This window comes from Paralichthys olivaceus, chromosome 3, assembly GCF_024713975.1.
Source record: "Paralichthys olivaceus isolate ysfri-2021 chromosome 3, ASM2471397v2, whole genome shotgun sequence".
Classification (NCBI taxonomy): Eukaryota; Metazoa; Chordata; class Actinopteri; order Pleuronectiformes; family Paralichthyidae; genus Paralichthys; species Paralichthys olivaceus.
Genome location: NC_091095.1, coordinates 8,746,986 through 8,819,074, shown reverse-complemented (window position 1 = coordinate 8,819,074; position 72,089 = coordinate 8,746,986). Strand labels below are relative to the sequence as shown.

The window sequence follows — 72,089 nt, the reverse complement described above, 5'->3', positions numbered from 1 at the left end:
CAAAGTCCCAGATGTTCCCCTGTGTGACCTTAAAAGGTACTTTTGATTTGTCCCTGAATATAAACTGGAGCAGCAGTTAAACTCCCTGACAGTACTTACAGCACATGAAGCCCCTGCCATGAAAATTGCCTACGTGCTCATATATTGTCTTCTACGTTAGCACGCCCATGAAGTTCCAGCTGCGCTATATACCCCCTTTACCTAAATCAGAGTGAGATTCCCTGTGAATATTTTATGGAATGTAATTGAACGGAGCTGTGGCACCGCATTAAAATTAATGTCATGTTTGTGTCTGCTGCATATTTTCACCCAAATGATTGTAATGGAAATGATCATTTGCCTGAGCCTGCATATAAAGAGAGGAGCTGCTCCTCAGCTAAGTGACTGGGGTGCTAATAGGGAGATGTTTTATGGCCTGAGACACACAGAGGAGAGAGCTAGGGAGGTGTAGAGGCAGAATATACTACACCCTCTCTGTGGAGCAGACACCTGGCTCACTATCTGCATTTGTCCCTCAGGTTTCATGACTAAAACCTATAGCTGAGCATTTATGAAAAAAATAGTTTGCTCTGCACCAAATGTTTGAAACTGAAAACTAACACTGCAGCAGCCACCGTTCTATGTTGATGCAGAGAAAAGTTCAAATTCTTTATGATAATACATGTTTTTAATGAATGATTGTAAATGAATTTCTATCCACTGCTGGAGTGTGAATTTTAGTGAGTTGAACAAATGAATCTGATTTTTATTAGACACTTTTTAAAATTATATTTGCACTTTGCTCCACTGCATTTTATTTTCCTTCCATTTAACCTTTTTAATATTCAAATTATGCACAATAATGGGTAGATTTTATCAATAGTAGGGTATAAGTTGGGTTAGAATATCAATGACTGGTAAGTATACTGGTAAAATAAAGACAAATGAAATTGTGTTGATCATTTGTTGAGTTTTTCCAGAATTTAAGTGATAAATTACATATTGACTCTGGTCAAAGAAAAGAAACTATATGACACAATCACTAATGCCTAAAGAAACAATATAAACTGAATCTTTTCCAAAGATGGGCTGTACAAACTTTTATTGAACAAGTTTTATATAAAAAATATCCCATGATGCTAAGTCCTTATTATGTAGTGTTTGATTTGAAGGGAAGATGGCAAGAAAATCACCAAGACCGCTCTTTCAATTAAAATTAAATCATTATTTAATATGTTATAGAAACAGGCACAAACACTTTGTATGACATGTCTTACAATATCATTTTCCATCAGTCGATGATGTTGTCTCTCTTTGCCATCATGATCTATATTAAGTGAATATTTCCAGTTATATTTTATAAGATTTTAGATTTAAGTTAAAAAATGTATAAATTACAATGAGCTTTACGTGAGATAGCATTTGGTAGGATTTTATTTTAGCAGACAATCGACTGCTTGGCAAAAAAAACATAGAACAAACAAACAAAAACTTAACAATGTCAGTTTCCAACTAAATTTCCAAACACTGTTGTTTCACAAACTAATTAACAAACACAAGAAAGCAGCTCCCACCCACCCAGTGCACTGTACATCACCATGCTAATTGTCCTCCCTTGGATATGCTGCTGAACTTTCTAGCAAAGTGGGGAGGCATGTTCAGTGCTGACAACCATATGGCTGTTATTATTGAATGAATACACAGCAGCGCCTCATTAAACACAAACCCAGCAGAGTCTTTTGTCACTGCGGCTAACAGGGGCTGCCTGTCTGGTGCACCGTGGGTCCAGGCCGGGTGGGTCTGGGCTGCAGAAGGCCTCCCTTGGCACGACACTCCATCAGGGAGGCAGGAGGCAGATGGGGGAGCAGCGGAGTGATGCCAAAGGTCACACTGGGGCACAACTTCGGTACACATGCATTGGCGCAGACATGTAATGGCATGTGAACATTTAAAATGACGATGCCCGTGATATTAATGATGAGCAGTAGATTTATTTAGAGGTTAGGTCACATCATGTATTTTTAAATCCTTTTTTTTCCACAAGTCCTCTGAGAATCTTACACCACATGCCAGCACTGAGACCAGATGTACCTGTTTAAATAAAGGATTACGTTTTCTTCAAGGTGACCTGAGGGAAAAAATAAATAAAAACAGCCACGTGGCCTGTTGAATGACCTTTAGCAACAAAATGTACTTATTAACGTTTATTGATATGAAACTTTTCATGTTCATCAGCTGTTGCCATGACAACCTTTCCTCAGCTAGTACAGTTTGTTATGATATGCAGACCAGATTTCAGTGTTTACGTCCTTCTTATAGGCTTTTAATTAGACAGCAGGTTTTTTCTCTGTCAGTGTCATGAAAGACAGCTTCCTATCAGGAGGTATATTAGATGTGAAAGTAGACTGAACCCTGCACGCTAGCATTTTCACCTCTGTCTTTGTGTTTGTGTATGTACACAATGACTCAACAACACAAGGATGGATTTTCACCAAACTTGGAGAGAATATTACTTTGAAGAGTGTCTCCAAATAATTAACTTTTGGAGCTGATTGGTTGTAGGGATGGATACGTTCTTGGGGAACTTTTTGCATGAATGTGTACATGTAGAGTAGGCATCAGAACTCTGTTTCTGTTAAAATGCTATGAGGCACTGATGCACTTTGTACAAGACCTACTTAGCTGAAAAACACTTCCTCTGGTGCTGGCAGCTTTGGTAATTAGAGCCTTGCTAAGCCTAACACTTCAGCTGGAGAGTTTGTGCCGGTGAGGGCAAGCCTCACTGCTGATCTTTTCTCCAAAGTCTAGATGAGAGTTTTGTGTTTCCATTGCTCTGCTCTCTTTGTTCTTCAGAAAACAAACCAAGACATTAATAGGTAGAGACATTTATCAGTTCTCTACCCTAAAGTTGACTTTGCTGTTTAAGGCTAGTTTATTGCTTAATTAGTTTAAGATACGGCAGCTCCTGCCTCATTTGTGACTCTGGGGGAATGTAAACATTTTAATTTAAAAAATAAAGTAATCAGTGTGATAAACAACTGCTTCTTTACCTTTGACTTTTATGCAACAGGACATGAATTTAGCTCTGAAGGTTTTTTATGCGGTGGCAACAATAGGGTGGCAACCCAGTCACTCACCTAATGTATGAAAATTGAATATTGATCCGTCAGGAAGGACCCTCAAAGGCCCAGTCAAAAGCATTATAACACAAGTAGTGTTCTAGGCTATATATACCGAGGTTTAAAAATGTTCATGAGGGACTTACAAGTAAACAAAGTATAGCTATAGAATGTGAAGATGAACTATTTTGTGTGATGGTGGGGAGAAGACAGTTCACAATACTACTACTATACTGTAGTAGTTATATACTCTTTTGTTATGTTTCAATTCTTATTCTTCTCAACTTGGTGAAATGTCGATATTTGTTGACTTATTTATAAAGGTCTGATGTTTCTGAAATTGTCTGATAGTTGCAGTTTACCAACCAATCCTGCTTATATTGTTTTATTAGTATTATTATGATCCTTGATTATCCTTTCCTCTCTTGCAGGAGCTTGCAGTCAGGGGGAGTTGTTGACCTAGTGTAGTGACATTTAGGCCTCTACCAAGGTTGTAAATGCCAGGCCCCACCAATCAGCTGACTCTCACCATCATCATCTTCCCTTTTGGTTTGTTTGTTTAGCTTTTCATCTTTGTTTTGTCTTAGGCTCACCTTTGCATTCAACTGACATCTGCAAGTGGACTTGGGGAGTCAGCTCATGTTGGATTGCATGGAGGTCATCAACAAAAGGAAGCATTCTAAAATATCTGGAGCTGGTCAAATAGTGCTGGAGGAGGGGAATCAAGTCCACCATGGAAGCCTCCTGGAGACGCTGTGGTTCAGGAGGAGTGACAAACATGTTGATGCTGGACAACAACTTATGAGCTCAGGAACGTCACTGATAATGTGTCATGATGTGAATCATTGCACAGATACATCGAATAATACAAACACTGCGGACTTACGGACTAAAGTTTATAATTATTCTAACTAGGCAACAAAATTTGAAGATTAGTGTGTTGTACATAGTGTTAACATTGGTACAGTATGTGTAGTAATTGGGACACAACTTCCAACTTTCTTGAGTTCAGCTACTTAAAAGTGTAACTGTTCAGGCAGGAAGTTGCAGTTTGTCTATGTCTAAGTCTGCACCCCATTTTTTTTTTGAAAAAGGAGAATATGGAGGAGATAGAATTTTTAACCATGTCCCTCTGACACACAGCTAGAAGTAGCAGCAGTATGAGTCACAATCTGGTTTTGACTTTCAGTTTCAGTTATTTTCTGCAGCTTAAATCGCTGCCAAATTTAGACCTTTCCTCATTTTAGCTGATCTGGAAAAGTGATCAATAACTTTATATTAGAGCAGGACCTTTACAATCAGAACTACCCTTTATACACTTTCTAAACTGGAATTGGCTGCACATTCACTGTCTTTTGGTGCTTTGGGGCCTGGAATGGTGCGATCAATTAATGTTAGTTAGGATGCATGTTCCACAGTCAGGCATTAAGTCTGCGATTTGAGCCCATGATCTGAGTAACGTGACTCATTTTAGATAGGGACCAATTTACAGTTTTGTCGTGCGACATTTGTTGTGCAGTGTACTGGAGGTGTGAGGAGTGATCAGATGCTCCCATCAGCTCATTGGACAATTGTCAAACTTTCTGACATGTATCAGAAATGTTTGTCAGCCGTCGTCTCGCATAGTTCAAGTCAATTCCCCCTAAAATCAATACGTTTTCCCTCCCTGCATCTGCACAAAATGGCAAAACAGTGGGAAATGTAGTTAATGGCAGGAAACAATTGCACATGTAGGAATTAGTAATCAGAGTGTAGTTATAATTAAATGTAGTCTGCTTTCATAAATTGCCAAAACAAAATGTCTTCCAAGCCACATGTGTGTCTAGATAGCTGTGTCTGTTTGGACACATATGGTCAAGGAAACATGTTTTTTCCTTGTTAGCGTTGTTAGCAAACATAATCCGACCTCTTCTTTGACAAAAACACCGGTTATGAGCAGGTCTGAGTTGCCGACTGCACCGAAAAGTGTGAGCAGATGGATCATGAGCTTTAGACTAACTTGCACTTTTTCTAAAGTCACACAGTTTATGCCCATTTTTATTGTAAGAAGAAAAGAACAGAACAGCGTAAAAAATCTTGAATCTTCTTTAACATTTAAATTATCTAGTTAACCTACACTTCTGTATGTAAAACATCTGGTTATCCTGCCAAGACACAAGCACCAAGGAGATTTATATTCTTCATGTGCATGACCTATTAAATTGTTACAACTCAACCGCAGCAGTAATTATGAATGTGTTTCATATTTAAAATGCATCTAGGTAAACTAACCAGGCAACAAAGCGCAGTAATCAAAGTGCCCTCTTTAAATAGTAGCATTCCCACAGTAGTGAGCAGTCTTTGATAGCTGTGAAATGAGGTGTCGACATATCTCATGTGCATTTAGATGCCTCACTTGATTATGTCCATGTGCAGAAGCTATTTTTCTAATTGAAAAGGGTCAGAATGAAAAAAGGTTTCAGACAATTTTTTTCAACATTTATGTTTTCATGGGCAAATACATTTAATCCAAAACTGGAGAAACAACAAAAAAACAACAAAAAACTGATAAAACAGTACGTTAGGAATTTGTGACGTATTTTGCGCAGCAAGAGACGACATCATCAAGCGTTAATCGTTGTCAGGTTTTTTTTCCAACGTGCTGCTGAGTCTTTGATTGCTCTCCATCACAGCTACACTATGAGTGTGATACGTGCTCTGTCAGCAGGTGGTCACCTACACATTAAAGCCAAAGTGTTTTCTTGTAAGTTAATTTCTCACTCTCTCATTACCTTGGCACCAGTAGTTTTTCACACCGATTATTTAATTTATAAAGAAAAACATACAGTTGTAATATGAGAACCTGCACCCATGCTTCACACCATGGTAACATGAATAGATAATAAGAGCAGCTGCTCATTGTTTCAGTCAGTATTCCCTCTCCAGCTCCCATCCATCCAAAGAGCAGAACCCTTAAAAAAATCTGCTCTGCACAAAGGCTGTGCTCTATGCATTTATTACTCAGTGTTTGGTTGTAGTTTTGGTCAGACGTGAATCTCTGGTCAGGCAGAAAAATTGCGGGAGCGTTCAAGTGAGGGGTGGCACAGCAAGCAAATGGCAGGAACGTTTGAATTCCATTGCGGTACATCCATACCGGCGACAGCCCTTAACGCCAACAGCTCTTCAATCTTGTATTTGCAAGCCGACACCTTTTATGTGCGTGGCGCCTCTTTTCCATTTTGCCAGATTTGTATTCCTTTTGTTTCTTTCAGCTTTGTGTTCGTCGCTTGTTAGAAAAGTCATCAATGCGTCTATTTGCTTGCTGTGAATCCTCTGAACAATCTCCAGCTGTCTCCTTACATGGGCTCATTTGGACATAATCCAGAGATTTGGGGGGCTGGCAAGAGAGACTTTGAAGAATGTCCGCAGCAACTGACTCTGGAGAGTTTTCAGTGCATGCCTGAAAGCAGCTCGAGAACCTATTGAACAATCAGCATCATTCTTGTCAGATTTTTTGGAGCACTTCATTCTCCTCTTTTCCTTTGCATTATCATTCAGGAGCACACAGGAACAGTTATCAGATGGCAACATGCATCAATATCCCTGAGTTCTCGAGATACTTTCTGGATTTTAATCATATTCTCTTTTCTAATGATTTCACTGCTGCTACTGCTGCTGCTTATAAAAGAAAATATAGATCTTTTACTGGTTATTTTGTTCCTTGGCATGCATCTGACTCATGGCTCATGTATGGATTTGAGGTGCAGAGCATTTGAATGTAAATATTCCTGTTTCCCATCTAAATCTAACATGGCTCATTCTTTATATATTTATTCATAGAAAGTGATAATTTAATGACTCAATACCTTGTAAGTGCTGCATAGAATTGTTCTCACTGCTGTCTTTGTTTATGTAGACATGACTTTTTAACAGTCAATGTTTAAATTTCTTTACAAAAATGTAAAATGTATTATCAAAAAAAAAAGACAAATGCTTTAAAGTGTTGTGGAATTCGGAGCTTGATTACAATTATTGCTTTTAATAATTAAACCACTGTAATTGGTATGTGGTACTTTGTGGGAGGTGAATTGTGATTTTATTTTGTTTGCCTGAGTCTTAGCACACGTAAGCATCTTTCCAGGAGCGAAATCCAACAGGACAAAGTGAAAACAGAAAATGCCTCCACATCCCCACTGAATAATTTGCAACTGCATTTACATATACTTTATCTTTTTCATATGCCAGCTTAAAAAGAGTCATCTGGCTCCCTGCCAACTAAAAGTATATGGATTTGTCCCTAATTTGAATAAGTTGTCACAATAGCTATTTTCATTTGACAAATTTCAAATGAAGGTGAATATGTTCACATTCTCTATTTCCATGTTTTCACAGATGTAGTTTGGTTCAGACGTTGTTTTCTGTCTGGTTCAGTTCATTTGAGTGTAACACTGACTTTAGAATAAACAGTGATTGTGACTGCATCACCTGTGCCACGTGCAAAAGTCAATTTCTACTTGCTGTGTGTGTAATATGGTCTGTGAGGGCTCTTGTCACATATTGATTTGTAAACCATAAATAATATATAGAGATACAGTATTTATGTGAATGATAATCTGCTTATTATCTTACATTGTTTTTACATTTTAAAATTAGATGTATCAACAGATTTTGTCTTAATCTTCTGTTTATTTTGATTGAATAGATTACAATATAATATTCCTTATGTAGCCTATAGGGCTGAAAAGTCCTCTGCTCAAAGATGATCACAGTGGGGCGGGTGGATGAGAAAGAATGGCAGTGGATGTACCAGTTAAACATATCACTGCATACAAATGTGCTGTACTTGCTGCAGCCTCTGCGATGTAAATAGAGGCGCTCAACCGGAAAAAGAAATGGAGACGCTCTCCCATAAGGCGATGTAACCAATTATATGATATTTTAGATCAACTGTGGAAGATCACACACAGTTGGCTGCCATGTCGAGAATTCCAGATGAGCTTATTCGCACTGGAGGCTTAAGCCACGGCAGTTCTGATTTTTTAAACTGAATCTAGCAGCTGATTCATACACATTCACACAAGAGGTTTTTTTTTGTGTGTTTCTGAGGACACTGCACCTTTTCTATTAAAGTGCAACACAACTGGCATGAATCAAAAATGACCAGACACTTAAAAGATGGAACTATACCAACTGTACAATGTCTTGCCCTTATTGTTACTGCTTTTACTAATTATTAATTCATTGTATTCTATTTGGTTTTATTAATCTTAATATTATCTATATCTATTAATAAATAATTCTTGGTTTGTAATGATTGCTGTATATATATATGATTTTCATTGTTTTCTTTAGATATACATTACATATTCATGAATTATATTTACCATGTAGCGACATGATATCCTATTTCATTATCTTGTCATCCACGTTTTGTTTTAATTTCGATTAATTTTTTTATAACAATATTATACTTCTGCATCCATATCTAAGGTCTTTTAATATGCTGTTGTGTATATAAGGGTCTTCCACGATTGACTGATTTTTTCATTCCTACTTTAATTTTTTATTTGGAAAAATAATATTATTTCAGACACATTTTAAGGTCACAGAAGGTGAGTACATTTCTGAGGAACTAAACAGGAAGGACGTTTTGTTTTTATGATCATTTTACATCAATTTAACAGGTTAGCAATATGTGTGTCAATCTTAAAGTCTTCTGTCAAGAACAACAGCTTGAGGTGCAATTAGTTGCCAAAACTGGTACAATCAATTTCTGAATTACAATAATTTCGAAAAACCTTGTTTTGGTAAAAATGCATCTCATACTTGTTCATGAATCTAACAATAACTCCTGGGTGCACATTTATTAAACACCTCTGTCGCAAGTTTTCCGCTCATTCAATAAAACGCTTGCAGCCTCTGTGTCAGGTTCTTATGAGCGATGAGGACACAACGGAAGAGATGAAGCTGATGAATGAGAAAAGCTCATGACTAAGAGCACTGACATTGAGAGGAAACTATGTTTGTTTCATATTACAACCACGTGAGACCGAAATGTCTGCACCCTGCTCTGCACAGCACAGTATGAAAGAAGACATTCACAACAAAGCATATGTTATGTCACATTGACTGGTGGTGGGTGAACTTGATATATGCTCTTTGCACAAGAGGTCAGTTTCCGCTTCTGGCATTATTCATATTCTCTGATGCAAAACAACCTTCTGCGTTGTGCAGTACACGCACAGGGAAGATACCAAGCATAAATATTCATGCTAAAGAGTCTACAATGTGTTTAAGCCTTCATCTACATTTTAAAAGTAATTACACTTTACACTCACTACCTTGATTACACAGATAGATAGATAGATAGATAGATAGATAGATAGATAGATAGATTAAACATCAGCAGATAATAATGCTTCCTTTTTTTCTATGCTGACCTTCAAAGAGTGGTCCCAGACTTGCTCAGTTCAGGCCATGCAGCGCAAAACCCCGATGGATCCACTAATGATCCGGCTAATCAGGTTAAGAAATGTTTAATAAGCACTTTAATTTATTCAGATATTCAATGCACATTCCTCATTTCAGTCGAAATAATGAGAGACAAGGATAGAGCGGTAGAGCGGCAGGGAGAGAGGCTTATGGACGCCATGAGAGTGAGAGCAGCAAAAGAAAAGAGGAAGAGAATGAATCAGAGAGGACAAAATGTAATTTGTCGGCCTATTCAGACAGCCAGTCCCTGAAATAAGAATTAACAGAGAACGTAGGAGACTGCTCTTTAATTGGACAAGGCCACTCTTGACATTTTCAAGCCAAACTTCAGCGACGGCGTTGGCAGAAAATGTGTCTCAACTACAAATGATTCTCTCCGCCACCCGCGCTGATGAGCAGATTCAAGAAGCAATATTCTTTTTTTCTTTTTTAAATCCTCACCATATTTGCATTATCTTTCATCTCGACTGGGCTGTCCGTTAAAATAATGCTGCAGAGACTCGCAGCTCTCACTCGAGGATGAGTAGGAATAAGCGCACATGGAGCATGCTTATTCTTAATTTCACTTCCATTTGAACTCGGGCGGCACCATTTAACTTTTTAAAGATTCCCTAAAAGTGTGAGCCCCGTTACTTCTGACTACACCGCTGCTGCTGCAGTTCAATAGGAAACCAGATGACACTTTTTAATTTTTGGAAAGCTTAATAAACCATTGGCAACCGTTGAGTTTAAAGATTTTTTTGAAGCAACTTCACTTTTGGTTTTGAGCATCTGCTTGTTTTTTCCTGCAGGCTTGGAGTTTGTCACATGAACCCAATTAAAATATATATATAGTCTACAGTTTTACACAGCATAGTGTCATCAAACAACTCAACCTGATGCACAGTAAGCTGCATTTGGAACTGCCGCTTCAAACGACCACATTCTAAAGTATAGTATGCAACATGTTTTAGCTGCTTTCTAAACCTGTTAAAGAGCATCCAGGTGCCTCTGAGCAAGGCACTGCACCCCTTACTACTCAAAGTAGCTGGAGCTGCCAACGGTTGTATGGGCAGTTCTTTGAACAATATAAAATGCATTTGAAGCCATGCAAGTAAAAAAACCCACAATGCAGACTCAGCAGAAAGCTGGAACAAATTAAAGTTCAGAGAAGAATATCCACACACACACACGCACACAGAGTGGGGTCGTCAGAGAGGGAATATTTCCTGTTGTCAAGAGAACCTGAAACACAAATAATAGGTCTCATTAGGACTTTAGTAGTTTGCTAAATGACCTACTGGAAAAAAAAAAGTGAGCAGCACAGACTCCGAGGGCTGAAGTTTGCATGCTAACATTGATTCTCTTCATGTATTATTATGTTACTGATGAGTTGATGTGCTTTTATTTGTGACATTTTCTGTCCCTGTGTAGCACAGTTACAAGTAAGTTCTGTAACATCCCTATGCATTTTTGGCGATAGTTACAAGGGAGTTCAGTGAGCTCCCTGAACCAATGCAGACTGTACCAGGGTCAGGGTTTTTTAATAGCTACACCCACCCATCCATAAGGAACTGGGTTAATCAGCCACCGAACTGTCCCCTGTTCTGTTTTTGAGGTCAGAAACAGCAGATATAAAGGTTTTGAGCTGTTGTGTACTGGCATGACAAAGAGGCTGACACACAATTTAAAATTCACAATAAGAATACAACACAAGCTCAGAGTACAGCGTGATCTTGCAGAGAGGGTAGATGGATACCACAGATGAACTGTCAAACCAGCGGGGTACCAGGGGTTCCAGGTCAGTTTAGAGCAGATAGAAGCTGGTTTCACACCTGAACTGTTGACATTTGCAGAGTTTGCCTTTCACATGTGGAGAATGCAGCAGGAGATTGACTGGGTCACAAAAAGAGGGTCATTTCCGGAACATTGGCATCGGCCCTTACTGCCAAAAGCTCTCGAATCCCATTCTCTTTCCAAGTTGACATGTTTGTTGGCATCTTTTGCGTTTATGGCTCCTCTTTTTCAACACTCACACATTTGTATTCTTCCAGATTCATGTCCGTCCTGTTTCAGAAAATTCATCGTCGCACCCACTCGCTCATTGTGAATCTTCCATACATTCTCCTGCTGCATTCCCACATGGGCTAGCTCAGACATTTTACAGATCTTTTTCCAGGGAGTTGTCAGTGCATATCTGAAAGCATCCAGAGAGTGCAGGGGGAAGTGTGGCTGAGGAACTGGCTGAGCGTGGCAGAGGAGCAGAGGGCAAACATGTGATCCTGAGCAGAGAAGAGACAATAATTAGATTCAGGCGAGCAGGCGAAAAGATAAAATGTCTTTTCCAAAACTCAGACTCATTAAACCAAAGCAATGATACCACAGGGTATATGATGATCTGTCAGTGGGGGAGCTGGTCCTTATATATCATATATACATGAGGTAGAGGTGCAGAGAGTTGGGAGAGATGAGGGAACTGGAGGCAACACCCAGCCAGCAACACCCACTTTCAGGATGAGAGGCAAAATGAGGACAAGGCAGGAACGCACAGGCAGGAGATCCAGGAAGTTGTACAGAAAAAAATCTGCATATCATAATCTTATTAACATTAATAAAAAACAAAGATGGAAAGTAGCAGTAGTTGCCTACTGTGCGTCTCTCAGCAGCACGGACGCATGGAGAGCAGTGCTGTTTATTTCAGTAACAAAAACAGGAGTGTACTTTATTGCTGTTACACAGAGAGAAGCCATTTAACTAATTCACCTCCCGTGTGGAATAAATACACATTTGTGTCCCTGTTTGCTGCAGCACATTAGTTTACTTTTCAAGGTGTCTTTGTTCTTCAAAGACGAGAAAAAGTAAGTTGCTTGTGTGTTTCTGTTTGAAGAGGACTGACTGAGACTTGTGTCACAAGCACATAGATTATGTAAACACATCTGATATATAATAATTGGATGATGACAACATCAAACCTCCACAAACATCACAGCCCAACAGGCAGGGAAAGAGTAATGTAATGTTTGACACTTATGTATCCATGTAATTCCATATGCACATACACCACATAACGTTTTATAAGTTTTATACATATCCAGCCATGTGTAGAGGTAAGTAAAGGTCATTTCTGGTGCGCTGCAGGAAACACTCACGCCTACACTCCACCTTATAATTCATTATCTACATTATGATCCCTGAGGTTAATCCAACTTTTTATTTATTTATTTATTTCTCAGCTCTTCTTACATGAATGAAGCCACATTATCCACTGATGACTCTAATAAGGTGTCGCTGGTCAAGAATATTGATATTTGCAGTATGAGTTTTAAAAAAGGGATTTTTTGTTGTGATTTTTGAGCTATTACAGCAATTACTGACTTTACATTTCTATCGTGTGGCAGAAAAATAATATTTATTGTAACAGAATTTTTCCACATGTACACTGGAGACAGAATAACAAAATTTGGACCTGACAGGATTCAATACCATCTACCATCAATGACACTTCAGTGCAGGACTATGCTCTATGAGTATAGAGAGTACGTCTCATTTCTGATTCTGACGGGATAATAGAGGCTTGTTAAGAAACCGATCTGTTACCATGGGGTCACTAGTCTGAATCACTTGACTACAGACTCTCTTTCCATGAACAAGACTCCGTCAAGGTGCCCTCATGCAAAAATATTACATCACCGTTTCGGACAGTGGACCTGTGGCCAACAGCAGAAGACAGGGCTGTAACAGTAACAGGTAACTGAATGTGAGGAGCAGCGGTGATGTAAAAGGACACCAGGTCTTTTCTGGTGTAAATAAAGAGAAAAGTAAAGATTTCATGGTGATTGAACCAGTGGACCAGTTTACTGTGTGGATCCCACTATGTGATGAGAGCAAAATACATTTCAGACCAGTGCAACAAGACTAGATTCTGGTCTCATGTGATCAGACACATGTACGCTACTCAGGGAGTATGTAATGTTTTTAGTACATTTTATGTTTATTACTAATTTGAGCTATTTTAATTCTTGTAATAGCCATGAGCACTTTCAAAAATATTGCAAATTCTATGTTGCAAGACAAAGAACAAAGGTTTTTGATGTGTGACTCCTCAAACGTTACCATGTAAATCTCCAGTTCACAAACACTGATCTACTGATTTTTGTCCTTCCACACGTTCAGTCTTAGTTCAGTACTACGCACATGGCGTGTGACGAGACAATATTGCCTCTCAGTCAGAAGTTCTACTTTTGAATTGAATTAGTTATTCAACATGCAGCCATGCCTGATACATTCTCTCATTTTGCAATGATTCCAGCCTCTGTTTTGCGTCTCCTCCTCCCACATGGAGACGACTCTGCTTCTCTTTTCTCCTGCTTCAAAGTTCCTGTAACTTTCACTAAATTTGCATGCATGGAAAAAAAGTGAAAAAGTTTTCGCATAAAGAAAAGCTTTTTTTTCAGATCCTGAGGATTTAACACAATTATTTATCATGACCATTTCTCTTGAACTGAAGGTTTTTTTTTTATTATGCTTCTTGCAAAACTGTGGTTTCTTTAAAGCAGAAGAACTGAATATTTAGAAAAAGAACTCAGATTTTCATATGATTTCACTTAGATTACTTCAAAGTGGAGCATGCTGGTGCCTTGGCAACATCAAGCCTGCACAACTTGTGCATTCCAAGTGATAGCATAATCCACTTTGCTGGAACATAAACAAGTAGAATGAGGAAAACTGTTGGTTTCAATCTAAAAACCAAATCTTGTGCCATGTGCAGAGAGAGCATGTATTCTTGTCACACATGGGCAGATCTCCTGCTACTTATAGAAGAACAATGAGAGTTGTAGTATGTTTGCTAAATGTAGATATTTTATTAAATCTGAGTTAAAGAGGTTTACTACATTGTCAAGAAGCAAATCTGTACTTTTATACACAGTAGATACTTTTATTAACTATTTACTGACCGACTGCACGAAGACTGTGACTGCAATTTTTCTGAAGGGAGCCGTTGCTTGTATTTTCTTTTGATTTTTTTTAAATTTAATTGCATATCTTTATTACCTTATTAACTTTGATGGCATTACCATAAACAACTTTATGTGATAAGTAATTAGATCCCCAAATAGTTAAGTAATTCTCTCATCTTAATTGCAGCCTTTGCTAATGTTTTGACATGTCATTAATGAGTACTTCTATTTTAAGAACACTGAAATCTCTTTGCCAAGATAGAGGTCAACACTCTTGAGGTCACTTTCCTTTGTCTATACGTTCCTCATACTTTCTCTTGACATTGATGTGTAATGCATTAGGTACAGACACTTGTTCTTTTATGTTGCTGTTACGTCTATATATGGATATTTCTGAGTGATGTCACTCTCCAAGTACATGCTAAACCCATGCACAACCTATTATAATACAATTAACTATTAATACATACATTTACTGGGCATTAGAAACACATGTACTCCTGCTTATTTGTGTAATAAGCAGTCAGTCATGTGGCAGCAGTGCTATGAGTAACATCTTGCAGATCTAGATCATCAGTCAATCTTCTATCAGGAAAGAATATGATCTCAGTGGTTTGATATGTTTGTTTGTGACAGACACGTTGGTTTGAGTTTTTTCTGAAATCTTCTTGTATGAATCCATGGACTCACCCTGACCTGTGTGATCACTCCAGACTGGTGATGGTGGTGTATTGATTTTTGGGAAGTTTCCTCTACAAACTTTAGCCTCTGAATTCCAAGCAATCATTACACAGGATGTTCCAATACTAACCAATGAAGAGTCTGAACAGGACATGCAAACAGCATTTCCTGATGAGCTTAACAAAGTGAGGTGATACTCGGACAAAGCAATAATCAAATCCAGACATGAGGAGTGTTGTGACCTTCGTTGCGTCATGTAGACATGTAAACGTTTTAATCGCATTGGAATTTGCACAGTTACCAACTGGGTGATGATCCATGACCTTGGATCTGGTGTAAACAAGTCATTGGATGTAATGAAATTGGAATATTAGAATATTCATATAGCATCATAATCAAAGTGACGTCCTATCACCAGTCGGAACAGGGCTGTCTACGTAAACACAGCCTATATAAGTATTTTCTGACTCATCCCTTCATGGCCATGGTTTCCTCACCTTATTACTCTCACATCTTGATAATGCACCATGTCTCAGACTGTTTTCAAGAACATGTCATCATCTTCCTCAGAATCTCAAAGGAATGTTTTCAACATCTTCTGCAATGTATGGCTTCAAGAAGTGAGACTGTTTGAGAGAAAAGGTAGTTCTCAAGGATTAGTCCTGATAAATAAATAATAATTCCTAATAAAGTGCTTGGTGAGTGTATTTTGTCGGTTATGATCAAATAAGAAACTTTTCTTCTGTATTTTACATGAGCATGACAATAATTTCTGACTGGGACTTTGTTTTTCTCTTAATTTTCTTTTCTTTCACCTCATTTCAACTCATAAACCATTCCTTTTTCTCCGTACCCACATAATGTATCTCTGTCTTCCTTCCACTCGCTCTGCAGACTTTGTGTTCAGAGTCCAGTGAACACAGGTTCAACAGGAGGTAGCAGCTTGCAGCAACTGACAGTGCAGCACCAAACAACCATCCTACCTTCTGTTGCAATGAGTCGCCTGCCTCTTCTAGGCTGTGCTACTAAGTGCTACCAACTCCCACAACAGCCGACTGAGGAGGACAGGTGTATAAACATTGATTCACCGTGATTTACACTTAAAGAACTGGTGGGTACGTGTTCACAGTGGAGGGTGCTGTGTCTGCATTAAACACGCACATCAGCTCGGGTTATCATTTTTAAAAATAAAACTCCACACACACACACTTACTCACACAATGGATGTCACTTCCGCGCTGATGCACCCATTTGTCTGCAGGGTAATGTAGCACATTCCAGCTCTGCGCTGGAATACTCCTGCTTCCCCTTCATTTGCATGTTGGATACAAGCACCTGTCCATTTGTGTATCGTCATATTAGAATCATTGGAGAACAAGGGAAGAAATAACATTCAGGTCAGATTCTTCTACTTTTAACGTTTGGTGTCATTTAGTGTCAAGTGAAGGGAAAAAGCCTCCCAACTCCAGATTCGTTAACACCACTCAAACATATCCCAGTGAAGCTCTCTCTAGTTTCTTCAGATGACGGGCAGCTATTTGCCCTATGCTTGTGACACACCCTTTTACAGTAGTGTGCTTTTAAAAGTCACTTTGTGTTGAATTTAAGTATTTTGTACTGTATCAGTACGTCACAGAATATTAGCATCATTACATAGCTTTATTCAGGGTCATTGCAACAGGGTCGGGAAGTAAGCAATTGCCTGGGACTTAAGGGGACCTGTGACAATGGTTGAATATGACCATTGTGTGAGAGCCCCCTTAAATTGTGTGATTGGCGTCATACAGAAGTCTGCATCTTCCCTATAGTTGGAAACCCCCTAACAATGACCCATGCCACTAGCCTTCTGCTAATACCAATTTAGAAGTTTGGTTAAAAACTAGAATGTCAAAATGTGTGTGTGTGTGCACTTAAACTTCAATACTTTACTGTTATTTATATGCACTTTGTTAGCTTTTCACCCCGTCCAGTTGTTTTTCATATTTTCACGAAAATTGGTAGCAGCATGTGTGATGGGTCAGGGAAGAACCCATACAATTTTGGTGCAGATCTGAATCAGGAGCCAGAGGAAGGATTTTTTTAAAACCATTTTCTCTGTCATCCCAGGTAAAAATGGATCTTGATTTTCCTACTGTGACCCCAATTAAGACCAGCAACCAGACCACAAAAAAGATAATTTGCTCAATGAATTAAAACAACGTCAGTTCAGCTGCTTGACATAAAGGTGGAATGACTTATTGTGTTTGTGTGACCAGCACCGAGGGAAGTGCTCTGACATTGTACCACAAGACAAAGCCCCAGTGGCTGGTCTCACTGCACAATGGCACAGTGAAATTCATTCACACATCCACAGGTGAGATAGTAACTGTCATTATACAGTATTTCAAAATAATATGAAAGGCCAAGGCCACGTTCAGACTGAATGAGGTGCAGCCTTCTCTTTTTTTGAATGAGGTCACCTTACTGCTCTATAAATATCTGGCAAAGCAGTCCAATAGCCAATGAATACAGTGCATGAAAGCATGGATTTGTGGTAGATTGCTTCCTGCATCAAATGTCATCAACTCAATAATATCTCAAGGTACCAGACCCCACCCAACGTATGGCTGTTTTGGGTGTGAACACCAGCTACTTTATCTTCTCCTTCAGAGGTCAGTGCTGCCCTCACAGTTTAGTTTGTCGGTGGCGAGAACTTGTGTCCGCAGAAGTTTCACAAGGTCTGTGTGGAAATGCAACACAGTTATCTTGCCTCTGCGAGTTGATCCAGTGAGAGCCAATGGTTGTGGTACTTACACTGACATGAAGTCATTTCAGTGACGTTCTGCTGCTAAATACACATTTGACCAAGCTCTGTGGTTCAGGGTGAATGGCACCAGGCCTGGATACCACACATTTAGCAGACTCGCTCGTTCAAATGAGGGGCCGTATCGATAACAGTTAAGTGGTTAGTGATAGAGGTACTATCCCCAACAGGATCACTGCAACATAAACCTAATCTCTGGTTTACTGCTCTTCCAGCTGTAATGAGATGAGCATCAAGTGCACATGTTTCCAGCACCTGAACGCATCACTGAACAGCACCGCTACTCCACCAAGCTGAGCCAAGTTTGAATTTTCAGCATACGGGTCACATGCCAATACTACTTAACGCCGACAGTCAGTGGAAGCCCCGGAGGATTGTCACCACCCACACTGTTAAGTTTATGCTAAACTGTGTCACAGCAAGTTAAACACTGAAAACAATGCATTTGTCTACAGTGGATTAAAGCTGCAATCACGCTCATTGTGATTGTGGCAGCGCTGTGGTTTGCTTGGCGATGTATAGATGCCCTGAGTGGGCAGAGCAAGGTGACTATAGCCAGAATGAGCTGTGCTACTGTTACCAGCTGGTTCATATCAGACTCTAAATGATTTTTCCATCTCAGTTATTTCTTTTTTTTTTTTCCTCCTTTCTCTTTGACATGACTGCTGAGGTTACTGGATGGATTTTAGACCTTAGTCTTAAAATGATTTATTCAACATGATGTTGGATGATATTAGAACTGTCCCCCACCCCCGTCATCCCATCGTTATCATTCCTGTCTTACTCATTTGTTGTCAGTTGTGCTGAATTCACTGAAATAAAAATCTGGCCAACATTCTGTTATTCAGGTTACCCCTTGTGTCACAATAGATTACAAGAGGTTGTGTTGACACCTGAATTTATTTGTTTGTGCAGGATTCCACAAATGGAACAGGGACGTTCAATTGTGGTGCACAGCGGATTAAAATGGTTAAAACGCAGATCCAGGACTCAACATGGTGAAATGCAAAAGAGGATTTTTCAACATCTTTATCAATATTCCAGGAAATGTTTTTTTTTCAGATTTGGATGAGTCACCATCAACCAGACATTCTTATTGTGTTGAGATCTGTGACTTTGAACAATTTGATGTAGATGATCAGACTACTTCACTTTTTCATTCATCTTCTCCTGAGACGTGTAGGATTGTTGTTTGACCTTGATGGAGGTATACTGTACTACTCGACTGCCATTCTAGCTGAAACAGTAGTAAAGCAGCAACTGCAAATAGCTGAGGCTAGCAACACATATGACTCAATGTATATATAGATATGTATATTCATATGATTATCTGATATATTTTTGGTTGACACTCATTTTGCGGTATTATTATATCTCATATACACTATGAAATATTAGCTTTTTTGCAAGTTGCTGGAATCCACTAACTATATCTTCCCTGTCGTGGTTTTATAATGAACCCTGAACTCTTCTGATGTTTGCTAGCCATTGATTAGTGCTTAGTATGTCGATTGGTAGTATCACTTGCCCTTTATGCTCCTGTTTGTCAACGCGACGGCCCTCCATTCGGCCTTGTTGATCCCAGCAGGTCCCCTGTTGATGTATGCGAGCAGAATGACAGGCCCGCTGAGGTGAACGCCCGCCTGTCCTCTCCTTTCTGCTCACAGATTCATTTGTGGAAGCCCGGATCCCCTGTGGTCACTGGCAGTTCTTCTTGACAAGGTTTGCAGTGACGCTAGAGAAAGTGACCTGGCACATTCACTCTCAGTGAAACATCAGCTGCGCTCACAGCTGGAACACACGGCCAGTGTCTCTCAGCATCCCATTCATCTGTGTGGCTCTTTGTTGTCTGAAGCCAAAGCATCAAAATTGCACACCATTGTGAACGAGGTGCTAGAGCACTAGGTTGTTTTGTGGAAGCATAATAAGGAAACGAGTCTAACAATAGGTTGGAGCCTATACATCACGGCACAAATTCCTGTCCTCACTCTACAAATTATGTTCTCTTTGGGAATAATGGCTCCACCGTGTGCACTCTCACTTAGCAATGCTTCTTTGTTTCAGACAACATAGGAGTCATGGCATGAATGTTGCTGAAGAACATCCAATTATACTCAGCTAATGAGAAACACTCATAATAATGAACTTCTTATAGGGCCTTAGTAAACATAGAGTTCATGTTGAATTAATGAGTTCATGTGGAATTAATGAATATTTCTAATCTATGGCATCATGGTTTATCAGCTCTTTAAATCTTAATAATAGATAAGGGCCCCAGTAGAATTAACAGAATATTTTAGATAATACATTAATTGGAAAAAATAATCAAAAAGTCTGAGTTAAAGGGTGGGAATTGTTGTCTTCGCATGTAGTACAAATTTCTGCATTTCCTTTGTTTAATATGTATTTCTAAGTACAGGGTGTGAGTTATTAAAGTAAATCCCTTTTTTACATTCGCTTTAGTATTTCCTGAATGTTGTGTATGGGTAGTGAAATACTGTCCGTTTGCTTGTGTTTTTGTCTTTGCCATAGTTGTAAACTCTGACTTGTAATGTCATGGAGTGATTGCCCCAGAGGGCTCTGGGTAATATTATTCATTCTACATACTCATACCATGACATTTACCAGAGAACGCCCCAGAGTTTCACTTTGTACTTTAGCCAACAGACACAATTCATCCACAACAGTTGATTAAATAACAAGACATGCAAATAAAAGCTGAACACAGCATTTGAACAGTTTTATGTTTGCTTTGCGCAACTTCCAACATCTACAGTTCTCGTGAGGTTTGAGCCAGGCATGCCGACAAAAAAAAAAATCATGATAGCTGTAAATGTGGCAATAAAATGTGGTGCTTTAGGATCTGTTTTGTGAGAATAGCAGCAGACACCCAATATACTAACAGTATAATATGAGCAGAATACTCCAGTATCATATTTAACTCATGAGAGAGGAACAGAGAGGAATCCACAGAAGCAGAGTGGAACTTGTGCTTTCTATAAAATGTAGAATACATTAAGCTTGAAGTAAATGATTGTTGGCACTGTTACTCTGCTCTGACAATAGATATTACACATTAAAGAGCTTTGCAGAAGCAATCTTAAAACACTGGCCACGATGGGAGAACTTGTTGATTATTTCATTGCAACGCTGTCGTCCAAATTTTGTTGTCGGCTGTTGCAAAAAGCAGAGAAATGAGAAATTATTCTGTTGCATTTTAAAAGCTCCAGTATGCCAAAGCATTTTATGTTGTTTGTCTAAAACACGTGACATTAGTAGATCGAGCAGACCGTTGTGGTTTAGAAATATCGAATGTCGAGTCTCAGCTTCTTTTAAAATGCATAGTTTTGGACTGAGGCACTTGGTATAATTTAGTTATTCACTGGGTTATTTTGGCCCACTGCTTCCCTCGCAGGGCCACATGAGGCTGTATTGTGGGCAGAACAATGTGATGACAGGGCTGTCCTTTGGGAACATCTAATTAGTTCCACTAGGGGAGCAAAGCAGCACTGCTCCGTGCCCTGATATTTGGCTTGTGCACTCAGCGGAAAGATAGCCACAGGGTCCACTTTAATTGCAAAAATGCCACCAGAATGTGTGTCTGCAACTTCACCTGTCCCTGATCATGAGACCGCGAGGGAGCGCCCATCTTTCCTGCGTGTACGTCAACACACTTATCATCAGAGTGCATTCATGTGTGCAAATGTGGAACCTCAGTCTGTATAAATATGCACCTCTGAGTGTGTGGATGTGCCCATGCTAGGCCACTCACACTCATCAGGATTTGCTTATTTATTTGCTCATTGATTCCCACAACACACGTCAGAGGAGATTAGAAGTGAACTGGATTCAACTTGTTCAAAGTGACACTTCAGGTCATCATTTTATGAACGTGTTCCCTGGAAGAGAATTTCAAATAAGGCAAAAATAGCTATTTTATCCACCAGGTGTGGGAGTCGAATTTTATACCACTAAATAGTAATCTACTACAATTCAAACTTATGACTAATACTGACGTACATGTACTTCAGCTTACATCTGCATACCTTGCAAATAATACTGTATATGGATTTAACTCATTTTTAAAATTATACCACAAAACTGTAGTCAAAGCAGTGAAGAGAATACATTTTGTCATTGCGTCACAAGCTGGGACTGAAAATCATTTACTCTGTGTTGTCCGGCTTTGAGTACAAAGACAACACAACAACTCGGAGGGAGCCAAGTTTGTAGCCTCCTAAACTGGGCCTTTGCAAAGACGTCAACAAGATCACACAGAGAAAAGCAGAGAAAACTGAGGATCTTAAAAAACAGACTGAAACATCTTTAGCTGTGCTCCAGCTCCAGTTTAATGGATAATGCACAGCCACCATTAGAATGGTTGAGTCCAGGCAATATCACTATACCATAACTCATATGATTCTGACGACGTTTTCTCTGTCAGTGAAAGTAATAACACAAAATATGCTTTCTATTGAGGAAAAGCCAAACCAATAATAATCCAACTCTCTTTTTAAGTAATCCTTCCTCGGAACACTGAGTTTGTTCTTTGGCTGCACCGCCCATGGTCCATCATTATGGTCTGACTGATGAGGCTACACCGCTGGTTGGCTGTTGAACATGTCCTACTGGCCATCGTGCTCTCCAAATGATTTGGTGCCAAAACTATAACGTCATCCAGCATCATTCAGCTACGTCCTGAGGGGACATTATGCCAGGTAGAAAGATGAACTGTTTATCTGGATGTAGGGGACTAACAGAAGACGGTGCAAACATTACACCAGACAACACATTGTGAGACCAAGTGCATAGGTTTGAAATAAGTAAAGTGAAGCTCAACAGTGTAATATAGGATCTTGAATTCTTAATTTAATCTTAATCCAAATATGAGGCACTGATGTTGTGATTTACTGGGCTCATTGACGTAACCCTGATAGAGCGCCATTTAGTGACTTTATGAGCAGCCTGCAACTACTTTTCATTTACAGTAGTCCCTGACAGTGGTTCCTGAAGAGTTTTGCGCTACATTCTGATTTTTTTTCCATTGACCATATTCAAGTCATGTTATCTGGAGAATCAGAAATGTTTTTCTCTCTGTCTCTTTTTCCTTGGTCCCTTCATCAGTTCTAGATAAACGATAATTATCAGTTGACCTAAAACATCTCACCACTGCTGACACCAGATTTAAAACTCTGCTGATAAATCTTTGTGTATAGAGACCTTGTTGTGTTACATTTTGTGCTTCCAGATATCTAATGGCTGAGAAAGGAATGCCAGCAGCGTATTTATTCATTAATTGATTTGTCAAACAATGAAGGTGGCGGGCTGATAGCATAAGGGGAAAAAAATGTATGCTTTGTAAATGCAAGATTAGGTGTGTGTGTGCGTGTGTTTGTGTGCGTGAGTGCATGTGCAGTTGAACATTTCTCCAGAGCATGAATAAAAGATGTTTCGAAAGTCTTGGGAGCAGTGAATTATTGAGGAGACAGTAACAAGGCAGACGTAGGGGCCAGGTGTGGAGTTTTAGAAAAGTCTGTGTGTGTGTGTGTGTGTGTGTGTTTGTGCAAGCAAGAGCGTGAGAAAGAGAGACAGAGAGTGGGAATGGTTCAGGGATTAGTGAGCATTAAGTTGACTTGGTCAACACTTCTGGCAAACTTCACTTCAGCTTCTGGCACACAGCAGAAAGAAAAATATTTTTCTATAAGAAGAAGAAGAACATCTTGGGTGACTCTCTCCATCTCTTGGTATGTAAAAACACATATACTCTCACATTCATGCCATACATACATGATAGCAGTGGGGAATCTCAGTGAAGAGTGGAAACAAATGTGTTGAGAGACTGAAAATGTGTGTAGCTAAACCAGGAAGCAGAACAAAAGAAAGGACACTGGCAAAGAAAGACTTTACAGTTGAAACAGAGGATAGAAAAGAAATGGAAAGAGATCAAATAAATGACTGAGACCCAATTAAAGGAAATTAAAAAAGTAAGGGACATAAATAAAGAATTTGAGAGTGAAAAAGCAGAGTGGACAGATAAAGAAAGAGGTCAAAAATTCAAAGCAAAGTAGTTCACTCAGTTGAGGAGCATCAGCTGACTCCTGTACTTGAAAGACATTAAATTCAACCACACAATGACACGTGAATTAGGCTCTTACAGCACTGAGGTAAGTTACAGGGACAGATTATGGTTCAATACAAAAATATATACTGTGACTTTAGAAACCATATATGTCAGGAGACAATGGGCTGTTGTCTGCATTGTTCATTTCTTAACATTTAAGGGACGACTGTTGAAAAGTGATGCTAAAATCGTCCCTGTGGGTTGAAACAATGAAAGCAAAGGGTCCCTAATCAAGTGTCCCTGTTTGGAGACCTGGGCAAAATACAAATGCGATGAACACCAGGTTAATCAATGCAACCATTACCAGATAAATCAACTGTTGGCAGATGGACGACATGACATCTGCATTTCCCCCTGGTGGCTGGCTGCAGTGTAGGACATAAATCCCATATCCCGCTATGTCCATGGGACATGAACCAAACTAAAAAGTCAAACACGTCAAATCCAAATTTTCTCAAATATTTTTTCTGTCATTTACAGTATCACATGGATGCATCTGTTTGGTTTTAATTCATTTTTTGATGCTAGAAAAAAAACGGGGTGAAACGTCATGATTGACAGCTGAGACTGACTCGTAGGTTGGTCAAGCACATGTATGAGCAGGACCTTTATACTGCGGCTCTGCACCAGAATCACTCCTGCAAATTCTGGCTCCAAAAGCACAAGATGGCGGCATCTGTTTTCCTGATAAATATATTTTTTGTACTACAACTTTACACACAGTCTGTGTTGCAGCTACTCGAGAGATTTGCCCTAAAGGGAATAAATTCCCAACCAGAAGTCAACCGGTGTGACTTGTAATCCTGCAGAAACACAGAGTCAGACTGCAAAATAACCCGGAGGTAAACAAGGCTAACTACTCATATACATACTGAGGAACCATTAAACAAATGAGGATGTGCTGTGGAAGCAGGTAGCTGATCTAAAAGAGAGTGTGATGATGCACAGAGATGCAGGGAAACTGGCTGTGGGCATCAGGTAGACAGGTGTGATACAACTGGGTCTGTAAAATATGAAGAGAAAGAATCTGAGGCAGAAGAGGGCAAAGACGGAAGCCGCAGGCAACCTTACAACAGCATACACTATTAATATCTGTGTATGCTGCCAGAGCGCCCATGAGCAAAACATTGAATACCAAATCGTTACTGGGGCTTCTACTGCTCCTGAATACAACAGGTCAATACCCGAGTTTGACAGGAAGACACTGAAACCCCTGATGATGTTGAAAGTCATCTGACAAACATTAAATTATGTAAAGACTTTAAATGACATTCTTAAAATAAAACTGGTTATATTAAACATTTCTGGATTCGTTTACATGATCATGCTGGGAAATGTGAAATACAAAAGACATTTTTCTTATCAAATTAAATGACACAATATGATTGTCACATGACAAACTGACACCTAGAACTGAATAACATGTCTGTTGCATGCTTTGAGGATGTCATGACAATAGAATTATCTATCTATAACGTTATCAAAATCTCCCTTTGAGATGTGTTTTTCTCCCACTTATCCTTTGCAATCGCCAGGATTGATTATGTTTTGCTGCATTCAGCTTTTGTACGATAGGAGCACATCACTCTAGCGTCTAAACACAATTTGTTACTCATTCAATGTGTTGGCAGAGTTACATGCAGCTCTCTGCATGGGCTCTCTCTTACATAAACATCTCACTTGTTTACCTTTGCTGCACCAAAGTCTTTTCAGACGGTGCAGGTGCCATGATAAATCCATAAAATATAATGCCACCACAGTATAAAGAACTGATTTACAGGCGGAGAAGAGAGGCTACAAAGAACGAGTCATGTTTTGTGGTACCTCTATGCGCTGTTAGGGTTAACTACAAAGCCCAGAGTCAGTGAGAAGAAAGGCTGCTTTCCCTCTGGGCAACATGAAACACCTTAGAATATTTATTGGGGCCCACAAGGGATGATCTGGCAGCTGGCAAAGTCAAACAGCTTACCTGAAGGAGTCGGGTCAGCACGAGTTCAGCCAAACTGACAAAAGCCCTCCGTTGTCAGAAAGCAGGTTAGCGCTGCAAGAGGAGATAGCTTGGGAACGGCAGGTATTTGCTGTTTTGGGAGGATTTACATTTTATTATGAGTGTTTACACATCGGAAATCATGGGGGGCAGTGTAGCCAATAGTTCAAGCAAGATGACCACAGGAGAAAGTTGGTAAGAAACAGGCATCTTAATGATGATACTCTATATCATGTTTTACGTTTATGTCAGAAACACTAGACTCTGCGCCGCTGTCTAGACGATGCATAACTTAGCAATCATGCAAACGTAAGTAACAATTTATTACATTTTTATACCAGACAGAATTATCTGGAGTGTGCGATAGATAACCAGTGTTGATACTTACAGGAGCCAGTCATGATTACATCGTTGACATTGACTTACAATGCATACATGTCAACTCTTGTTTATTTGTAAAGATTCATATTCTGAATCTCGGTGAACTTTACAGACCCACCACAAGCACAGCTCGAGATTCACTCCAAAATATGTAATAAAAAAAAAAAAAGTGCAAAAACGTCACCATAGAAGACAATAAAGAGGAGCAAACCTCAGGAGAATCAGTTCAAAGTAGGATCCCCGCTCCCAAGATATAGGAAATAGCAATCTGAGCTGTTGGCATCTTTAATCCACTAATGGGATTATAATAAATCCAATACTAGTAAATTCTAAATTTAGACATTAAAGAAAATATGTCCAAGAAATGGCTTTATTGACTTGGAATGAGACAGTACTAGGTTCAGGGAAGGTGTAGGATATTTCTACGTTTACACTAGACTACGTTTATATGGACATTTTAACTATTGAGCTCATTCTGAAAAAGATAATATTCTGATTATTTTAACATTAGTTGCTAATAAAATAAACCATTTTATTATTTACATGTTACAGAGGATAGTCTGATTATGACTCCATCAATACGTCCTACTCCTTGTTTACACACGATCCGGGGGAATGTGTCTTAAGGCAGCTGGTACCTGCCGGATGTCGATGTGGCAAAATGCTGTGAAAACTCCATTAGGACGTTATAAAATGAAAGTTGAGAGACTCCATATGTCTTTATTCAATGATCTCTTATTCCAGGTGTGACCCTATCAAGGTAATAAGAAGATGATGAAGATGTAATTCAGACTGTTAGGTTAATATCTGTTCCAATTCCAAGGTGTCTTGCTGTTGTAGCTGTGGATGGGTAAGGGAAAGATAAGTAGAGAAGTAGCTTGGGGAGACTGTGTCGTAAGATGGGTCACATCTGAGTAGGCAGCACAGTGGAGCAGGGGGAAAGGTTCAGTAACTTGTATGACTGAGGTGATCATACCTCCAAAAAACCCCAGAGACGAGCAGCACAGACGTCAGTGTAGACAAGACCCCTAGAAAATACAGACCCTGATTATTCACCACCATGTCTTGTGAATGAGCTGTCACATGTGTCTCCTACAGCAAAAATAACTCATTTTTACCATTAATTCTTCATGTTTGTAAATGCAGACACAGCAGCTCCTTCTTTTTTGTTTTCTCACTCACTTTGCTTTTATTATTATTCATTTTTAGAACATAATATTTTGCTTAAACAAGCCATTTCCTTAAATGATTCATTTATATTCAGTTTAGGATTCTGTGTTGTGATATTTGTATTTTCTCACAGAAGAATTTTCCCACTTTTACAACAGCAAATATTTATTTTACTCACTGGGATCATCAATCATCTTATCAATTCTAAACTGTGATGCTCATCTCCACTGGTTCTGTGGCCCTAATCCAGATGCTGGATGCACTAGACAATGTATAATCGTGTGAAACAACAGATGTCAGTCTGTGCAGTGTTATTTGTAATAAAGTAAATAATTTTGAGTCTGTTTTTTAGTAAAATATCATTGAGCTGTTTGTTCCAGATGGGATGAAATAATCAGTCACCAGATTCCACCAGTGAGACTAGAAGTGTGCAGAGAGGAATAAATCACACTTTAATATCATTAATTGTAAATTATTATATTTTGTTAGGATACTTTTTATTATACGTCTGTAATCTGCTTTTGTATTACTCTCCAATGGACCTTGAAGCAGTAAAAGTATTTAATCTTGTGTTGTTTCCTTTCCACTGCCTTCAATTTATCATGTTATTAAAGTAATAGTAGAACTGATAATAACATCCATGTCTGTAGTGTTCAAGGCACAAGGAATTGGCTCTTACCTCACAGCATTCAGCAGACAGAGGTCTCCATCAGAAGGAAACTTTCAAAAGCTGTGGAGAACACTACATGGACCCTGGGTACAAGGCTGTGTTAATGCTGTTACAGAAAGTCTTTGAGCTCATGATACATTAATGATTCATTTATAAGCATCAATGAATAAATAATACATTCCATATTAGGTTAAGATTGTAAAATTAAGAAAACAATACATTACCAAATACGCCTAAATTAACTTGGTATACTAATGTTTCTGGTTGTGGCCAAGTTCATTAAGGGACGTTGTCACATTCATTCAAGTTGTGCACATCTGAAGCTCAATCAGATGATCAAGAGACTCTTAAAACCTCTTTACAGAACTTTTAAGGAACTTTTCAAAGATTTTAAAACATACAAAATGCCCAAGCAATAAAGCGGTTGTTTTAAATACCCAGGTGGTGTCTGTGTTGATATCAGAGAGCTACAACAAGAACAACAACCCCTCCAGGTTCAGTGACTATACCTTAGTCAATAGTCAATGTCCCCCAGAGCAATTGAGCGATACAACTGTTTTCTAATCTGATGTCTTATTGCAGATGTGGTGGGGGGGGGCTTGGATGTCATTCGTTACTACAATGAATGTAATTAAATTTGGTGCTGACTGTTTTAAAAACAACATTAAGAGCACAGCAGCACTTTCTCCTTGTGTTTAATTGACCTGTCCGTTCATCCTGAGCTCCTCTCTCCCACGTTAACTTTGAGCAACATTGCGACATTATGTGCCCGCATCATAAAGATGTTATGGTGCTGGAAACATTCACAGTAGAATTATCAGTCTGAATGTGGCAGCTTGTAGATATTGAACAAAGAGTCCACCTGTTGGCTCATAAATTGATGCCCGCTTCAATAGTACCGATTGCCAGCTCAGCTACTTTCAAAGGCACACATCATCAATATTACTTATTCCCTTTTGATGCAGTCCACTAAAATAATTCTGCTTTGATCAGTGAAACACTGTATTATTGTATTTATGCTGCTGTTTGAAGCATTGGGCTCCCAGACTTTCTGTTTCTGTTGGGGCCAAAAAGCAAGTCTGTCAAGTTATTAAATTAATGCTCCACTTTATACAATTGACGATCTGCACATGGTGGCAAATTAAAGGAACGCCCCCCCCCCCCCCCCCCCAAATATATTAGCTAGGGGAAACAGAGAGCTGCCTAAACAGCTTCAGGGCAGCTTTCCATAAATTCATTCAAGTCTCTAAAGCTCTACTGGAGGTGTCAACACCATTCTTCACAAAACCTTGTCTGGCGTTTTGATGATAATGATGGATAGAGCTGTGGAACACAACAGTCCAAATGTTCCACAGGTGTTTACTTGGGACAAGATCTGTAATAAACGGTTTAACTTTTCACACTCATCAAACCGTTCAGTGGCCCCCTCATACATTTTGCTCTGACCCATCTGTTATACCCCAAAAGAAATGGATGACATGACTGTTCCCATGCTACATGCTTATCAGGGTTAAACATCAGGATTTATCTCAAATTTAAACTATTAACTCCCATTGATTGGAAAAAAAACAGAAAATATCCACAAGTACATGGGTAATAGAACAGTTCAATATATTTACCTCATCATACTTTAATCAGCAACAACATCAGAGGTGAGCAAACATGGGAAAAAATATCATGCACTTCATATAATTTAACATTTATATCATACTACATAGGATAGGGTATATCGTAAGCCACCATGACAACATTTAGATGTAAAGTATAATTTAAACCCAAGGTCTGTCTGCATCCAGCATCCACTGCATCCTCGTGGACCACCTGGCAGGCAGAGGATCAAATAACTGGAGTCAGCGGCAGCGTGCCAAGGCCGAGCATATTGATGGAGTCAAAGTTTGATGTGTTAATGTGTTTCACTACCAACATCAAGGACACTGCGGGGAAGGCCCAAAGAATGGCGGACAAAAAAAGAATGAGTAGCAGAGGCTGACAAAACCAGGGCGACAGAAAAGGGTTGAAGGAAATGGGAAGGGAGGGGCAGCTTGCAATAAGAAGGGAGGATGAGAAATAAAGAAACAAGGGGAGTGGAAATGGAGAAAATGAGATACATGAAAAGAAAAGATGAGGGGAAGGAAGGAAGTGATGCATCCACTATAACAGCCAGGTATTTTGCTTTGGAATGAGTTTAGATGAGGAGGGTGATTTGAGGGACACCCTCTTCTTTTGGTTGGTTTTCCAGAAAGCACTGAGAGCGCACAGCAGACTAACCTTCAGCTTCTATTCTCACAGTGATCCTAATCAACACTCTTAGACTATATGTGACTAACTTAAGATTGAATTTTTTCAGCCATTGAATACACTCATAAACTGGCATGTCCTTGACTGAGATTTTCATTTTCTCGTCATTTGCAAATGAATATACAGGCTGGATTAAGCACTTAATGCTTAGCAGGAGCATTCAGAAAACCACTTTTTTAATCAAATAGCATTCATAACTTGGTTATTGTCCTCTCTGTGGAGTTAATGGAAAAAATGTGTTGTGTCTGATTTTTGATAGATGCAGAGAAAAAGCAGGGGCGATATGAATAAATACTGAGACTCCTCTTAATCTTCAGCCTGCAGCCCACATCCCCCTAAGCACTAACACTTGTCTAGCCAGACCTTCGACTTGGCACCCTCTGCCGTGTTGATTAATTCTAATTTTAAGACAATGATGAGCCTGCCACCAAATCAATGTGTCAGTGTTAATTGGAGTTTCTTGGCTTTTGTGTTAATTTGCCCCCTCAGGCTCTAATTGGGTGCTGACAAGCCACTGCGTCCCTGCGCCGCTCGGAAACCATGGGTGATGTTGGCTTATTGTTGTTTGGGAGTTGCTTGTGGAGTGCCCTCGGGTGACAGTGATGGTAAGGAGCGCTTGTGAAATACATTTTCACATCTATCCATTGTTGCATGAAGAAAACTACATAACATTCCAGTCACTCTAGCTGCAGTTCCCGTGTGCATTGGTTATGGATTTCTCATTATTCATCAGCTGAGGGGTGGGGGGGACGGACTGATTTATGGAAAGGATCTTGCACATTTTATTTTTTATTACTATAGACTTTTTTCAATGTCATAACTGACAAACTGTGCATTGGAATACATTGTGCAACACGAGGCAGCTATACACAGATTTCTTTTCAAATGATGTGATTTCCAACAAAACATAATATATGTATGTTGGCTCCAGGTGTTGTTATGTTGTCTTGGATAATCCCTGAAATATTTATTTTTAAAAATTACAGTATATAATTGGTATTATTAATATATATGTGAGGAAACCTCCAATCATTCCAAGCTTCTATTAAATAATCATAATACATCACTATGATTGTTTTCTCTTTGCAATTTAAAATGAGAGACTTTTTCTCTGCCATTATATCATCATTATCATCATCATCATTATACATTTTAAACTCAGCGGTTGTGTTTCTTTTTAGGTTATATTTGTTCGTCTGCATTACCCATTGACATTTTCCTGCCCCCTGGACACTAAATTAGCTGCACTGGCCCCCAGCACATTGTCCCGTCAATGAACAATGGCTCCAGCAGTCGCAGCTATTCAAAAAAGATCTATTAATCTAAGGGAGCATCGTTCTTGTTTTACCTGTCTACTAAAACTTGTCTTTGGAAAATGTATGTGAAGAATATTTGTCCCTTGTGCCCGTCTCATCTTCCCTCCAAATACCTGAGTTCTTGTTCTGAAAGTTTGGAGCAAATATAGAAAGTGTGGTTGGTATTGTGTGTGTGTGGGTGTGAGAAACTTTCCCTTTTGTGTAACGGTTTAGTGCAGTGACACCAGTCCAGGGTCAGGAGGGTTTCTTCACCACTTTCTGCATAGTAGCATAGGTAGAGAGTGTGGGAGTTGACTCGGTTGACTTTATTTGCTGTGACAGCCAATCAGGATGGTGTCAGGAGTGTGGAATTACTGCATTTACACCTCCTGAGCACAACATTGGGAGCACGGTTAAACACTGGGCCTTTGGTTATATCAATACCTCAGAAAACGTGCAGTTAGCAGGGTTTATTTTTAGCCTAAAGAGACGCATTACAGCAAAAACTAAAAACAAGTCTCGATGTTCATCTATTTTGTTTTGGTGAGATAAGGTATTATCGAGTTTAGGGACAGAGCATAGCAGTTAGTTTGGTTATGGGGATGGTTAGAAGTTATCGTGAGAGGAATGACTAAGGCTGAAGTTCTACCTGACAAACAAACAGAAGAGAAATTCAAAATGGTTGAGTTTCAGACATAAAAAGGAATTTTATTGGCATTTAACTGATTCAATTCAACAAATGCTTTGCATTAAAGTGGAAGTATATAACTGTAAGTCATCAGCATAAAAGAATTATAAATTACGTCATGAAGTTTGATATGTAAGTCACTATCAGATTAGCACTCTGAGGTACCTTTACCTATGACTCAAGAGTGGTTTCTGATAAAATTAGTTACTACAGCTCATTGTTTGAATGCTCACTGCATTTCCAGCATCCGATGGCAATAACACTTCATATCAGGACAAACAGGTGCAGGTTAAGTATCTTCCATGCAACCTTTAGCAGTGCTGATAACAGAATTATGACACTAATCAAGAGGATGATATTTCACTTCCTTATGAACAGTGTGCAACAAAATAAAAATCCTATCTGCCTGACCTTTGTTACAGCAGGCAGTGGTAGAATGTGAAAAAATTAAATTCTCAACTCCAGAGTGGACGATTACAAAGGCAATAAAGCAGATTGTTCATCAGACGCAGGCGGAAATATTCAAATTTGACATTTGAATGAGGATGTTTTCCATTTGCAGAAGAGTGTCCGGCTCTTTTGGTGTGGTGATAATGCACGGAATACTAAATGATCCACGAGGAGAGTACAGTTGAACAAGGCCAACGTGTCAGCTAATTTCCTGGGTTCCAAAGAGCACACAGTGAATGGCTCGGTGTGATGCTGCAGTTTTTCATGCTTGTTCCAAACAATGCTCTCATTACCGAGGGACACAAAGGCCAAAACAGGATCTCACCATGTTTTGTCACAAGTACTTGGCGAATTGTCCTCATTTCATAGACTTGGTCTGGAATAAATTGCACCCACTTGGCCTTGGAACCATTGATGCTCAACTGCAGCTTGAATTGAGTGTGTATTTTCAGTTTGCAGCACCATAATTTAACTAAAATTATGTTCAGTGACATTATTGTAAGAATATCTGGCTCTTTAGCTGCTACATGCTTACAGAGTACCCTTGTCACCAACCTTGTGTCCTTGCTTTTTGTGCTGGGCCTGTAACGCCCAGATGATTTTATAAGAAACTTTCTTTGGTGCAGGCACCAAAACATTAAAGTTGTGGCATTAAAATAAAGCCCAAGACCTAATATAGAAGCAGGTTATATTTATCTGTTGGTAACTACAACTCATTTTACACACTTTAACCTCCACACAGTTTTTGAATCCATTGTTAATACAGAAATTCTAACGAATGCAGCTTTGAAAGCACTATGAGTATTTTCCACTATTCCTTCAGCTGTACTCAGTTGTTTTAACTTCTCCTGGGGGCAGACGCAAGTTCAAGCAAACAAACAGAGAAAACATGTTTTGTGTTTCTTATTCAAAAGACAATTGATGAAAATAATGTTTTTTTTATTTTGTCTCTCCAACTGTCTCCTTGGTTTCTCTTTCTGTGTTTTTTGTGTTTCATCTCTGTGTATCCCTTTTTTTGTTCCTCTGACATCTTCTCTCTGTCCCAAGGTGCAATCGTTGCATAGTCATTTCTAACTTGATGTCATAGCAAACTTTATTAGATCCATGTCGCACAGCGTGGCTTGCAATAAACTTATGAGATTGCTGCAATCTCACAGTCTGTAGGCGCCTTTAGTGTCTGTGCTAAAACCCAGACATTCCCTGGAGGCAGCAGGTCTGTCCTTGGAAGACAGAGAGATGCACCATGGGTAGTCCTCTAAACACTGTAAACACCAGATCCTAGACTGATGTGGAGTGCAGCAGGAGCATTCGTGATGTATGGCAACGCTCTAACAGCATCACAAGTAATTACCATCTTTGGGAAATTATACCCCAGCCAATATAACAATATAATTATGGGAAGGTAGTGTAGGCTTTTGTTAACTTAAATATGTGTGACAAAAAGAAAGTTAATGAGTGTTTGTGTGTCTCCTGTCTGATTCCTGTTACTGACCTGAGTTTGAAATGCTGGCGCCCACATAGCAATCAAGAGAGAGTCTAATTGTAATCACTGTTGGCTCATATGTTATGACACGTATGGGATGAAGTTGACGAGCAAGATATAATTTCCACCTCCACATGACAAATGATTTTCTACTGAAATGCTTCATGAGGCGTTGAAGCAACATGTAAGAGTTCGTGGTTAGAGATTCAGTCTCATGACAAATGTGCCCGTTATCAGTTATTTTAGCTGTAGATGAGACTTTAGCTCGATCAAATACATGTTTGAAAATGTTTATTTGTAAAGTTTTTGCAGAACCACACAGCATTTCATTACATAATCAAGAAAAATAAATGCTGATTGCTTCTATAGAAAATAATGTTTATCTTGGTTAAGATGTAAAAAGGAGAAACAGAGGTGTGATTAGAAGTTTATGGGGGAAGAATCAAAAATAAAAACACAAATGGATCAAACTGTTTTTTGATCCATTTGTTGCAAATTGCTAAATTGGATAAAATTGAACGTGTAACATTAACGAGGGTTAACTTGAAACATGTTTTTTCTCAATTAGCTACCTGGTTATAAATCACCTTTAAAGTCATTGAAAGTCTTGATGGGAGTCATTTAAATTCTCAAAATGAAACACCATCCATATATATCTCTGTGTACATTTTCATTGATTTCCAAACATCTAAGTTTAAATTCATGACATTCATACCACAATCTGAATAGATTTTAAAATATTACTAAACATCCACACAGCACCAATAACCTAATAAACCACAGTGCACAGTATTTTTTAATAGCCAAAAAGGGAATGCATTTTATACCGTATACATAAAAAGGGTATAGAAGCTTTTCCTAAATATGAATCTGAGACTGGACACAGCATAGACGTAAGGGACAGCCTTGGACTTCAGCCCCTGACATGTCCGAACACTGAGCGCTGCTTAAGGCCAAACAGCATTTCTTACCATTCTTACCTGATGTACAGCATCAGTACTTCTGCTGCAACCAGGGAAGCTTAAGAGAATGCCAGCGGATTGTTATAAGCTCAGAGTGGACCTCTGTGTGGACAGAAGATGGACACGCACACACACTCACACCATTGGGCTTTGTGTATATATATTGTTATGAAGTGCAGTGGAGCAAAGAGGCCTTATCTAGCCCTGAGGTGTGAGTTAAGGCCTGGAAGCTACAGAGGGGGAAATGACTTGAAACACCTGGACACAATGTCAATACTGGGAAAAGAAAACATGGTCCAAGTGTAATATACTGTTATCCATGGGATGCTGTATAGGGCCGATGCAAGGGTCTGTGAATACATGCCCCAGTTAGTGCACTTCAAGGTCTTTTCTTATAACCTTTTACTGAGGAACCAAAGTAACCGAACATTTAATAATCAGACCCAGTATGTGTGATATTATGGAAATAATGTTCATGATATGAATCTATATTTAATGAGTTTCACAAAGCCTACTCATTTGTCATGCCAGGTAATAAAAGGTAAAAGTTTGATAACAATCTGAAGTTCAGGACCAGCAGAATGGTTCACGGCAGTGATTAAATTGAAGGTTGTTTTGAGAAATATAGAAAAATGAAAGTCATGGTCCTTTAACAAGCAGGCAGATGAACTCTGGAGAAAAAAATGACTTACAAGTTAATTACATTTTGTAATTAGGGAAAGACCTCTGCCCAGATGCTTTGGACATGCTGCGTCAAGACAGATGCTGTCTGTAGCAGAGAGAGGGATCACTGTTTGTGAGTTTGAAGATAATATGGATGTGATTTGAGCCTGAAAATATGGATATTGAAAAAAATATAAATTAGAATCTATTATACTGCATTAACTGCATTAAAGTTGCAAAAGACAGCATGACATATCACCGTCTCTCTTTGGGAAGTGACCCGCTAACACCTTTCTATCCAGAATGTGTGTCAGGAACACACACTCTGGCAACATCTACTTAATGCTGCTAATCCGGTGCCCAGCTTTAGATGGGCATGTCTATTATAAAACCTGCCGGCTATTGATTTTAACCAAAGTGAAGGACTGTGGGTGTTTACCCATCTGATCGGACAGCGGATAGTGACCTCCTTTCACTTCCCCTGCCATGCAGATAAAACCAGCAGAGTGAAGGGAACGGGAGCAGAATGCAGGAAGAGGGGTAAGTGAGCCTGTCAAGTACAGACATGGAGGAGGTGAAGTGAGAGGAGGATGGGGGGAGGGTAAGGGTAGTCGATAGTCAGACAAATGCTACTTCAAGCAGCTCTGTTCTGCAGGCCCAATCAATACGCAGATACATCAAGTTAAGTTGTGGAGCCATTGCTTGAGAGGCAGCGACAGAAGTACGGGGAATTGAGAGGTTCAGGAGCCTGATATATAAATAAGAATATAAAAATAAGAACAAGAAGAATAGCTCTGTGGCAAAACGCAGTGAATATTAAAATGTCCCAGACATATGCATTCATACAGCAAGATCACTTCTTTAAAGCCATGTAATGCCATGTACCAATAGTTTAAAAGGTTCAATCAAAGCTGTGGTTCTGATATTCCATTTTACCTTCCCTGTCTTACAAAAAGCCAAAGTAATAAGTACCATTATTATTTCATGCTATTGAAAAAGGAGAGTTCCACAGTGGGTGAGCCATTCATATATGTGTGTAATGAATGGCTGCTTTCATATCACTTCACAGTCGCTGAACGGTCACTACAGCCACAGTAGTAACATTAAGAGAAGGCGTGATGAAATAATAATAAAACTTTATTTCTATAGCACTCATCTAAACAAGGTTACAAGTGCTTGACATTTAAATTGGAATAAAACAGAACAAACCAAGACAAAACAAAACTATGAATGATAACATTAAAGAAAATATTAAAAACAAAAAAATGTTTTAAGCAGCAGTTTAATAACAGCTTCAGTGCTGGCAAGTCTCATCTCCTCAGGAAAGGAGTTCCAGAGCCTTGGGGTCCTGACATGTTAACATGGTGGATGTGCCTTGTGTTTTGAGATGTAACTGAACACACTGTTTTAAAACAGAAGACACAATAGTGACTGTCCCTTGTACATTTGAAAATAAGTTGCCAACTGCCAGGAGATGTTAGGGACATATTATCTGTAGTGAAACTTAGTGTCATCGGGTGTTTTGGCCTTTTAATGCTTCGGCAGGCCCACACAGGCTGATCAAACCTGGGAGTGTGTCCCAAATGTCTTGGGGCCCAGTTGGGGTCTTTCTTCCTGATCCATGGCCATTGGCTGCAGCGTTCTGGAATCTGTGATGTTTTTTTTATCTTTTATGGTCTGGCGCAGGGCTTTTCAGTGGATTCCTACGATAAAACCCCTGCAGCCAACCTCCACTGGGCAGACTATTGCTTTCCAGCCCCGATGATCTGCCTCAGATCGAAACCTCTTCCTCTCATTTGCTTCATTCGACAGCATCCTCCCAGGGTACTGTCAATGTCAGGGTGTTGGACCACAGTATCAGGTCTGGTCTCAGGGTGGTGGTGACAGTTTGTGAAGGGATTTTCAACAGTTGGCCTACATTAACCAGCGTTTCCTATTCTCCAGCTTGCTCCTACTACCTCATTCTCAGTGGAGGAGGCCCTCTCTGTCCCTGTTCCTTTTCTGAGTGCAGGCCCTGTGGGCAGCTTCTGGTTTCAGTTTATTACAGACAAGCATCAATTTACAGAGACTGGACATTTGATCGAGTGGGACAGTCCATCACACTGAACTCCATGTCTGCTATAATTGTAGTCAAGATAATGCTATTATAATGTGATAAAGCTTTTCATTTAGAAGTTTGATTGACACACCCAAGACTGTTTTGCCATAGAGCTGCTTAGTACCCAAAAGCTGGTCTTGTAGAAAGTGAAGTGGGGCATTGTTGTAAATGACTTACTGCTTGAGCTACACAAAAACATTTCCAAGCTGTCAAATGTAATATATTAGCTGAACCAAACCAAACTGCCAAAGACTCTGCTGCACAGTGGGCACTGAGCAAAAATTGAGATGTAATCTCTTCATGACATATCAACTGACATAATCCACCTCTGTGCCTCCAACTCTGCAACAACCATAGTCCCTGTGGTAACAACCATCAGTCTCATCTCCCCCCCCCCCACTCATCTAAAACACACACTCCTGCATCCCCATCTGACCCGAAAGCATCTCAACATCCCCATGGCGCTCACTCAGCTGCAGTCCTGACTGCTCCCACACAGAGTGCTTCACCCCATCCTGCACGATGGGAGAGCCCAGCCACCTATCTGGTGTTGTGCACACAATTTGAGATGACAGGTTAAGTGGCTTATCCACCCCCTGGTGCCTGCTAATACAAGGAAACAGGACCTAGAAACATCTCAGATGGTCCTGAGCCTTTGTATGTTGGGGTGGAGAGGGCGCAGAGTCAAAGGGGTGAAAATGTGGTGAGTGTGGTAATGTGGGAGAGAAACCTGAGAAACTTTTACATGTTGTCACTCATAAACTGCGGTAAAGATGATGGTAGATATGCAGCTTTTCATCAGATGATATTCACCATTCATTAGATGTGTATATCACACATCAGAGACTTTATCTTTCAAGTGTTAAGTCAAAGGTCAATGGTATATCAACTATATTTACTGCACTTTTCTAGTCTTAAGATCCACTCATGTCACATATTAATTCAAACATTCCTACAGGGCTTCTTTATATAGCAGATATTTCCCCATACATCGTACATCCCAGGAGCAATTTGGGTTTCAGTATCCTGCTCGAGGACCCTTTGTCATGTGGTCTGGAGGAGCCAGGGATCGAACCTCCTACTCTCTGATTAGTCATAGCCACTGGTAGTTAAGGTGGGGTCTGACAGGATGCCCATCAAATGTGTGCTAAATATATATGATTTGTGCAATATATGTGGTGGTTGTGACCTAAATTGAGGCTCTCAAGGTTAAGCCATGGCTGAGGAGTTAAAATTGATGAGTCAAAAAGATGAAACAACAATACAGTGATCCTTAGTGTGTGGTAGACATGATCAATTACAAAACACGATGAAGGAGAAAGTATTTTGATTTACATTTTCCTTTTAACAATGTTGGTCATTGGAGCTATGCTTGTTTAAATCAGTTTTGAATTTCAGAAAGAAAAGTGAAGGTGCAGCAGAAGTTAAATACGAGATGTTGACATATGGGTTGTCAAGGTGCCAAATCACTTTCAAGCCTGGAAGGATAAGTTCCTGTTCCCTGGTATGAGTCACCACCATTGACCCTGAGTGGAAATTCCCCTTACACTAATTTTTACCCGATCAATAGATTTTCTTGTACGACAAAAATATTGAAATGCTGTTTTGCACATTTAAACCCTTTTTCCATGTTTTTCAATTTGCAAATTGAACGTTAACAACATTTCCTGCTCATCATATTGAGTTGAGTATCAAATGTGCATATATGAAAGTCAATATTAAATTGAATCTTGAGCAATTGTACAAAAATAGTCATTATTATTTACAACAGAAGGTATAATGAAGTAGTGAAATGCTGATTATTGTGTCAACCAGGAATTGGAAATGGATTTGACCACACATCCACCACCACAGTGATACTGCTAATGCAAGAGGTCAGCAGAGCAGCTCATAATGTGACACCACCATTACTCTAAACTTACCAGGAACAACAAATGATCGCTATTAGCAACAAACTGAATCAATCTTACTATCATTATTATTATTAGAAGTTTTCTATTCAAAGATTTCCACATCTTCATTTAGAAGAACTCTGCTCTTCATCTTTTTCCCTTGCTTCCCTGAAATCACACGTGTCTTCTTCACTTCATAGCCACTGAGTGTGGAAACTGACACTGCAGCACTTGATGGCTTGCATTGCACCTCATGGATCTTTGCTTGTGCAGGCTCTCGACCTCAGGCGAAAACAGTAAAGCAAACACATAGATGAGGCATTTGTCTGCAGCCCCCCCTGGATTGTGTGACAGGCAGCAGCAGTGGTGAGATTCCATCAACTTGGCAGGCTGCTTCTTGCAGGAGAAGAGTTAATTGCTGTGGGACCGGAGCAGCCTTCAACATCCATCAACAAACCTCCTTTGAGCTGTGTGGGGTTGGAGGTTGGATGAAGCTCTGAGAGGGAGGGGTTACCAGAGAGGGCTGCAGAGGGCACGGAGATGTGGGAAACATCTGATTTCCGTTGACATCTCGGGCAAATAACCTTCAAAACAAACCACTGCTGCTGAACTGCTGCTGTCCACTGTGGGCAAGTTTGAATTTCAGCCCGAGTCACATAGTTGTTCAGTGAAACTATCATTACAGGCTGTTGCAAAGAGATCCACTGGTCAACGCTTGGGCTCATGAATGCATTAGTCAGCACATCCATACAAAGTCAATTTCCCAGACTTATTATCAACCAAAGCTTTTACAAAAACTTTCAAAACAACATTTAAACGTTTAAAAAATATATACATATATATTCAGACCCAAAGCAGAAGCAGTGAATTTAAACTGGAGCGACGTCCGCAGCTTTAGTCTTTGTATAATTCAAGCAGTCACATTATGAATGATGTATGAGCTGTCTGAAAGATTTTAAGAGACTGAGAATTGCCCATTGAAGTCCAATAATTATTCAATTATTTATGACAGATGATTTGGAGCCGTGTCCAAAAGATTTATACTTAACAATGCAAAGATGGAAGAGTTTCTGAGGTGAGATGATCCAGATGAGTCTGACACTGGCCTGTAGATTTAAGAGAGATTCATCTGTTATTATAGTATCATCAAATATATTCATCAGTCAGCCTTATGCAAAGCTGAAGGTTCTGGGTTCAAATCCCGATTTGGGCAGGGCTTTTCTGTTTAGGGTTTGTTTCTTCTCCGTGGACTCCGGCTTCCACCCACAGTCCAAACAAAAGCAGATTTGGGGTTAGGTTAATGGGAGACTATGAGTGTGAATGGCTGTTTGTCTCTGTTGGTTGGGCCTGTGATTGGTTGCTGACATGTCCAGGATGTAACCCGCCTCTCACCCAATGTCAGCTGGGATTGGCCCCAGCCCCCTGCAATCCCTAAAGGATAAACAGGGGTCATGAGGTCAATCCATTTATTTACATCCATCATTATAGACAGTGGATGGATTGATGGTCTTTAAAACCAAAGGTATTGGACGTCAGTGGGTCGGACGTCTCCATCCATTATGTTTAATGTTGGAATCCAAACGCAATACAATCATCAGGGTTGGTTGGGCTGTGTTTTGCAGTTCATCTATTCAGGAAAATGAAGAAACACACTTTTGCTCATTTATTTTTTATGTTAATCAATAAGCGAATTTAAGAAGCCACTACTGTATTTTTCACAAAAACCAGGAATAGAACTCAGTTAAGAAGAATCACATGTTGTTTTCTAACTCTTACAAGTGTTCAGCTCATTTTACTCTTTGAACCAACATGACTACGTGTCTCTACATACACTCACTAGAGAAAGTGTGTGTGTGTGTGTGTGTGTGTGTGTGTGTGTGTGTTTGTGTTTGGGAGAGAGGGTGAGGATGCCAGAAGATTTGAGTCTATTATTCTATTATGGGATGCCTGGCAAGAAGCAGCCAATTTTGTCATTTACCTCCTCACCTACAATTTAGACCCACTTGAGTTAAATAGCAACACAAAAGGGAAAATCGACACAGAGCTTGTATGAAATAGAGCTGACTATTTAGATCTGTAGAAGTTTGCAATACAAAACGACAGTGAGACAGAGAAGGTGTGGTGTCAGTACAAGGTGTAAGGCAGGCTATAAAAACACATCAGTAAGCTAAAACAAAACCAAATCAATATGGATGTAAGGGAAAAGTTCATCTCATATCTAAGTGCTATGAGTAGCACTGCAGTTTACTTTATGGAGCAGAGATAGATGAAGAACAGATTCAAATGAAACGTCAAAATAAAGAGCATTTGGCTTTTGCTTTTTTGAGGAAATAATTGAATCAGTTTGAGCTGTAACCATAAAACAGGAGAGAAGAAGGAATCACTTCTTGATATCTTGTGATGAGATGATTGCGACACCTTTCATTAGGAATCTATTCAGGTGTTGGATGAGCGAAAGCCGGTAGGCAGTGTTAAAGGTGTCTCTGGTCTTAATTGAATCACCTCAGATGAGCGGGAAAACGCCTGGTACTGCCGGCTCATCTGATTTTGACATTAATTAACTGATTACTCGTCTCTTATCCAATTATCTCAATAATGGAACATATTTTTACTTCAGTTATGAACTTTTGTTTCAAGTCCACACGGTGAATGCTAATTCCTCCACAATGGTCGCTGGAGGCAGCTCGGTATCCTCGCCCACACCCTTCCTCCCTCCCTCCCTCCCTCCATTTCCCCCCGCTGAAGAGCGAAGATAAGTGACAGTCTCTTGTAGCATCCATATCTTGGACCATCGCTGGCCTGCTGATGTAGACACTAAATAAACTGGTAGCTTTTAGCAGATGTAATCAGAAAGATGTAGCTGACCTGATGAAGGAAGATAGCCAGAGGCTGCTGGCGGGCTGGACCACATTGCCGGCTTGTTTTCAATTTCGTGGAGGAATAAAGAAGTTGTTCCTGTAACATCTCTGCCCTTAATACTGTTCTCACCACTGTTCTGTTTCCCCCCTATAAGAGTTTATGCCGGATCCTGCATTCTTTGCTGAGGCCTTTTCTAGAAGCTACAGACAGAATTATACTCAAGGTCAGTTCAGGCCATTGTAGTTTACATCGTTTTGTTTTATCTAGATATAAAAACCCTGATCTAACTTAAAGGGCCAGACACATTTAAAAAGTGGTCTAGTGATATGTGCCCTTTGATTAAGCATTGCAGTGACTTTTTATTTCAGCTGGTTCCTTTAGAATACTTTTTAAATTACAGATTACAAAGTCTGACAGCCTTATTTCAATTATCTGGAACCAGATTTTCCTTCCATTCTTTTACAAGGTGTCTATGGAACTGTGATTCTGTGATTTAATATAAACTGTGACCTTCCTTGTGTATGTTTATCAGAGCTAGCTTTTGCATTTTTGTGATTTTGTATTTTTGATGTGCTGCAGTTATTTTTACACAAGTGTTGTTTTTGTGCATTATAACAAAATTCCTTTCACTTATAATTAAAAAGGGAAACATTTTAAATGTGTATAAAGATGGAGGATGCATCTCAACTTCTTCCCAGTGCTTCTCTGCACAGAAGGGTATAGGGGAACAAAATCCTGCCCATTCACATGATCAACCAATTTGGATTCAGTCTCACCAGTTAATCATGACGTTTTCCCCATTTTTATAACATCAAATAACTCATTAAGACCAAACATTAGTGTGATAAGAACTAATTAACATTATAGAAACCACCCTTGTAAAAAACATTATTTAACATTTACTTTGACTCCACTACCATGGAGGAAGTAGGATTAATGACCTTTACTGCAGCCGAGACACTTTGGTTTTATTTTTACAGAGCTGTCATTTTGTCCATCTGTCTATGGCTTTAATGTATTCATCTTGTTTACACAGTTAAACGGTTGGGCTTTACTGAAAATATCTGGCCTTCAAAGCACCTTTTAAAGCTCTGTGCATGTTTACTTCTGCCACACATCTTGACTTCAGGGTATCTTTACTGGTAATGAGCTTCCTCTCTGTCCTCTAAAATCAAACCAATTGCCAAAATGAAAAACAACATTAATTAATGAATAACTCTTAACATTCCTGTATCTTTAAAACTCTCGTGTTGATAATACTACTGTCATGCATGAACAACTACTTCGTTATATTCTCAGATTGTGTGGCCCTGTTTTGTCGTCGCTGCTCCCTCCATTATAAGCCACTTAATATTCCATGCAAACCTGGCATTTGGTTTGATTGAGAGGCTGTCCACCAGCGCTAATTGGTCCGTAAACATTTGAGCAGACACTCACTGTGCACATTGGTGAGCATTAAAGGTATCTAGCTGTTTCATAGAACAACCCCCCCCTCCACATCCACTGCCTCCAACCCGCCTACCTCCTCTTCCACTCTCTTTCCACAGGTCTGGCTCTTTAATGTATTTAATTGTCAGAGTAAAAATGTTAATTGCATTTCATTATGTATAATTTATGTAGTTTCAGCCGAGGGATTCTTTATTATCCTGCTAATTTGAATGGCATCACCGGGGCCAGCTGCTGATTGTGTGGGCATGCTTATAGTTGATTTGTCAATTAAAGAGGAGGTATATGATCGACAGGTTGTTGTTTTGTTTTTTTTACCTCCGTCGCCATTTTTAAATCACCCTCAGAGGTTTATGTCAACACACAATGTTGGCTAAAGAAAACCCCATGTAGCTCAGTTTACACAGAGCAGTTTGCTGTCACTCTTATCCACAGCAATTTACTGTCAACATATTATCAGCTGTTGACCTTATACTATGTCAATGTTTCCCAACCTGTGGGTTACAAGCTTATTTCCACAGGTAATTAGAGAAAGAAAAACAATTACAAAAATCATTATTTTGTCTTTGTCTTATGTTCTCTTCAATGTTTCTATGTCAGAAGGAGCTGGAACACAGACTGGTTCCTGTTCCTGTTTTTCTCCTTCCTGTCATTTCAGCACCATGGACAGCTCTGCATACACACACGCACGCACGCATACACACACACACACACACACACACACACACACACACACCCTAATTTAGACATAGTCATTTCACCATTTTACAAACACCCACTCGCTTCGCTGTATGTTTGAGAGGAATCATTTGTCACAATATTTGGACACTGAAAAGCATCACACCACAAGTCAGCACACGCTGCCTCTACTGGTACATGTTATCAATGAAGTGCAGGCAGTTTATGAGTGAGGCAATGTGACTGAAAACCACTGTTATAAAAATTGCCCTTTATATTTGTTCCTTGTAAAAGCATTTCCAGCATTGTGTTGTCTGCTACTTCCAGTTAACTCCAGAAACTCATACCAAACCGTGCACTTGCTTCCTATTCCCTCATTACACATTCAACATATTGCGTATATAACATACACCAGATTCTTTTTTCTATTTGCTTGCATACCTGTTGCCAAAGTCTGCTTTGAAGAAAGACATAGTAAACTCTTTATCTTTTTTGCTTTCAGGTAGTTCTTCATTGTTGCATAAGTCTCAGATTAACCTGACCCCAAACTGCAAGGCCTAGGAAGCCTAGAGTACTTTCATGAGAAAACCCACTCAGACGCATGGAGAACATTTGTATTTGGTAGTTTGACCAAGTCTACCTGAGATTTCCCCTGGCAATAAACACAGTTCTGAGGAGAAAGAAACATGTGTGAGTTACAGCATGTAGACTCAACTTTAATGGTACATTACAACCATGCCAGGATTGTCCTAGATTATGAAGTTAACAAGTACGACCAGTGTTGTGAGTGCTCCCCAATAAAAACCAAGTGTAACTGCATCAAATGAAATGTGTGGAAACTAAGGCTGAGGGGGTTTGAGGAGGTGGTTTGTTTTCTGAGAGATTCATTAATATCAGTGAGACAAACTTCAGAGAGAAGCAAAATGATGAGATGCAAGACCATACTGAGATAGTTATTGGTGCCTAAAACCACAAACAACACAACTGTGTTATAGAGATTAAACTTCAAATAAAACAGGACTTTTTGATTGTGGTAGATTTTAACAGCATTCACTGGGGTCCAAGAGTCTTTCTTTCTACATCCTCTATCTTACTTTTTTCATGTTTCTCTCTTATTTATTCGTCTCAAACATCTATATAAATAAAGGAAATCAAAAGGAAGGTTCTCAAACCCACTACCCATAACCTACCACCAATTTGTTTTTTCCTTAAGGCCTCAGGACTGAGTCGCTGCTTCACTGCATCTCTGATCAAAGTTTACATGTTTAACTGTAACATGTAAATTCATGGTTTCTGGCCTGTGTCAGGGAATATTCAATCAATACTCTTTATATGTACTTTACATTGTCCTCATAATTGTTAAAAAATGAACATGTAACTATGTACATGTTCCTTTAATGTTCCAAACAGTTTATCAATACACAGGTTTAGCCCGTAATACCACTGAGTACAAGCCTCATTTTAGTAAATACATCCATAGATGGATTATTACTGTATGCATGCATGTTTACTGTTTGCAATGGGAATTACACAATGTCTTCAGCACTTAATGGATTTTATCCGACCAAGAAAGGTACCAATTATATGAGTCAATCACCTGCAAATGGGGATTTAATCACCACTTCTTGGTTATTAAAATAATTGCACCCATTTTGTCACATTTAGCTTTTTTGTGTCAACAGCTTTCTGCCATGACTGTGACCCCGCAAAGGATTTTTAATCAATCTATTACTGGGAATAGGATTAAATATTCTAACATACAGCATAAGGCAGATACTGTTAATACAGTTGTTGCATTTTATAAGTGACTTTTATTTATATCAAGCAGCCTATATATAACAGCAGCAGGGAGTGAAACCATTAAAAGTCAGCTACAGCTATGAGTGAAAATGAGCAAAGCATGTTGGACTGTAGTTTGTAAGGGGGTTGGAGGGGGGTGGGCTCCGCTTTTCTTCCTCTTCAAAGGGGCTGGGATACTCTAAAAATATCTCCCCAGTAGCTAATCAGAGAGAGACAGGCAGTAGCAGCAGAGATGTTTGTTGTTGTTAGGCTCTTTTGGCTTCAACAAGCAGTACCATGATGCACTGGGGGAAAGGGCCTGGACATGTTTGAACGCTTTGATCAATAGGGTTCCAGTCTCTCTGAAACACAACCTGGCTTGAGCACCAAAGAGTTCTCTGTCCACAGATCTGATTGAGCAGAGGCAACTGGATGAGGACTATCGGCATGCAACACCAGAAGAGGATCTGCAAACGATTTAACAGGAGGATGTTTGAGTGGCATTAATTGGCGAGCAGGATGAAATCCTGTGACAATACGTTCACACAGCCATCAGCCTGGCTGATGAGCTGCTGAGATCTCACTTACTGCAGGAGGAGCTTAAGGATCAACCATTAATAACTCATTTATTGCCACTAACACTACAATCATCCATAATTATCACTCCACCAATCAGTTACACTTTCCATGCTGTCTCTCTGGTGAGTCATCATCCTTTCAAGTGTGCGTTTCAAACTATCTAACGTCATCCAAGTTTGAAGGCTTTCCTGTTCCATGACTCATGTAATTCTAGCTTTGTACTAGTGCCCTTTTGTTAGAAGACAACAAATACTGTACAATGTGGTGATCCTCAGTTTCTTTGAGTCTAGTAACCGCCTTTTGACTGGTGCTCCTCAATAATTTACAAAACTAATTCTTTAAAAAAATATCACACAGCCACATTTACCCAATGTCTGAGTTTATCAATGTATCATGTGAACTGGACTGTTGGAAAAAAAAACATCAAAGGAGAAGCAGTATAGATAATGGACGGATGGATGGACTGGTGGACAGACAGAGGGTTGCTAAGAGGTGAGAATGTCTCATTCAGTTAAATGTAATTTGTTTTTTCCATCCCTCCATCATTCATGTCGCTTATCCTTAGAGGTTCATGGGGGGGGGGGGGGGGGGGGGGGGGGGGGTTAAAGACAGAGGGGATGCTTGTAATGTAGTCAATAAATTCCAGCTTCCCACTGATATTATTTCTCTGACCTCAATGTGAACCAGCTTGTTTTGCCTGAACGGACGCAAATTAAAACGGATCTGTTGTCGTGAATCACATTTAAACATGTCCATCTCAGCATCAGAGAGCTGGAACGGGCCGTGATGCCGGCTCCACAGAACACACAGGCGCACACGGCAACTCGACTTTTTGGTGTTTTTCCTCGTTTCCTCTATACAAATGGAAGCCCTGTGACACCAGTCGATCACAGGGCTGACACATAAAGAAGAACAACAATTCACACTCACACCAACTCTACAGATATGTTTTCATAAGCTTTCAAACAACCTTACCCCCATATGTTTGGACTGTAGGATTTGAGGAAGGAGGAGCAGAAACAGAAAGGCTTTGGCCGAAGCAGGATTTGAACCCTTAACCTTCTTGCTGTGACAGAATGGTACCGACCACTGGACTGCCTTATTTCTTCATCATTTTTACACTGTATACTGAGCAGCGCATAGATTAGTACATAGGTTTAGGTTTGAACAAATATCTGCAGTATTTTATGCAGATACTGTTATAGTGAAATCTTCTAAACTTACCCAGTGATTAGTTATACTGCTCTAGTTTCACTTCTTTACCTTTTCTTACAGCATGTTTGTGACTTGCATGTTCAGCAGGAACCCTTTCATATTTAACATCTGTTGCTTTGTTCCTCTGTGATATTGTGTCTCTTTTGTGATAAAAGACATGGATTTGTATTTCCAAGAATTATAAAAAATGAATAAATCTGAAGCCTTGGCATTTCTCCACAGACAGTAAGTAATGTTTTGATATCTTGAGCCAGAGAGAAATCATGGACTAGCGAGCATGGTACACATGTGCAAGGCAGCTGTCCCTGCATGATTTCGTAATTCCGTAGTTCAATCTCTGGTGGTTGCCTCTCAGTTTTTGGGCACATGTTTCTGAAAATGTGAATCAAAGAAAAAAAATTAACTGAGTAAAGCTCAGCAAAAGATCCATTTAAGAGTTAAAGGCCGTGATAAAGACACATACAGGTCTGGCACTGTAGCTACCTCTCCTTATAGCCATTTGTATAATTTTCTTTTCCATGACCCCTCTCTTCCCTTCTGTCAGTTTGAATGAAGCTTCTAAATTGCCCCAAATTGTTTCTGGCCCAAGCAACCAAAGGTGAGGATGTGTGTTGAAAGACACAGAGAGAGCACTTATTGCCCCGCATCTTGAGCTGGGCGCCCACTTCCTGAATCCATTAGGGCAAATGGACCGACTGACTCTTGGAGGAAACCTAAATGTAGTACTGGCTTGTCCACATGCTTTCAGCTTGCTTGGCCCTCGGCAGACAGCAACTGCAAGTGGACGAAAACAAGAGAAAAACCACTCCAGAGCAGTACAAGCCTCTGGGTTGACAGTGCAGACACTGTGGAGACACAGCACCAAAACACAGCAAACTGGTTCATTTTATTTATAGTCCTGCTGCTAGAGAGATGGCTTTAGGGTCATGATGCTTCACACAATAAACAAATGGTAGAATAAATTAATTTCATTTTCCTACTGTAGTTTCAAACTACATCTTCAATTGAGTTAAAAGACTGTATTTAACTAGACTAAAGAAATCACTATTTATTACACTTGTATGATTCTTATTGGTAAGTGACTTTAACTGCTTTCAGACATGCACTGAACTCCAAAAAACATATTCCTGAAATTGTCATGAGGGGCTGAATGAGAGAACGCAAAAGTAGGAGTCTGTTTTTTCTCTGGACATTTTGCTGAACTTTTCCTGGTAGTAAAATATGAGTAAGCCCATATGTGACAATGCAGCAGGAAGAAATGTAGAAAAATCACAGTGAGGGAATGTGTTGATGATGTAAGTAAGTAAAACTGAAAAAAATTATTAGAAGAATAGAAATATCTCAGGATAAAAAAGAGGTGTCATAGTTGGTAAGACAACCGGATTTGATGGCTTCAGTTCATTAGGAGCAACGCTGGTGTCAATGTGCTATAAACAAGAACAACTTTTCAAAGCAGAATCAACACATTATCTTCTGCCACCTCGAAGCTCTACACAGACACTGGCCCTCGCCTGTATGTTCTGGACATTATCCTGTTGTCCTGCTGCATTTTTCATGTGAGAGGCAATGTCCAGAAAATGTCTGGGCCAGGGTTCCTAGTCAATGTGTGAAAACAGATTCAGTAACCACAGCAAATTCAAGTATTCCTTGACAGACGAAGAAAGTTTTTATTATGTCAGAAACATTGATGATGACAGGAAAACGGAAAAATCCACTGAAATAATACCTCCTACATTTTCTTTATGGGTTGCCTCAAGTCCAGCAATCATAAGTGCAAGTACAATTCTTTTAAAATGTTTCTACTTTTTGCTTGTCTTAGCAAACTACTGCCCCATTGAACATGTAACCATGACTACAGGCTCATGTCTGTTCTGTCAAAACAGGTAATTGGAGGATGAATAAGAAATAAGAGTGGGAAATGGCTTGGCCTACCACCTGCAGACAGCCACAGAAACCAGTCCCCCAAGGTGTGTTTTTTAAGTGTCTTTCTGAAGTTATCAACAGGTATAATTTTAATGAGGAGTGCACTGATGCCTCACTTTGAGAACGGAGACCTTTCAAATGTTGGAGGCAAAAAGTGAGAGAGTTTATAAAATTCACACATCAAATTCACACATCAATGTAAAGAATCCTTGGAAATGACTAAAGTGAAAATGTCCTCTGTTACAACTCAAATTATACTTTTTCTCAGCAACAATGGAGGTTTAAAGCAAATCTCTGACTTGACAATGGTTAAAAAAAGAAGTAGAAACCAGGTTTGAGTTGGATTTAAACTAGATCCATTTTCCTTTCTTGCGCTAACTACTAAATGAAACCCTGTCTTCAAACATCTGCTGATTCATAAGCCAAGAATCAATTAGTTAAGAGCAAGTTCAACCTATCTAAAAATACCAGTGCTGCCATTGTAATGAGACTAAGTCAGAGCCAGTATTCTCAACCAGAGGCAAATAACATTCAGCTCTTTGGTCAGAGCAGACAGAAGAAAACACTCTGTCGTGGGTAATTGTAATCATCTCAATTAATTGCCAACATACAGGACTCCCCTCATTGGTGGGATGAGTGATTATTCCGTAAATGGGTCTGCCCCGTGGTGCACCAGGCATCCAATCTTTCCCCATCTAATTATATGGGGAGTTATCGTGTCCCTAATGACTTTGTGTGTTGCCTACTCCTTAAGAAGCTAAAGATAAAGGCGAGGACAAAATGATGTAAAGCGCATTATCGTTGGCAATGGACTCCTGGCGGCATTACTTTAAATAGAGCTTGATTCCCTCTTTGTAGCCAGGCTCTTTTGTGAGATATGAGAACAGCACTAATGAGTGCCCACACTCTTGATTTGGAATATGCCCAGTTTAATTTCTGTACAGGAGGGAAAAGGCAGCTTAACAAATGGGGAAAAAACTCTCTTTTCCAAGTTGATTAGAGTGAGAGGAATTTGTGTATGTATGCTGACATACTGAGGTTGTTAACTATGATCTGTGGAGGTTTGTACTAAACATAGTATTTCACTGAGTAGTGAAGGAATGTAAAGGCACATTAAAGATGCTGAATGTATGGGTTAATTCCAAGTCGTCCCAAAGATTTTAAGATGGAGACGTCTCGAAGGACAGAGTGACCACTGGATTTTTCCAAATGCCTGTTGAATTCTTCTCAAACCTTTTTTTTAAATTCACCCCTGCTAATTTGATCTTCATGCAATAAAGCTTACATCTGACAATTGATAAATTTGTTACAGTTCCAAGAAAACTACATTTTTTCTCATTTTAAAAAATCAGTATTGATTCAATGATGAGAGATTCCATTATGATAAGAAGATTCTGGCATTTGCATGTTTACCCTTTGTCTGCTTGGGCTTTCTCTTGGTACTATGCCTTCCTCACGTATTTGCATCATCATGTCACTTCTGCACTTCATGTCTCTGGACTCAGTGCTACTGAACAACCACAATTACGCCCATTGTGTGCTAGTGAGTGATACCAAAGAAACAGTCTTAACAGTGAAAGAGGGCTTCACGTAAACTTCATCCTGCGAGCTTCTGCGCAGTACTAAGATATCTGGCGACCTGTCTTTGTCTCTTCATGCAAACTTGATGTCTGCTCTACTGTATGAATGTATGGGTGCAGGGGAGGCTTGCACATCCTGGACTTTGATCTTGATACAGATGCCTATGCGCTCTTTTCACAGAAGCAGTTCAAAGCTACCAAAAAAAGTTCAAAGTTTTCTTTTCTGCGAGGTGTGAATGACCCACATAGCAAAAAGAAAATTTCAGGGACCCCTCACTGGAGCAAAGAACCAACGAAGCTTTGTTGATGAGCTGGTGAAACATCTTTTCGATGATACAGCGAGTCAAGTTGCTTTTGATTTAGATATGAACAAACTAAACTGAGAGAAAAACAAAACCTTGGCAAAGGTAAAAAACACAATTGCAGAGATCGATGTGTCATTATAAAGTTCATACTTTGCTACTTCAATGGTTTTATTTTTTTCTTCCAGAAGACGACACATGTCTGTATGTACACTGAAGTTGAACCCTCATCAGTGGGAATGTTGAAGTGTTGTGGGAGATGCTGACTGCAGAGATGCTGCCTTTGTGTGAAACATGACAAAACCAGATCTGAAGAAACAACTGGATTCCCCATGATGCACCTTCCTTTATACTGTCAACATCACACGCCAGAGTAACTATGATGCTGCCCTTTCTTGACAAGAACACATGAACACACATACATCTGAAGCAATAAAGTGACCATTTTAGCATTCTCACATTCAACATCTGTCACAGGGGGAGAAAAGGCTGTGCTTCAACATCACTGCAAACTGTGGCTAATAGCCTCCCAGCATAGACAAAGCCTAGGTCTCAGTGGACCTATCATGAAAGTAGTAGCTTTATCTATAGTGTTTTCATAGTAAGACCAGAGGGCTCCGCATGCCTGGAATACATAAATGCAGTTAGCCTGCGGGTCAGAGAAAAGAGAATTTTGTTGGTTTGAATCCCTGAATTGTCAGAAATAGGATTTTTTAGGCGATGAGAATTTGAGATAAGATCAGTCTTTTCCCTCTAAAGAAGGCATTCAAGCATTCATGCAACAATAAAGTGTGATCATCTTAAAAAACAGAAACCTTTGATAAACTCAAATTAAATGGAAAAATATACAGGTAGAAATTCAGCACAAGACTGGGACAATCGTGCTGTATAAAGTTTTGCTCTCCTTACATGGCCTTTCGACTGATTACCTCTGTGTCCCCTAGATCCAATTTGATGCCTCCTGAATTGTTAATCAGCCAGTGGAATATTAAGAGCTGCTATACTGCTGCTCTGCCGGGGGCAACAATGTGAAACAATAAATACCAAAAAAGCTAAGTCCTAATGATTCATTTAGGATGATATTGATTTGGTCTGCAGTAAATTACAATTAAAGGCCTTGGCTTAGCATTTCCATGGGACTCTTTTACCCATTTAATAACCTTGTAGGCTAAAATTGAAAGAATATTTAACACCAACTGATACACTGGCAGACTATGCACTTTTTTCAATAAATTACTTAAGGCACATGGGGCTCAGTTTTGTCTGTCATAGCTTTCCTCTCCTTCCTTTCTCCACAACTATCTCCCACACATCATAGAGGAAAGAGGCAATGTGAAGGACGGTTATAAAAATGAAAATTTTGGAAAATCTTATGCTGATATCATTAATGTATGCATAGCTTCGGAAAAAACATTATTCCAATAGCTGTCACATAAATGTATAATGCATTCAAGGTAAAGATAAAGGTAACTGAATCTAGACTTGCATTCATTTCCCACCAGCAGTACTTTTAGTTTGGCTGAGCATCCCTTTAACACAATTACCAATGTTTACAATTTTTACTGGTTTATTGGGAATTAGTGAATACAATTTGGCTGAAATACACTCAGGCCTTCAGGAAATACATGTGTCCACCTAATAGACCTGGATATCAAATTTCAAATGAGACATTTGGTTCAAACGTCAAAGTCATGGATGTTTTTGATAACTTTCGATAGGTGTATATCATTTGGCCATTAACTGCAGGCATGGCAGTATAATGTACTTAATCATAGAATATTCCTATCCATAGCCAATTGTTTTAAAGAAATCTGTTTGAGTGTCAACAAAATATTATGTCCCTGTTTAGTAATTTGCAGTGGAACATGATAATATCAATGGCATACCACAATCCAGGATTTTCTAGAAATGTAATTTTTTCTTTAAATCCATTGGGTGAACAATGGCCCTAAAGCCGCCACATTTAGTTGTGTGCTCCTCACTGTGACCACCAATGCTAAAAATGTGTGCACTCATAGGACTTATGGGGCACTTGGATAAAAGCTTTCATTAAATGCCATATGCTAAATGAGATATTTTCCTAAAAATACCACAAAACACACTACGTTTATTGTGGTAGCTCTTTCTGGAAATAATTGCTAAAATGCTCCAATTGCATTTTATACGGAAGGCAAATGCTGTGTCTTTGTCATCCTTGCTTGCAGAGTCAGGACCCCACACGAGTGGCACAGATATGTTTCGTTAGGATGCAGTGACTGGACTTCTCCTAGCAACAGGTTTGATTTGTTATTTTATCACACCTTCAGATTGTTTGATGAACACACACACCTAACAGCTGAGAGAACATCTCAGTTGTCATATCCTTCGACAGATTCCCTTCATAAATCCTGCAATAAAATGATTTGTCCAAATCCACTGAGAAACAAATTAAGCATTTTGTGACCATCGTCTACGGTACAAGGAAACCAAGTGAGAAAGAGCCTATGGAACTGCAAGCAATCATCTGGGGAACACGTTATATATACTACAGTTTGCCATAAGGGCTAAATTGGACACATGTTCAACAGGTCAGGAGGAGTGCTGTGCACTGGCCGATACCTTATCTTGCTCTGTCAGCAGGTCTCCACTGTCCCTGGGATTAATTGTGTCTGTCCACTTGAGACGAGGATGTCACGCTAGTCTGTGTTCAGCTGCCCCCCCCACCATGTCCAACTGGAAGAGAGGGGGAGAGAAACAGTTGTTTTCTTTTCCAAACTGTGCTGTGCCAGGAACTGTGTACTTTTCCCCCCATTATTTTTATATGCTTTTGTGTGTTTTCAATAGTTGTTGGTGTGGTATTTGTACAGCAGGAGCAGGATGCTGGGCTTCAAAAATACATTTATCACAGATTCAACACTATAAAGCCATGGCCACAAGAGCAAACACGCACACTGTTACACTATCACTGTGTCATGTTAAGACTATTACATTTTTCGAAAACTACAAATACAGTGGAGGGAAAGCAAAAAAGTCAAAATGACCTATAGATAATTTTTCATATTTCTAACAGATCCAATGGAAAGACCAAAAGCCATATTGTGCAGGCCAGGTGTGAATATATATTCACACAGGGATGTGTGTTGGTTTTAAAAATGTATAAGGCTCAAACTCAATCCACAAACATTTCAATCCACCCTCAAACACTATAAGCTATTTGGTCAATTCAATATTTTTTCCTGGAGGCTTTGAATGTTTACTAGCTGGACTTAAACATTCACTGGAGATAATTTTTTATCAACTTTTGGACTCTTTTCTTTAAATAATGGACTTCCAAATTCAATTTAACCCTCAGGGATCAAACCCACAGCCCTTAAGCTAACACATGCTCCTTACTTTATCTCACCAGCAATGCTTACTATGTGTCTCATAACTCTTTGACTTTATACAAACTGTATGGAACTTGAAAGCACGACAAGTTGCCTGATGATCAAACCCGCAACCTCAAAACATCTGAACGGTCCTCTTACTACACAGGTTTTCTTTTTAAGTATATTTTATGGGCTTTATTTGATAGGATAGAGAGAGAGAGAGAGAGAGAGAGAGTTTAGTGGTGAAAGGGGGGCAGAAAGAATGGGGGATGACATGCAGCAAAAGGCCGCAGGCTGTAATCAAACCTGGGCCACTGCAAAGGCTGGGGTAGCAGCTGTACCAGATGAGCCATATACAGACTTTCTACTTGGCTGTCATTACCTGCCAAAGGTGGTCCTAACATTTCCATTGGACACCCAAGGGAAAGAGTCAAAAGCAGTAAGGAAATGAGTGCTACAGCTCTAAATAGCTCAGAGTGAATTTCTTGGATGTTCTGGGGTAGATGTTGAACACCCAAAGGGACAACTCAAAGGTTCTAAGGCTCTACTACAGCACATAGGTGTCTGACCAAACAGCTTTCAACCCTGGCCAGTGTCTACCTATCACAGAAGTGAGGTCCATAGCAAGCAGTGGCATGACTCCGCATTGGCTTTGTACTGCTGGCTCCCAACTGGTTGGACGTTTGTGTGGATATGAGAAAGAGAGTGAGAGATAGTAAGTGGCTGGTAGTGGTAAGGCAGTGGGCAGACTCCTTGATGATAGTGCCACATGAGGGGGTGTCGACATCTGGCTAGTAATTGCAGCTCACAGTAATTAAGCCCAGAAAAATAAGTTGACAGTTCTGCAGCTTTGGTGCTTAGCGCAATCCCACTCACTTCAACGTATCCAACCTCCCAACAGCTATAGCACAAGCCCTACCCCACAGAATCAGTCCCAGGGACCCTGAGAGCACACAGTAAAACTATCTATGCTTGGTTATTCCCTCTGCCCCATTAGGAACGGTGTATAATTGTATTTACTTTGCGGCAGACAGACAGGAAGCTACAACTACCTTTTTTCAATGCTGACAGCGCCTCCATTCACTGAGAGAAAAGGACGCAGCCAAATAAAAACACATAATTGTCTATTGAATAACTCATACCACCTGAACACTTTGGATAGATACCATTACGTGTGTAAATGTGTGCTGATCATAAAATCACAGCATGGCTTCAACAAAGACACCTCTCATTGCACAATAAAATGTGTGAATGCCTCTGGCAAGAAATATAATGTCAGCTCTGCTCTTATCTTAGCCATAAGTAAATGCAGTTGAGTTTTGTCTGCACCAGAAATGTACAAATACACTATTTGTTATTGTCAAGCAAAATAATAAACCTCTTATTTTAAACATCACAGAGTTAATTGTTACCAAGCATCAGAGATCAGGAGTAAGGGCTGATAATTATGCACATGCTGTGTTGAGTTTGAAAGCACACTGCATGAGTTTTTAGATCAAATCCTTTTAAACAGTAAACACCTCCCACCATTTGAAAGATCAGAAATTAACATGAAAGATATTAACTGCGATGTGGTGTTTTTTTTTGTTTCGGTATGTAAGGTCTCCCTCAAACCTATGACCCCGTTCACTGCAGTGACTCCTGATGACTTGTCCATTAATATTTAAAGAGCACTTTCTGTCTGGCTGCTTACACAGTAGGTCACACTGGGGAAAGATGTTTGCAAAGACAAAACAAGACCTCCTGTGTTTGCTCCAAATTTGCTGAAAAGAGGAAGATGTGCCAGGTCCCCAGTCTGTTGAATAGCTGTGTAATACCACATGTCTTCATGGATGAGTGTTGGATCATGTGGACCACCTCTAAACTGCAGCTGTTGTCTTAAGCTCTGCAGCAGCTCCAAGCCCCCAACCTTCATCACAAAGTCACGACAGCAGAGCCCTGGGGGTTGTCAATGTTTGGGCAGGGTGCACAGTCGCGCCTGTTAGCTGCATGCACTGGCCTTTTGTTTGCCAGCTTTTCCTCGTACTCAATTGAAGCAATTATTCGCTCCACTTGGCAAATTTGTCCTCCTTTCACCATCTGACTCGACAGATGATTTAAAAGGCACCTACAGAACGTCTGAAAGCCAAAGCATTCCTGAATAGGGTTTAATTTGTCCAATTAGGCAGCTAATGAGCTAATTTAGAGCTCAAGTGAACATCCGAGATCAGCATACCCGGCCGGGATGTCTTGGTTACAGGACAAGACTAAAAGGAAAGGTTTTCAAACATGTTGAACAACTGCAAATTTCTAGTTATCCTCCAGAAGAACGAGGCATTTTCTCATCTTGTAACGTTGTGGTGAAGGGTAGATGGTTTGGGTACACTAGCGACTTGCTAAAGGTGAGGAAGAGATCATTTGGGTTATAACTATTAGGGTTAAGGTTCGAGAAGCATCACTGTTAGGTTAAAATTATTCATAACTACTGGGGTGGCCATTATCATTTTGCTTGTGATGAACAAGAGTATAATTCCTATGATCACTATATGCCTTTATCAATAGTTTCGTAGATGGATAATTCAAACTATTATTCCTGTATATTGACTAAAGTAATAGCCCAGGATTCACTAAATGTTAACATGCTCACCCTGGTATCATACCTACGTTTACTATAGATCCATGGTGCAATGTGGCTAGCAATAAACATAAGATGCTGAAACGTCACAGTCTGTGGGCGATGATCTGTGACTGTCCTGCAGGTAAGTGGCGGGTGGGGTTGTGAAATCATTGCAATTGTGAACACCTGGTCTCAGTTCTCCAAGCACTATAAAAAGCTCCGTCCTCAGGTCCTTAATTAAAATGTTCCATTTTCTTTCTTTTTTTTAGCTTTCCACCTTGCTCACAATGCATGTTCTCCGAAATCCAACAATGAGACAGAATTCTTGCGTTGCCTGAACAGAGTGGTAGAAAGCCACTGAGGCTGAAAGGATGATTCCACAAATGTTATATAAGCTAGGGTTAGGGTTTTACTAGGGTAAATAATAATAGGAACTATGCTTTTGAACAGAAGCCCAGACTAACATGAAGTTTATGGAGATATTTTTTCCAAGTGAAAGTAGAGTTGTTTCAGGTACATAAGAATTTCCCATGATGTCACAATCGGTGAATATTAATTGTCTGAGCATCAGGTTCAGTGAACCCTCTACATCCTGGCTAATATATATGTGTAAACGATCCAGCTTTCCGTGTGGAATTGAAATGCTGATTGCTAGAAATGTAGTAGATAATGGTTCCAATTAGCATATAGCTGTTGGTGGGGATGTTAATCAAATGCTATGTAAATCATCCTACACACTCTGGGCAGTAGGATGGTCTTATTATTAATCAGTTATTACAACCGCTTAAGATATTCAGGATACATATATAGATTCTGACAAGTAAGCTTAGAGACATGTGGGTAATAATACCCAGTCTTTCCTAAAAAGACCCACTGTGTTCATGCTGGCTGGGTGTGAAGCTGAAAACTGGTGTAATGTTAAACTAGGAAATAGAAAAAAAAAGTATCTGATGGTATCTGACTCATCTGGGGAAATTAAAAGATGATCTGGGGTTTATCAGAGGGACGTGTGAAGAAAACAGACACTCAATATAAGTTGATGTCAACTGTGGTGTCAGACACATCTATTTTAGGCATAGTGGTTAAAAGCCACTGGTTTCAAATATTGCAAAATCTTTTTAATTAAATATTTGATACAACAACAAAGCTTAAAACAAGCTATTCTTCCTTGAATCTGTTGAGAATTATATGAATTATAAATCATAAATATCTTGAGAGGAAACAAAACATCTGCCATCATCGTTGTGTGTGAAATGTCAAACATGTCAGTATCATACAGTATTGTGTCAAACATCTTACTTGTGAGGGGACCGAGAAAAGAAAGGAAGTAAATCCAATATTCTTTCAAAACATTCAAAAGAAAATAAAGAAAAAAAATTGAATCTGTAGTACAATGTACACAGCTCAGGTCTTAAATGTTGTGCTGCATTGAAAATATTTTCAGTGAAGTAAAGCTTTGTGATGTATTTGACATCCTTTACCTTTGGGCAGGTGTTTGAACACATTTGAGGTTTAAGGCCTAATGTCAGGTCAATTTCAGCGCAGTCTTGCCAAAGAAAACAATAACGTTGGAGGTGGCCTCTGCCAGCACTGCGAGGCTTTTGTCTTTGGCATCTCACAGGCCTCTCTGACAAGGTTAAACTAAAGAACACTCCCCTACGTGCCTGCTCTGCAAAACGAGAGTTGACTGGATTGTTCATGCTACCAAAGAATTAATGTGCAAATCTGAGCAGCACAGGGGCAGTCTAAAAATTCATGACTTGCACACACACACGCACACACACACGCACACACACACACACACACACACACACAGATGCATGGTGATTCTATCCATTCCATTTTCTGTGTACACACCCCCTCTGAAATGCAAGGTAGGTTACACTATCTGAGGTGAAAATACTTCAACTTCTTACTACTGCTACTTCTCTGCAGCTACCTTCAGGGATCGTTCAGGCCCCAGAAGTGGTTGCAGAGTGAGCGACCCTCACTTTCACTCTGCTCTCCAGGGTAAAATCCTTCCAATATGTCAAGTCGTCCTGTCTGCTTGGTGAAAATGTCTGTGACGGGCACAGGCTGCCCGCCCCCCACCCCCCAAAAATAAGAGTGGTTATATGACCATGACAAAAAAATAAATAAATAATGTAATTGCCAAAGATTCAAACATTGACTGACCAGGATGCTTCGTATCAATAAGGATGGGAAATACATGGCAGATGGGGCAAAACACTTGTGTGATCAAGATTTCGAATCAACCAAATCTCCCCAAAGTTGGTGAGAGAATGGGAGCAGGAGTGTGGCAGAGCTGTGAGTGGCTGGATGAAGATGTGTGGGTCTCCTCCAAGAGGCCTGGGAGATTGACACTCCAGTTTAAAGAAGGGCCTTGGAGAAGAGAGCGCGGAGGTAAATGGTGCGTTTCTGTAGAGTGGAACTTAGTGAAAGTCACTCCGAGGTACAAAGCTGTTAGAAGTCAAGAGGTGAGTGGTGTGAGTCGCAGAGAAGAGGGCAACATTTTCAAAGTGCCTTCAAGCTAACAATCAGCACCATAAATATTAACACCTGAACTGAACAGGAGTCACATCGCAGCTCATGAAAAAAAATACCAAGTTGAGTGACACCAATAAAAGTCTTTTAACACACATACGTGGTTGTTAGTATGATCATGACAAACTCAAACTCAAATTCCTTGTTGTGTATACAATATTTGTATAACAGATGCTTATTGTAATTCATTTTTATTACAATAGGCTATTTGTTGAAGCCAATGTTAATTAAAAAATCTGTCCAAATTTGGTCGCGAATGATAATTTTCCTCAAAATATGTTAATTAACGCTGGGTAGCGCTGGGCAAACCCAGGTTGTACTTCTCCAGAAATGAATGTAAGCGATGTCCTCTGAAGTTATGGAGAAAGTGTTTTTATGAGTTAGAGAGAATCACAATTGGTGTATGGACGAATCCCATACACCACCTGAAGTGCTCATATCATCTGTGCACGTTGCTATGATGATAATTAGTGTGTCAGTGCTAATGAATATGTATGATTGTGTGATTAAAAATGCATACTGCTGTATGTATGCCCATGTGGACTTGTTATGGGAAGTTTACTTTTACTCCATGTGGTAAAACCACTTCTGGTCAATTCCCTCCATGCCAGGGACAAGTCCCAGAGGCTATGTACTGTTCTCATAATGTTATCATTCCAATGGTGTCTTTTCTTTGGTACCTAAGGGGATGCGCAAAGGCCTTTTCAGATACACACAGCATCATACAGTAGAGCTTTGAAGTATGGATGAAACCTTGTCAGTACAAATTGAGTAAGATGCTCTCTGGCATTTGCTGGTACCTTATACCCTCAGCTCAACAGCTCAGTAAGCTCGACGTGCAGTGGCAGGGAAAATATTTTAAAATCTTATTATAGTGCAAATTTCACTCTTTACAGTGACAAAATGTTCACATTAGGCTCATTGACTGTGGCATTCAATACAAAATGAGAAGAAATACAATAACTTACATTATTGCCTGTATAGTAGAAATACACAAATGCTATCAGAATTTATTCAACATGCAACTTTGTTTAGTTTCAAATTTTCCTGCAGTATTATTTGGTTTTGTAAAACAATGTGGCCAATCAAGTCAGAATAAGTCTTCGTCCTTAATAACGCACCTGAAAATGTATATCACATGACCATTCATCTACACAGGTCACGTGCTTGGGAAATGGTGAAAAGGAAAACCAGTGTTACTGAAGGTTTAGAAATGTTTTACTTTCACCAATGATAATCAGGTCATGACTGATTAGACCTGATCAGAAACCGAATGTGAAAAGTCTCAGTTTCAACTTACAACTTGTGGAAACCAGCGTCTCCCAAAGTCTTTGTTTGAGGCGTTTGGAGCGGCAAAGATAACAGGACTGAATATAGCAAAAGTGATATATTTTCAAACTAAAACATATCAGTGCAGACATAGCCTCAGTCAGTATAATTTGTTTTCACAGCTCGGTTCTCTCAGGTTTTAACATGTTCCACACTAACACCGCTATTGACCTTGGACTGCGAACACAGTCCTCACCACTCTCCATGCTGCAAGTGGCACAGAGTGACCATCACTCCTTGGAAACACATGCACATTTTGTTTTTTGTGAAATGTTCCAGACAAAAACAAATGAGATGATTCAAAATTCAACTATGTGCTCCAACCTTGTACCAAACAACTCACGCACCTTACAGGTCACAGACAGTTTTGCACTCTCCTGTGTCATCACAACAATGTTGACACTCTTCAACCCTTACAGAGACAGGCTCTGACAAACGGAGGCAAGTTGCCTGCAGCCATCACACCTCTGCCTGGCCTCATCCCAGCAAGGAGAGGAGGGGTTAGTAGCCTCCAGGCAGGCGTCAGGCGAGGCTGATACTGAGACTGTGTGGCCAATAGAAGAGTGGATGACCTTCACATGGGTTCAGAGGGTGTCGACACTACAGTAGCAGTTAGCAGATGAGTAGGTAAATCAATAGGCAATATACTCCATACGGGCTGAGCTCAAACACTGGTGTCAGCTTGGCAAACTATTTGAGAGGCTGCCACAATGTGCAGACACTGTTAAATTGAGTCAGGTGTGATATATGTGTGAAATGATTTTAAAGGTGCTGGAGGGAGTGTTTTTATTCCACATTAATTTATTATAGTTTTATAATAAACAGACAAGGCCGTTGGTATAAGCTATGTCCTACTAGTGCTAAAGTAATTGTAATATTTGTTTAAACTAAAATCACATTAAAAGGGTTTGGGTTATAATTCTGCTGAACACTGTTGCAAAGATGCTCTTGCCTCAGTCTTGAAATAACAACACCCTCTTTGCTTTTGTGGAGAAGTGTCCCACCGTTTGTGTCATAAAGCTTTTCTATTCTTTAACGTTCCACACTGATGAGAACTGAATACACCATAAAACTACTGACCAGCATCTGCCTCGACTAAGGCAGTCTGCGTGGGTTTTGAGGGGAGAAGGTCGTAAACTCCACAACAACCTCAACGTCTGTGTTGAATTAAAACAACAATAACAAAGTCTCCCCCCTTTTTTTTAGCAAATTTTATAGAGTTAGATAGATAAAGCTTTTATTTACCTCAGGGTTAAGACCTTCCCATTATGGCCTCAGAGGGAGCAGTTCACCTCAGCTGTGACTGAAAGCTATACTCATTACACACACCTCTAGGTGATAATGAAATCAGTGCTGGGGAAGTCGCCCATCTTGCATTTACTGTGTAGAAACTATTGTAGTATAAAAGTAGACTTTTGAGAGTTTCAACTTTTGTAAAATTCAATGTTAAAATCTGTAGTAGTTCTAATCTTAAAAAATACTGTAATGACACAGTATTGCGATTGTAGTGAAATGGCTCCGGAGCTCTGAAGTTGTAAAGGTATCAATGGCCTAAATCATATAGATGTTTTAGAATAATCTGGCCTCTTTCTGTTGAAACTCACCAGACATAAACTTTATTAACAGTAACAGTTGAAATAAAAAATTCGACAATGGCCTTTCTTTATAGCCTTTCTGATACACGGCCACTAGAATTTTCCAATTTGCATATCCACCAAGATGCAGTATATTTAAAAATTTAAATAAATTGGACATTGAGCTATGATTGGTTACTTTGCATCAATGGCCTTTATGGGTTTCATTAGAACAGCTAACACTATGAAAAATGAAAATTGCCAAAAGTGCCTAATTACTATACCACCACCTGAGCTCATTTGTCATTTGATATTATCAGTCTTCTCTTGGAGCTTCAGGCTCAAACACAACTGTGCCAAAAGCGTCCAGAGGGTTGTCACTAGCCAAGCTTGCAAAAATTACAGAACAACAAATAGTCTCTCTTTTTGAATGCCGAAAATGATCAAACCAGTGATTTCGTTAATTTGTTACCACTTTAATATCATTAGGGTATTGCTACCTGGTACATCTTTTATTTTGTTTTGGACTAAACTGATTAGTCCGATGGTCTGGATCAAACAAGGAAGGTCTGAAAGCCCCTAAATCTTTCCCTTTTCAGGACATTAAAAACAACCTCATGTCACCACTCTGGATGATTCTTTACTCTCCACTTTTTATGTTCTAAAGCTGTCACACATGTAAGTCTACACACATGGAGATGTTTACTCACTGCGAAAGCAAGTCACCTGCAGTTCAGCTGGTTGTTGAGCTGTGATTCTTCTGTACAGAAAGCAAAGGTTAGACAGCTACTGTAATGGGGTCAAAAGAGCAGAGGAGGGACATATCTATATGGAGGAGAACAAGAGTACTACTGATGCTTGACAGCCACTAGTAAGTAATATCATCACAGGCACACACACACACACACACACACATTTTACAGCCCGGTTAGCCTAGACCTTAGAGCTCAGCACACAGGTAAAAAAAGTGTCACTCTTGGTTCAATCTCAGTCTTGAGTAAGCTGAGTAACCAATTCACTGTTACATAACAAACACTTGAAAAAAGATCTGTGGACTAGATTTGATGGTTCTCTCCAAAGGCAGTTAGTCTTCAGACATTAGAATACATGACATGTTGATGTAGGAGCTTGAGTTTGTCCACTGTTGTACAACAGGGGGCAAGTATTCAAACATGTGAGGGTGTGAAAGAAAAATAAATCATCTGTCAAAAGCCTCAGAAAGGAAGGAAATTTCCGGCAATGTGTTCAAGCCTTGACAACTGCAGTCCTGTGGTCAATCTAATGCCAGATTCAGCCCACAGGCTGCTGGTTATCCATCACTGAGGACAGTTCAAACTGTATTAAGAAAACAACATTTTAACTCAGAGACAAATCCCTTTGCATGACCCCTCAACACAGTCTACTGAAGAACAATAATCCTGGAGCTGCAGAGGGTTCAGTGCCTGGCTCATAGGCCCTGTCTAGACATCGTATTAAGATCCACCTCAGGTGATCTGATTGCAAGTGGACAGCTTACATATTGTAGAATTGTCAGTGTTGCTTGTGTCATCCGTTCACAGCTTTCTTCCGTCCTGATGTACTGGAAGTCATCACCTGCATGCACGCTTCCACGCAGGCATTAAAAAATTCAGATGCACTAGTTACTTTTGATCGGCTGAGAGGTCAGTCCTCATTGTCCTCAACTTGACATAGGCAGGACCTTCCACGGCTGATAGGTCACGCCCAGTTAGAAAAAGCTGTATGAGAGCAGAAGATTACGGCTCCTATTTTCATTTACTTGGCCATTTTATAAGCACTCCGATTTGCCTAGATGGTTGATAACACACTGCTCTGTGGTGTGACAAACTCAGAAAATATATTTCTTATTGCTTTACACTGTCTTAAATAAAATATTATTTGGAGAGTAGAAAAAAATATACCACTTTTGCAGTTAAATCTGAATCACATCCTACAAGGGTTCTGATTCTGACTTTATGAGGGCTGCACATAAGATGTCAACGATAGTCTGTGTGACATATCTTAGCGTAACTTAAAAAAGCAAAGTACTGATCTTTTGGTTGCAAAATGTGTGGCCCTGTGTCTGTAATATGGCCTCTTCAGCTCATCAACAATGCTGCTGCACAGAATACACAGGAATCTTGTGTTGAAGTCGCCTGCCTGGGATTCCCAATTGGTAAGATTCAAACAGGAGCTTTGATCAGCCGGTGTGGTTGGATGGATGTTGTAGAAGTATGTGCATGTGTGTGTGTGTTTGTGTGTGTTTTGGGTGGGGGCAGTTGCAAGCCCAGCTTCTTGAGGCATCAATAGCGGTGTTTGATGTGGATATTTCCTCAGCAGGTGGTATATAAAAAGGCCAAGGCTCCTAAAATATTACAAACTCCTGTCTGTCACAGAGACGCTCAGAAGGAATATGGCCTTCAGGCGAACAAATAATCTTTGCTATCAACGAAGTCGATGGGCTCGAAAATGCCAGATTGCCCTGTTGCATATGGACAGAAGGTTTAATGACAAACCATTAAAAGCTCCTCATCCGTATTATTACAATTTTGTCTGTTACTTGCTGAAGAGACTTAATTTATTGAAATAATTGATGGAATAATGTCAATTTCCTTTAGAGCTGCAGCTCAGATTCAAAGCATGGCTGGAATAATATGTCTGACCTGGCAATCTTTACTGTAAATCAGAATTCTTGTGTGTTTTGACATCAGAACTTATTATAAACACATATTGTGTTTTGCTCATATATAGAGTTAACGTCCAAAAAAGGAGAGTAAACCAAAATTGTAGAGAGCTGAGAAAAGAGTAAAAGTAAAACAATAAAAACCTTTGAATTCAAACTGCTGAAGTTAAAAAGTCATCATATCTCACTCTCACCACACTTGATCTCACACACACACACACACACACACACACACACACACACACACACACATACACCTCGATGAACGCATGAGAGAAGTTGCAACCAGATCAGTGAGGTAAGATGTGGGGAGCCCCCCTCGAAGTGCATTTAAGGAAAAAGCCTGAGTGGCTCAGCATGTCACTGAATTCCTGTGTTGTACTGGTTCATGCCTGTACGTGTGTGTGTGTGTGTGTGTGTGTGTGTGTGTGTGTGTGTGTGTGTGTGTGTGTAGGCACGTGGCAGCTTCTTATAGGTGTTAGTTATCCTTGTGTGTCATTTGCTGTGTTAAATACATCAGTCCAAAAATGAAATGGACACAGAGTCACCACTGAGTTATCTGAGGGTGTGTGTATGTGTGTGCATAACACAAAGTGTGTGTGTGCTGCATATGTATGCATGTTGGGGTGATGATGGTTTGGGGGTGGGCAGCACATTCATTTAACAAAATGAATAGCTCTCGGACTAAATTAAATTTCAGCTGGAATTAAATGATGGGAAGTGGTCTCTGTGTGTGCTACTGGATCGCTGTGAGAGGGCAATATTGCTAAAAGGCTTTTAGAGGATTAATTTAATGTTTTTTTTCCTTCTTCTTCTCCCTCTCTCCCAGCCAGCCACTATGTTTTTTCAATTCTTTGTTCTCCATCCAGGTACTCATAAACCACAGCATTCGTTTTTGCAGTGACATTTAGTAGCTAGAAAATGGCGGTGAGCCAGCCAACAGGGTGCTTTGTCCAAGGAGGTGGGCTGAATGTTGTGTATGTTTTCTACATATCTGTGGGAGGCGTTGAAGGAGAACGAAACACACCTACTGTTGTTGTATTTTGAAAGGATTAAAAGTAGATGGCATGCTGGGGGAGCTGTTGTGGTGGATAAAGACTCTTAGCAGGTTTTATTTGTCCATCAAAAGCCATGTTCCCTGTGAAGCGTCCCTGAAAACCTCCAGCCCACTCTCTTATTGTAAGTCACCATGGAAAGCCAGAGCATTTAAAGAAAGTATTTTGAAAGGTCTAGAGGAGCTAACGGGCTTAGACTTCAATTCAAGATCATATGACTGGTGAAATCAACAGAGGAAGACGGGGAGTTCTTACTACAATGATGTTCATGTGTTCCTCTTTCCGGCAAGTTTGGTTTTGATAAGTAATTTAGTCTTGGGGGCAATGTCATGATTGTCAGCTGAGACTAACTTATGATCGGGTGCAGAAAAAGATGATTTCTGACATAGTCAGAGTGCAATGAATCATGGGATATGTTGGGCCAGGAGGGAGCAACCCGGTGGGGCCACCGATGCTCGGGGCTGGATGGTCACATTTGTTGGCTGCGTTTGTAGGAGAATTGGAAATGGGCCTAGTAGCGTCGCTGTGGTCTACAAATTCAGTGCTGTATGTCTGGCTTGCACTTTCTCTCTGGTTCTTTCTTCCTCTTCAACACACTGATGGTGGACCACCAAAAAACTCCATGAAGATTCTACAATCCTCAGCAGGAAGGCAAAACTCACCATCCACTTCAGTTATGTGCCAGCATCTGTACCTGTCATTCATGTGGGCTGAACATAACAACATATTCACGGGTCAGTCCGAGCAATCAACCAATCCTGCCCATGACCTATCAATCAATCAATTAAGCAAACAATCCATTCCCACGCTGCATTAATCACACATGGTTATCCAGGAGATGATGATGCTTCGAAAAAACATCAGCGCCACTCTCCTCTCATTTCAAATTAGCAGACGAGAGAGTGACAGTGGAAGATTAATGAATGCTAGTTTGCTGGCTCTTGTTTTGATGACCCATTCTCAGTTAAATTATTTCAGTAATGATGCCACGACAGTGATGAATAACTCCTGTTAATATTTCATCAGCTGTGTCAACAATCACACTTTGAAAATAGACTCTACAGTAGACTTATTGTGCCCAATTTGAGCATTATTTGCAAATGTACAACTACAGTACTTTTTACTGTATAAAAAAGTTTTGTCCAGTGTCAAGCTTTGCAAAAATGAAGGTGCCGGACTAAATGTAGCAATAAGATGTGAAGTGTTACCATGCAACAACAGAGGCTCATCCCCAGTAGCTGAGGGGACTGAAGAGGAAGTCTTGTGGAGATTTTTACCAATCATTGGTTTACATGCTACTTCACCGAAACAAGTTCAGGGAAAATTGTGTGAATTAAGTTTGCCAAAAAAAATGGTGTCGCTCCAAAATGACTGTAGCTGGCAGGAATAAAACCATTTTTTGGATATGGAAATATTACAGTAAAGTGCATTATTGTATCTGAAGTTAAGGATTTATTCTCTTTCTGTCACAGAAAGTCTTCAAGACTGAATGAATTCAAGCTGCATCCTCAGTGTGGATTATTCATTGTATCCCTCCTTAGTTCTATAGTTGCTCATTTGCATGCAGGAGAGGTTTGCCTCTCTAGCATGTTGTGCTCTGTGAAATTTTTCAACCCAAACCATCTTTTCTGAAACCAGGTTTGTTGCAAAAACTTGTGACTGAGCAGTGAAACCAGGAAGACATTTTCACAGTAAGCCCTGAAGGCAGACTTACAAACTCCAAACAGCTGCTCAATTTCACTTTATAAAGCAGGAAATGTGGCCTGAATAAATGGAAAGGTAAATAGGAAAATTTAGCTGTTGAAATTCTTAAGTACAGAGGTCAAAAAGATCTCTCGAAGCATATTGAATTGCTCATCTACTAAAGAACAGAGTAATATCACATATTATTCAATGGACTATCAATATTCCCTCAGTGCAGCAATGCTCTGACCTTGACATGTCACACAGCACATCACAGTATCACAGCACTGGGTCAGATTTCCTTCGCAGCTGTTGTGCAAATTGAGATAAAGCTATTATGATTTTGTATCTGATCCTGTGGGCTAAATAAAACTGGACAAACAACAAAATAGTAAAGCACCTCGTCGCTCTCAATCACTGTAATTGTCAGCACTTGGAAAAGTTTGGATCCAGCGCAGTGATTAGTGATAGTCTGTCTCGTCAGCGAGAGGGGGGAAGGGTAATCAAAGATAATTGCCGCAAATCATTGTGATGTTTTAATTGTGCACCTGCATTTCTCAGTTGTGTGCTTCACATTTCAACAAAGTGTTTTCTCTACACTATTTCCACGTCACTGATTTATGTGTCTGTTGTTGGTATTTGATGCTTGTTGCAGGTTTAATGTCTTGCTCAAGGGCACTTTGACACAATGAAGTGCTGTCCACCAAAACAATTCATGTTGCATGGATTAACCCCGCAGTCACAGTTGTGTCTGTTAGAGCCACTCTGGGAAACTTTACAAGTTGAAGGTCCAAACAACAATTATGGGGAACAAACTGACAGCAGACTGTCAAACAGGCAGTTAAACTCAGGGAACTTATGTGACTGAGTGCAGCTCCACTCAGGCACATACACATCAAGCTTTCTACATTTTTTTATCGTTATTTATAATATTTTGTCTCATTTTGACCATGTGTTGTGAGGTTTAACAATCCTGTTTGCTTCTGCAATAAATATCCCTGCTAAATAATGTATCTATCTCAAATGTAGCGACAGCCGGGACTCATCAATATAAGTTGTTATCACTGCGATAGCTCGTTCAAGACAACTGCAACAACCGACTCTCCAGTTTGGGGTTCTGAGCTTCACGGAAGTTCGAATAAAGAGGTGAGCAGCTCTTTTGCAGCAGCAGTGGCTTCAGGGTTCTGTGGACTGAGTCGTGCAGCAGGTCTTTACTTGCCGCAGCTCGATTACCGCAGGTCACTTTTGCAGTTTCTAAAAGAAAGCTGCACATAGCATTAACAAAATCCAAGCAAACATGTCCATACTATACAGGCAGGATAAGAATGGGCACTGCACTAGAACACGTAATTTAAGAAGTCTCTACAGCTACTAGCATGTCATCCTGATAACCAGTGAGGTGCTTCACATTGCAAAGTGATACAACCTTAAATGTATAATCAGACATGACACATGATAAGAGTAAATATAGTCAAACTAATCAGACAATAATTGCCATGTAAATCAAGTGTTTTCCATTCTGAATCTTAATTCTCAGCACAGCATATCTCCATGTGTACTTCCATGGAAATTAGCATCCCACAGAGGTTGAATTTGAATTTCTAATTACAGGTTCCCATGTGTAATTTAATGGAGTTATCATTTTGCAGACACCCTTTGCATCAGCAGATTAAAAGCTTCTTATACAATGTCTGATGTTAGTCCTCTGAGGGAAAGTGAATTTACGGCTTTTGTGCAGAGCATCATCACAACATAATCATCTGCGTAAAATCTTCTTCTTGTGTAAAAACATTTAGAATGACTGTTTTCACAGGGATGTTGTAACGGTGCCATTATTTTGTAAATCAGAACACTGACCTCTCAAATGGACAAACGGCGATACAGGCAGCGAGGTAATAACAGGCTGAAATCAGTGAACTATCACACAAAAGGCTTAAAAAATGAATGTACAATGCTGCATATTTTATCTCCTCACCAAATAATATTTGATCTGATTCTGACAATAGTCTGCCATGCAGAAGAAGTTTGTCTGTCTGATCCAAACAATGCCTCAGCAGGATGATGAATCACAACAGAAAACAATCAATAGATGAAGAGCCAGATTACACCTCATGCAGATGCATATTGGACTTTCTCTTCACTTCATTGTGAGGCAGCTACAAGCCTGTGAATACCTCAATTTCTCCATTGTTTACTAAAATTCATGTAAGGTAATGTGTCAGTGTACTCTGAGATGAAATCATAGAACAAATACACAGTAAAGGAGAACAGTGGTGACGTTCTCTCTACAATGGTGATGTTGTAAAGTTTGTCTCAGACATGTTGCAGACACTCATATCAATGTGTTGCACTTGCAGGTTTCTTTACTTTCATTTTCTGTCCAGTTTATCCCAAACCAGCTTGATGGGCTTTAAGTCTTGAGACTGTGCAGCGCTACACTGATTAGACGTTTCAACCACTGTCTACTGCAGAACACATAGAGGAAGCAGTTTGTGGGTTTAAATTTTCTAACCACAGGTTTTACGATCAATCTTCTGAAATGCTGACTAATGGAAGCAACTTTAAATAATGATCAAAGCTTTGATCAATCTTTTTCAACTCTTATGGGAAAAAGAAAAAAAATGTCATCCACAGTCTAGATTGGAGGTTTAATTCAAATACAATTATTTTCCCCAAACATGACAAAAATAACATGTAATAAATAATATGTGATGAGGGAATCAATATATATGATGAATGTGGATAGATCTTAACACTACTCCTCACTGCAAC

At 39.7% G+C, this 72,089-nt stretch overlaps 1 long non-coding RNA gene across 1 annotated transcript; it reads left to right on the top strand.

Moving 5' to 3' along the window:
• Positions 1-52,415: 52,415 nt before the first annotated feature.
• LOC138407314 (uncharacterized) lies at positions 52,416-53,323 on the top strand. Its single transcript, XR_011240745.1, has 2 exons — positions 52,416-52,614; positions 52,698-53,323. It is a non-coding gene; the product is annotated as an uncharacterized lncRNA (long non-coding RNA).
• The last annotated feature ends 18,766 nt before the right edge of the window (positions 53,324-72,089 follow it).